General features: G+C 28.8%; 2 protein-coding genes and 2 long non-coding RNA genes across 5 annotated transcripts in view; 3 read left to right on the top strand and 1 right to left on the bottom strand.

The window, feature by feature from the left end:
* Nucleotides 1–17,790, bottom strand: part of LOC122271651 (uncharacterized) — a 19,682-nt gene extending 1,892 nt beyond the window's left edge. Inside the window, exons 1-3 of the long non-coding RNA XR_006226536.3 lie at nt 17,247–17,790; nt 4,241–4,291; nt 1–394 (exon numbers count right to left, since the gene is read on the bottom strand). The exon at nt 1–394 is cut by the window's left edge and continues 1,892 nt beyond it. This is a non-coding gene — a long non-coding RNA (uncharacterized LOC122271651). The remainder of the gene's footprint in view (nt 395–4,240; nt 4,292–17,246) is intronic.
* Nucleotides 7,640–10,673, top strand: LOC147805773 (uncharacterized). Its single transcript, XR_015428655.1, has 2 exons — nt 7,640–8,595; nt 8,697–10,673. It is a non-coding gene; the product is annotated as an uncharacterized LOC147805773 (long non-coding RNA).
* Nucleotides 17,791–20,410: 2,620 nt separating the features above from the next.
* Nucleotides 20,411–27,530, top strand: LOC107450292 (toxin CSTX-20). Its single transcript, XM_016066053.4, has 4 exons — nt 20,411–20,546; nt 22,749–22,860; nt 25,666–25,784; nt 27,392–27,530. Exons 1-4 carry the CDS (start codon nt 20,496–20,498, stop codon nt 27,440–27,442), a joined length of 333 nt encoding a protein of 110 aa, XP_015921539.3. The 5' UTR covers nt 20,411–20,495; the 3' UTR covers nt 27,443–27,530.
* Nucleotides 27,531–32,788: 5,258 nt separating this feature from the next.
* Nucleotides 32,789–65,777, top strand: LOC107450299 (uncharacterized). Of its 2 annotated transcripts, XM_087149411.1 has the most exons (8): nt 32,789–33,294; nt 44,972–45,085; nt 48,693–48,803; nt 52,467–52,580; nt 55,897–56,010; nt 60,151–60,253; nt 64,275–64,393; nt 65,518–65,777. In XM_087149411.1, the coding sequence occupies exons 1-8, from the start codon at nt 33,217–33,219 to the stop codon at nt 65,566–65,568; spliced, it is 804 nt and encodes a 267-aa protein (XP_087005537.1). In that variant the 5' UTR covers nt 32,789–33,216; the 3' UTR covers nt 65,569–65,777. The 2 variants fall into 2 exon arrangements, with proteins under 2 accessions (XP_087005537.1, XP_087005538.1); XM_087149412.1 differs by lacking the exon at nt 44,972–45,085.
* Nucleotides 65,778–72,089: the final 6,312 nt, after the last annotated feature.

Raw genomic sequence — 72,089 nt, 5'->3', positions numbered from 1 at the left:
CTTGCAATGCTTTCTCAGTTTCCTCAGGCAAACAGGTTCTTCTCTTTTCCATCCCGAAAGAAATTAATTTAACGGTTTGGAAAATAACACCGATTAAAAGAAGCTTTATTTTAGGTACTGTAGGTGCTATTACCACCTATGTAGCTCTACTAGATGGTTTTAAACTTACAATTTAAATAATTTTTGTGTCCTTTGTATTCCTTGCCTTCAGCTTTAAGGTATGGAATGTTAATAAAAACTACTTCAGTTTTACCCAGGTGGAATGATGGATTTAAACTTTCTGTTTAAATAAATTTTGTACTCTTTGCCTTCAGCTTTAATCCATTGAATGGTAACAAAAACTACACCAGCTTTACCATGGTCGAACGCAAGCTATCTTGAAACTATGATGAGGCTGCAAAAAAATGTCGAAATGTTTCAGTACTAATTCATTAAAATGTCCTAATACTGAAAGTATAAATTAATATGAAATACATAATATTCTTTAATTTCAGCATTTATGTTTTTTAAACCATTTCTAAGATTATACACAATCACTGTGGGTAAATAAAAAACTTTTTCAATTAAACTTATTAATTTAAAAAGTTTCTTTATAAATAATACATAATACTATCTTTATAAATAATACAATAAAGATCTTTATGAATAATACAATATGTTTTCAATATCTTATTGTTAGAGATTGTAGAAAGTTTCGAATGAAAAATTTAATTAAGATAATGCTTGCGGTCTATGAGATTAGGTTTAAATGCACATATTACTTTTCGAATTTAATTGTAATTTTTTCATTTTATCAGTAATTGGCCGTGATAGTACATATAGTTTTAAAGTAATGAAGAGATTTAAAAATACAGACGGTTTGCTTTGCTAAAAAGTCTGAATCAATTTTAATTGATGCAATTTAGAGATGGTCGTTGAGGAAAAGAGAAACTATCCCTGATAACAATTGCTCTTCAATTCTTAAAGTGACTTTCAAAGTTAGGAAATCAATTTTATGGTTAGAAACTATCTATAATAAAAATGGCTCTTCAGTTTTTAAAGTGACTTCGAAAGTTAGGATATCATTGTTATAGTTAAGAAAATATCCAATAATAACGATGGCTCTTCAGTTCTTAAAGTACCGTAAACCGGGGCGAGTCCATTTTTTCAGTTTGTCAACTTTCAAGTGGTCAAACTTTTGTAAATATCAAAGAAAAAAGGCTTTTAATAGGTGTTTCGGAATTGCTATTTATCCCTCTTTAAAGCTGTGAAATCGATTTTAGAAAATATTAACAGTTACGCTGTTACTGTATATTTTTATAGAACTGCTGACAAATCTCTCGTATGGGGCGAGTCTACCCATTCTACTAAAATGAATGTTAACATTGTAAATAATCAAATTTTACTATTAAATTGTTATTTTAGTTACTATATAGGATATTTATGAAGTAAAATTCATAACTTTATTAAATATTCCATTTTTTTATTCATAAAATAACACGAATTGAGTATTTGATCGCTTATCACATTTTGATCACAGTTTTGTTTTTATAATCATTAACATTATAAAATAACATTTTTTTCTGATTATTGTTGATAAAAATAAATTAAAATTAATATAAATTTATAATTAAATAATTAATAAATAATAATAATTAAAGATTATTAACAAAATCGAAATTCAAGCATTGGGAATCATGAAAAATCCTTTTCCCATTCTTTTGGGAGATAATAATAATTTATAAATATTAATTTATTTAACTTGCATTAAATAAAGAAAGTTAATTTTGCAATATAAAAATTGAAAAAATAGATAAAATAAACATATTTTATATTTACATTTATATTTAACCTATAAATTTTCTTATTAATGATAAATTTATCAATGCAGAATTAAAATAATATACTCAAATTCATTTAAAATGACTTAATTTTAATGTAAACAAAGTTCTAAATTATATTATTACGCTTTATGAAATCTAAATACGAATGGGTAGACTCGCCCAGCGAATTCTGGCTTTTTGTTTACAACAGCAAAACTTACATTCTTTCTGGTTTTTTTCATATAAAATTAATGTAATCTTAGTCTTAGATAAGTTTTTCACTTAACCAAAGTGAAAATAGTAATAATAATAATATACTTACGGAGCACCAACTAAAAGTTTGATGATTTTCAATACAAATCTCTCAAAAGACGTTTGAACAGGTCGGTTAAAAGGACACCAAATAAATAAAAACGGACCAAACTACTACAGCGCCATCTTCCTTAGACTCTGAACTAAGTCCTCCGTCGGTAAAAATTTTTTTATTTGCAATTTAAAATAGTGAAAATTAAATAAAACTAAAATGGGTAGACTCGCCCCTGGATGGGTAGATTCGCCCCGGTTTACGGTAACTCAGAAAGTTAGGATATGAATGTCATGATTTTCATGGTACAAGAGTATTCATAGAACGAAATTACGATCAAAATCATATTATATTTGATTTTTTCTGCAAATTCTTGAAAATATAAAGTCTGGTCATTTCATTTATTTTGGTTTTTAGCACATTTTTACAGTCAGAAAGAATATTTCCATTTTGGTAACTGTTAGCGCCAATTATGGGGGAAAGTGAGGGTTCAAAGAGTTTTGGAATTTAAATGATGGGTACTACTCTATTTTCATGGCAACCGTGATAATCATGTAAAAAAAAAGCAAAAAGTTGCACAAATAAGAGTAACTATGCACACTTTCACTCTCGGTTCCATTTAGGCTTTGCCTTCAAACCGCATGATATAATAATTAAATTTTAAACACTGAAAATTTTTTTTGACGATTTTTAATTTATCGATGAGCGAGGAAGAAGTCATTTCGTTTTTACAGGAAAAAGTGGTACTACCTCGATTATAGAGTATACGTGAATGGACACGAAATGAAACTCTATGTCAGGGGTGGCCAACCTGCCGCTCGCGAGCCATATGCGGCTCTTTGAAGGATTATTTGTGGCTCTCGATAAATGTACCCGAGTTCCCTTTTCATATTTGTGCTATTATATTTAAAAAAATTATTATCGTTCCGTATGTGTTTCAAAATGTCTTTCAAATTACTGAGAACAAATATGAACAAATATTTCGCAATCGCAACGCTTGAGTACGCTCTCTATCGGGAGCCTGAAAATATTAGGCATTTATTTATCAAGTTTTCAATTAGTTCCATCAGAATCATTAGCAAAGTCAGGCCCCATTTTCTAAACAGTAAATAAGAAGCAAAGTTTCCCTAAGGAAAAGGCAGAAGAACTTGAAAAAACTCTCCAGAACATTGATAAATCTTGCAGAAATAGAACATGCCAAACATTTGAAGAAAAATTCCTTAATAAATTTTAACTTCTATTATCAACAAACTTGCAACTAATAACTTTCGATTTCGGAATCTCATACTGTTACAGATGTGTGTATTACGGTAAAATACATTTTTTTTGTCTTCAATTCATTACAAATTATAGTGAAGTCAACATTGCTTTCTTCATTCCAATGAATAAATGTGAATTCAGAACGAGCAGAACTGTTATAGCTAGGGAATATTCTTCTTCTTTATAGAATAGTATATATTTCTGTGTCTATATAATTCTGAAAACAACAATAAAGAATCATCCGAATTACTTGAAATAGTATCATTTGTGCCGATTATTAATAAATTTTTATCGTTTTCTTGGTAATTATTTTTTAGTTTCGAAAGAATAATTTTAACTAGAATTCAGCTATTCTGTTTTTAAGCTACATATTAAAATTCATATCGACATCTTGCCATTATAAAATTTTGCTGTCTGGTATGTTATCTGAAAGTAATGAAGGGATGATCTAAGTATATATTATTTGAAAATAAAGTTTTCAAACGAAGAACATTTCATTTGGAATTTTCCGGATTTATAAAGCTGGAGAGTGTTATGATTTTTATAATAAAAAATTAGCTTGCAAATAAATTTTTCTTTGATGATAGTTCTCTACCGAATGGTTTTTTACGTCTGATTAAGAACTGTAAGAATAAAAAAAAGGAACAATATGAAAGTTTTTTATTTCAATATGAGGAATTTTTAAAATCATTTTTCTAAGAATTCTTTATTTTACGTTTTTTTGTTTATAATTCTTTTATAAAAATTGTTGCCAAAATACTTTTTTTGAAAAATTAAATGGTATAACATTATGTGTTTATGTATACTTCTTGCATATTCTAGTGTATGAAGTAATATGATTCAGAAAAGTATGGAATAAAAATTCGGTACTTACGTGTTAACGCTACCACAGCTACAGATTTGGCGGTTTTTAAGTGCAGCCAATCTACAATTAAAATTTCAGCTATAAATCATAAAATAAAACACTTTATTTAAAATCAAAACACTTTATTTAAAATCAAAGTAGTCAATCGGATTTCGGTGGAAAATGGGCCGATATAGAATTTAACATAGATTCAAAACAATCTCTATTTTCTTTCACCTGATGCTGTTGCCATATGAACTCTAATAAATAAGATTCCAAATGAAATAACATTTCCAGATCATACGTTTACCAAAATAAAAATTCATGTCATGGGAATTGATACATTTTCGTTTTTTCGGTAAAATATTTCGCTCCTGAAAAAATAAAAACTTTTTTTGCAAAATTAAATTATATAAAATTATGAGGCTTATGTATACTTTTTGCTTATTTTAATGTTCGAAGTAATATGATTCTTTAAATTATGGAATATAAAGTTTAAATAGGCCTTTCATATTATATCATTAAATTTAGCAAAACTATTTCTCAGGCATAGGTTTTAACTCTAATAAGAAAATACATATTTTGTTTTCTGTTTATTGACAAATATTTTACCGATGGTTTTGGATGTTCCTTCTCTTAAAAAAAGAGATACCATTTTGCTTTCGTTTGCATAAGAAAGAATATCAAACCTTTTTCTTTTTTAAATTTAATAAGTCACAATAAAGAAGGAACGTTACAAAGCTACACGCTACATTAAAGACGTCTCCAGAGTAACTGAATGACTGTTCATATAGAAATTGCAGGTATGCGTCTTATACAACAACGCCCCCTATAGTTCGTTACGACCGCGATTTTTTGAACAGCAGAGTTGTTGGTTTTTTTAGACATCAGTTTTGTTTTAGAATTTGAGTTTTCTTATAACCCGTTACGGGTTTCTCTAGTTTGTTTTACAAGATCATAACTATCCCGTTATGGGTATTTCATTTTTGTTACTGTTTGTGTTGTTTGTGAACAAAAGTTTTTTTTTTAATAAGAAACAGAACTGTTATTTATATAGCTTGATACGCTACAGTACTAAGATCCAACGGACGTGCGTAAGATGCAAGTGACAGTCAGGAGGTACGCAACCAGTGGACCTAATTCTAAAGAATGGGTGGGGAGAGCCTGGTTGGTAGGACGTTGGACACATGTTCGTAAGAAAGAATGTTTGAATCCAGCCGACGGAAGAATCTTCGTGTATTAAATGGTGACTGGTGTACGTTATATTTGCCAAAGTTCTCCAAGTTCCCATAACAAAGCATGGGAATGAGTCCTCCCTGTGAAACGGGTTGTGATGTATATGTGTAGCAAAATCATATTCTCGGCGGTAGAAGACGACACTAAAAAACAAGAAGCGAATGCTTTTTGCAAGAACTTATGGCGTGTTATTACTCGTGAGTCTCTCTCCCACTCACCAGCTATATATATATATATATATATATGGGTCATTCTCACGAAAACTGTCATTTTTCAGTTCATAAAATCCCAAAAAAGTAAAGTGAATAAAATGCTCTGAAACTTTCTATATTAATAGAAATATGCAATGGCATTATAAAGAAAGTATATATCCTATAAATTATACTTAATATTTAAATTAATTAATTTTTTAAATAATTAATTTATAATTATTAACCCTCCTGGCGTTTCCCCTCTCTCTTAGTTTCTTACTACAAGCGGCAGACACATTTTAGAAAGATGCCACGAAAAGTGTCGAGGGTCGGACAAAAGGTATGCTTTCCCCTTTCCACTTCAATTTGTGGTTAAAAGGGGTGATTATCGGTCTAGGAGTTCCAGGTGGGTCATGACAGTTTGATGGATGAATCGCGTATGTGATTCACTTTTCCGAAAGTCATTTTTGAACTGTGGTCAACATTGCACTTTCCTCTGAAATATCAAGCAATGAAGAAGACATTTTTACTGATAAGATTATTGCTTTTAGGTTAAATTACACTTTTTCTTGTCCTTTGAACTTTGACAATGATAACGTTGATATATAACATCAAAGGTTGTTATCAATATCCCCTGTGATGGTACTGAATAGGTTCTTTCTACTGATATTTTTTCCTTCCTAGCTCTTTTGACTTCTGTTATTTCCCAGATACAATTGCCAAGTTTTAAAAAAAAAAATGTGCATCCTTTTTAATTTACTTCAGTTCTAAGTTCATGTAGGATGAGAACAAATTCGTTGATATACGTGTTAATAACAAATCATATTTACCTTTTTAATCCACATTAATGATTTCTTTGAATTTAAAAAATAATTTATAGTACTTATATAGTACTTATATAATAGTACTATAGATGCGAAATATAACGTCAGTTCAGTGGATATTATATTTTCATGTATAATGGCTCTTTTTCTTTGAGAGGGAGAAAAAGCTTTTGTTAAGCGCTACTGTTTCAAAAAGAAATATCCATTTTTAATTCATCGTTTACGCGATTGAGTAAAAATCGTTAGGTATTCTAATAGAGATTTATAAAACTTCAAAAAATATGAATTTCTATTTACACTAGTAGTTATTAAGCAAAACTGCATTTTTCATTACATTTTTTCATAGTAAAAATAATATTAAGAATGAAAACATATCAAAATCTTATTAAATTTCGCATGCAAGGAATAAATATCAGTACAAGAATCATTGCAAGAATATTTTTTCAAGCAAAGGCGGGATCAGGGGAGGGGGAATTGCTCCCCTGTCGGGCATGCCCCCCCCCCCTCCCACGGGAAAATTTTAAAGTCTCGTCCGGAAAATAGTCTGGTCACATTTTTTTCTAAATTATGTCAAAAATTCTTTTACAAATGCCTAATAAAAAAATTTTGTAGTTGACTTTTTATCTATTTGTTCTTAATTAGTAACAAAAATTAGTAAAATATATTGTAAATTCTATGTAATTATAGTTTCACTGCACTACCCATAACTTTACCTGAACATTGTCAAACTAGAGACTGGATGCGATTAGACATAGGTGAAATTGAAGACTTTTCGAAGTCCCATAGAAATCCTTTCCCACAGACACATCTTCATTTTCTTGGAAACTTATCTTTCAAACTGCTATTCTTTCTTCTGGAGAACTAAGAAGGGGATACACAGGTCCTCTTCTTTGCGAATTCTTTTTTATGTAATGTGTTTATCAATGGTTTATGTGATCACATAATTTCTTTTTGAAATTTTCAAGCAAAATTAAAGTATATGAACAAAATAAAAAAAATTTAATTTTTTAATCTTTTTTTTTTAAAAATACTATTAATTGAGGAAAATCATTTACTTATTCGGATTCAAGGTTTATATTTTAATCAACGCAATAAATATGCAGTCGGAAAAAAAACAATAACAAAATATTTTTTATTTATTATCTTTTTTATAATTTTCTTAGTAGTAAAAAGATTGTTGATTGAGTCAGAAAAACAATTAAACTGTTCATATTCAATATCCTAAAATATATATTAATCAACCTAACAGATTCTCATTGACTTATTTTATGTACAGTGCATGAAATGGAAAAAGGGAACACCTTGATTAACTTTTGATTTAATCATATTTTCACGTACAAAGAATCAATACCATATTTTAAGTTACGAAAATAAACAGAAAAACGCATTCTGATCTGGATAAACATACAAGTTTGTCTATAGTTTCAGGTTTGTAGATCTTGCTATTTTATTTTATCCGTCGTTGAACAACCGACCCAATTTCAACTCCGTAGCCTTGTAATTTTGAACCAATCCAGAAGACCAGGAAACTCCTGGATAAGTACCCCCAGTGTTGTTTATTTGTTATGGGAACATGGGGGGCTTTGCGACTCGATAGATTTAACGTGCATCAGTCGCCATTTACTGCACGGGAATTTCAAAAATCGTGATTCAGAATTTTTCAACGCATATTATAAATATATTAAATATTTTATAACTATTTAAAACTATATTTTTTGCATGGAATTACCTTTGGAAAAACGAATTTTAACAATTGTATGAAAATTTTTTCGATTCAATCAAAAAGCAAAATCGGTCAAATAAGTCCTGAAAAATAAAAATAATTTTTTTTTTCGAAATTTGGTCCCCTAACTTCTTAATTTTTAGTGTCCATTTCTTGTGACTTAAAATTCGTAACTATGAAAGCAAAAACAAATTTAAATCGTAGAGGAAAGAATGTTTCGCGTTGACATGTGGTAAACAATAATCAATTAACTGTGTGAAAGGTTATTCGTTGCAGGCATATGCCAATATGTAAAACGCTTTTGCAGGGCGAAACAGAAATCTTGGTAGAAAGTGTGCTTTCAGCTTTGCAGTGAAACGAAAACATAGGCAGACAAACAGCAGCCATGTGTTGCAATTTTTTTTTAAAAATGTAAGTTAGTTAATATTCGTTTCTCGGAAGCAAACTTAAAATTTGTAAATTTAAAAATAATTACAAATTTCAGCTATATTGTTTGAATCTTATATTTTCAGCCGATGGACTTACTCTTTTTCTCAAATAGAGAAATTAGCATTTTGCCGGACATAGATGTTCACTTTAAAAGCATCTTTGAAAAGAAAAGGGAATCGCAAGGAGAAATTTTCGAAGTATCTTTGTATTTATTTACAATATATATTAGCATCGAGTCCCCTGATTAAAATAGCCCTTTTTTTGTCCGTAAAATTATACAGTGTAACAATTAAAAAAAATAGAAATTTTGCAATTTTATGGGCATAACCATTTCGAAGTTCCTTCGAAACGGGGCATGATATATTTAGATAGAATACGTGGATGCAAAAAATGTACTTAAAACTTTATTTACAAAACATTTAAATGAGTCAAAAGTCAATCGATGCATATAAAAATAACATTTTATATTAAAATATTCTTTAAATGTTTTGTTAAATGTGCATGAAATTTCTGATTTTTATTATCGAATAATTTTTGCTTTATGAGAGTAAGAAGTGTCGAATTTTTTTGAAACAGCGGTTACTGCTACAACTATTCTTCATTACAGAAGTAATTTTTACGATTACAATGTATGGTAAATTGCACCATACAGTACAAAATATATCGATAACAGAAAAAAAAATTAGATTTAAATTTACATTAAAAGGAATCTGCACATTATGGGTATCAATATTACTGATTTTAGATTCTTAGAAACACACGTGAAAAAAATGTAAAGTATAATTAATTTAAATATTTTGAATTTGTTTGAGCCCCACAGTCGGGGGAGACTTGACCCCTTGTCGGGCAGAGTCTGGCGCCATCCTTGATTTCAAGAATTAATACATTGATTCTTTGCTATTTTGTCTACTGCTTTAATTTCGTGTGAATGATTTTTACAATATAAATCAAACAATATATATTGTAAAAAAAGTACGTCACAGTAACAGAATTTAAATATACAAAAATAAACATATTTTTAAAGATTTTTGGTTGTATTGATTTAGTATAATAAATATCAATTAAATTTTTTTCATGAAAAAAATTAACTCTTTGCACCATGATGACCTATAGAATCAGTTATTCCAAATATGTTTCTGAGACACCATTTAGAAATATTGTCTCAGACTCAAAGGTAAATAACTATACTTCTAGCTGACAACACTAATTTTTTCCGCCTATAGAATAGAATACAGTGCATGCAAAATCGGAAAAAAATCGTTGCTCTGCTTTTCTTTTTCTGTGAAAAAAACTGACAATAATTACAACCTGTAAACATGACATAAAAATACTTTGTCATAAAAAAGTACTTCGATTATGCATTATTCAAGGTGCACACCTTTTGTATGGCAATTAAATGACATAGAAAAGAATTACACAAAAAAAAAAGGAAGATATTTTCAAAATTGGAAATGGTAAATAGAATGAATATGGGATTTTATATTTTTATTCGTTAGTTTATATATTCATTACTTTATATTCTTATATTCATTAGTCTATATTTAATTTTTATAAGTAGGATATGTTTGCTTTTTTTATTTCTTTATAGAACCTAACTTAGCTGGAAAAAAAATTGAAAAAAACTTATGTGTATAAGTATAAAAATCTATTACAATATAAATATTGCTTTCCCCCGAATTCCATTCTTTCATCCCTCTTCAAAGTCAAGAGATAGGTGACGTATAATAGGAAATGAGCTATGGGATTGCAAATTCAGGTTTTTAAGTCGAACGTCATCGAACTAGTCACTCCTTCTATTCAGAATAGATAAGGGTAGGATTTCTTTTCTAGGGGGGTGGCGGAGTAAAAATTTTGACTCAAAAGGACAACGAGTTAGGAAAGAATCTCGATTTCAATGTAAACAGTGCAATGTCACTTTGTGTGTTGTACCTTGTTTTGAAGTATATCATACAATTGAGAATTTGTAATTTTTACACATGTTTAAAACATAATACAACTGATATTTTAATTAACATTAACCTGTTTAACATTTTCTCATTTAAATAAATATTTTATTGCATAACTTCGTTTGTATTTTATAAATACTATTTAATTGAATAAAGTAAGCTATATATAAATGAATTTTAATGAAGTTGCTATATTTTGTATTTCTAACGAGGTTATCAGTATAATTTTATCTTTCATCTAATTTTCTTTTTTATTTTTAAATTATTACTAATACATTTAAGCAGATCAAATTTAGGAATAAAGTTTTCGGGATCTTTAGCTTCAAATTTGCAAAAAAATAAAAACTTATTGCACTACTTTTGTAACATATCAACTAATGAAAAGTTGCAATAACATTTTTTTTTTTAAATTACATTTTTTAAAGAAAAAAGTATTATACGTATTACTCTATGGTTTCAAATTATATGAGCTAAGAAATATTTCGTGTAATAAAACTTGCCTCCCTGTCCACTATATTTACTATTTATAAGAGTAACACTTTAAGAATATTTTATTTATAGTAATTAGCAACGTATTTAAGGAGCTTGTGGGTTATGGATATACTTGAGATTATGGTAGGGCGCAAGAACTTGTTATCACTTAAAAAAAAACATATAAGAGGTTGCATTATGCCTTATAAAATAAATTACACCGTCATTTATGAATTCAAAGATATACAATTCCTAAGAATGAAAAAAAAAAAACATCATGTCTTTCATATTTATTCCCAAATATTATTATTATTCATCCTAAATTTATTGAAGCTCTTATTTTAAGTTTTATTATTTTCTTGCAGTCGAGAATTTCTCGAAAAGAATCGCAGAAAATACAGTGACAAATCTTCTCTGCATTTCACATTTCGCTAACTTAATGCAACACGTTCTGCTTATTACAGTACGTCCATTTCTTTTAGATCATCTTTCATAGTATTTTTGATCATAAATAGAAAAGAAAGCGATAGGCGAAACTCACTTCATCCGAACACTTATAAGCGGAGTCTAGATTATATTTACATCACAATAAAGCTTGTTTATTGCTCATTTCAAATGAAACTTCTAAAAACGATTTCAATAACTTAACAAGATCATCACGTAACTAGAAGTATCATTTACTTTTGTATTTAGACCGTCAATAGATGAATATTCTAGTACGAATGACAGTACTGTAATACTTAATTTGATTGTGTTAAATTAATGGAATATTAGGGGGAGTGGAAAGTAAGGTCATTTCGGTGCAGTTGGTATTTGTTACCAAGATTTTATACTTAATCAACACTGTATTCACCCTCGTTATCAACAACTTTCAAATTCCGGATTGTTTAAAATGTATATCGTAATGTGAGTGACATAAAAAATTTAAAATTTATTTGATTATTTGCAAGGATGGAAAAAAATGTTTGGTATATTAAAACTCACTTAGTTATTTGAAGTTTTAACAACTTGTAATTTTTTTTTACATAATTTATTAAGAAAATTTAAATTTATTATTAAACTTAGTTGTTTTTACTGAAACAAGCTATAAATCGTTTTCTTTAAAATGTATATCGTAATGTGAGTGACATAAAAATTTACAATTCATTTGATTATTTGCTTGGATGAAAAAAAAAATATTTGGTATATTAAAACTCACTTAGTTATTTGGAGTTTTAACAACTTGTAATTTTTTTTTATATAATTTATTAAGAAAATTTAATATTAAACTTATTTGTTTTTACTAAAACAAGCTATAAATCGTTTTCTTTAAAATGTATATCGTAATGTGAGTGACCAAAAAATTTACAATTCATTTGATTATTTGTGGGGATGGAAAAAAAATATTTGGTATATTAAAGCTCACTTAGTTATTTGGAGTTTTAACAGCTTGTAATTTTTTTTAATATAATTTATTAAGAAAATTTAAATTTATTATTAAACTTATTTGGTTTTACTAAAACAAGCTATAAATCGTTTTCTTTAAAATGTATATCGTAATGTGAGTGACATAAAAATTTACAATTAATTTGATTATTTGCTTGGATGAAAAAAAAATATTTGGTATATTGAAACTCACTTAGTTATTTGGAGTTTTAACAGCTTGTAATTTTACTAATTTAATAAAACGTATTTCCAAATGAAAAGAATTTCGATTTCCTCTCTATCCATGAAAATGTTTCAATATCATTAAACTAAAGTACAAATAAAACTAGTGTCATAGGTGATGGGATTTTAGACAAACGCTGAGAAAGTCCAGAACATTACATGAAGAGGAGAGAATGTTTTTAGAGTTAACTTCAATTGCAAGAATTGTTTTGAAATATATTTTGTAAGCAAAAAAAAAATTTTTTTTTAAAAAACAATTAATTACTTTAACTAAATTAGTTAAATATTATAGAAAATTGGTAAGATTAAAAATTCATAAATTAGTTCATTGAATATTACATTATTATTTAGAGAAGAAATAATTTGCTGCAATTTACACTAAAATTAAATGAATTTTCGAAAATTATTTGAAATTTAAAAATACAAAACGATTTAAAACATTTAAAGATTTAGTATAATAAATTAAGCAATAAATATTGAATAAAATTAAATCTATCGAATAAGTTGAACAAAAAAAAATAACCTGTTTATTAAAGGTAAACTTTTAGTTTGAGTGGGGGTTCAAAAATCAAAAAGAATGCAAAATATTCACATCTATTCAAACAGAAATACTATAGCACAGTGAGTGATTTACGATGACAGCTTATACGCCTCTCAATTTGTGAGCAGTAGGAGGTTGAGGGGGAAGGAAATATTCTAGAGGAGAAAAAGACGGGTTCGCCGCTCCAGAGCCAGATCGTGAACCCGTGAAAACACGGGCAAGCCGCTTTTAGCAAGGAAATGAAGCCCGTAATATAACGGGCTTGACGCCAGGAGGGTTAATTTATAATAATTAATAATTAATTAATTAATTTAATAAATTAATTAATTAGTTTAATAAATCAAGTTATTAATTTTTTAATTTATTTTTCAAATTAATTAATAAGTAAATTAATTATTTTCACTATTTAAAAAGTGAGGGACTGACACTAATAGTGAGGGAATGATATTTTATTTTAATACATGTTTTTGTCTAAGTTACATCTACCTAAAGTTTGAAAATGATAGCATACTAAGTATATCTAATATTTATTATAATCTAGTCTTATATATTTAATAGTTTTTACAGGTTTGGAAAATAAAATTGGCTGGCATTGAACAAAAAAAAATTTAATAATATACTCATCTTGAATCATTCCCTCACTTCAGCGTCATTCCCTCACTTTATACACTAGTGAGGGAATGACGAATTCAATAAAATTTAAAAATAACAGCTAGGCTTTATTAATTTCTGAAGTCAATCACATACAATTATATTCATACAAGAAAGCAACATATAATTACCCACTTTCTCGATGAAGTTGTATTTTATTTTACTCTAAAAAACGACATGAGGGAATGATAAATGTTACCTGGTTTGATTCATTCAAATTTATTCCACAGCAAAGCTTCTTTAAGTTGAAGATGGAAACATACTGCAATTTTGTCCTATGATGCCAGTTGTTAACTTCTGAAGCTTTTATTAAAATATTTTTATTCTAAGATGATTGCAGGTGATGAGAACATTTTTGTGAGGGAATGACGCGAAACACTGGGGACAAAGTTTAAAATAGTGCTGTGTTAATATTTTTGTCAGAAATTAAATTTAAAATTTATTTTCTGAATTCTATATTTCAATATTCTCAAATAAAAAACACAAATTTGTTAAAAAAAATTTTTTATTTCAGAAACAATTTTTTTCTTTTTTTAAATCAGCAGTGGGGACAAGTGAGGGAATGACATATTGGTATATTTTTATTACCTAAAATTAATAAAAAATAAAAATTGATAATTTTATATATATATATATATATATATATATATATATATATATATATATATATATATATATATATATATATATATATATATATATATATATATATATATAATCGTGTGAGCTAGTGAAGAGATTATATCTTTTCATTATTTTGCTTTCCGGATTTTTAAAATTTTTTCTTAAACATTTTTTTTCAAAAATATTTTATTTTAATAATTTTTCATCTTTTCTTTTCATTAATTTTTATTATTTTCCATGTTTTTTCTATATTTCAAACTTATTTTATGAGTTCTATATACCAGAAGCTTATGCGCAGTAAATAAAACTAAATTTTTTTTTTTCAACATTTACTTTTAATTTTTTTTTTTTTTGTACATACACTTTCGAACATTTGGGTCTTTAACCTAATCAAGGTCTCTCTTTCGTATTTGCAACAACAGCTGAAAAGACGAAACTTGTAGTTATAGTTTCAATGTTTCATTGTTTTCAGAAAGCAAGGAATTTGCATTGAAGGACAAGACATAATGCACATTTTTTATTTATGAATAATTCTAAGCATGATGTAACATGTTAATTTATCTTCTTTCCCTTAATTTATTTACTTTTAATAAATATGTTAGCATATGTAGCATTTCATGAAACATCTGTTCGTGACAAATAAACTGAGATGGAGATTTTTACATTTTCGATGCAGTAAAATTCGTAGTTTTTCATACCATACTTTTTTTTATTACCCAATTTTGAACATTATACAATTTAGGAATACACGAAATTAAGGAATAAAATGTTTGTAAAAATCACTACTTTTAACGAAGTGGTATTAAAAAATTTCAGAGCCAGATTTTATTATATTTAGAAAGAATGTTTTCCCATTAACAATTTCCTTTCTATGGAGGGAGAAATGCATAATTTTTACTGGTGATGCCGAAGTTAAACGAAGATTATTTTGCCTTTGCTAGGGTTATAGCAACTATTACTTTCATTGATAATTTTTATAATAATTATTATTTAAAATTTTGTTGTAATATGTTTCTTGAAAAGCACTATTTTCCAGCAGATCAAATTTTTATTATCTATAGAGAAAATATTTGAGAGTAGGGGTGATATTTTTTCTACGTGAAGAATTATGCATAATCACGCGGTAGGTAAAGAAAGATTATTTTAAATTTGCCAAGATTTATAATATTTATTGTTTTTGTTGTTGTCATAGGCTATCAAGGCAAGAGATGCGAGATTGTTCCTGCTCTTCAGTGGCGCCATCTATGGCCAAGAATTCGATATCTGCCCCATCCATACGTCACACCCATTTACAGGGCGGACCCATTCTATATCCATTTATTAATCCACCGATCTTAACTTTGACCTGAACCAGAGAATGATTGATAACCAATTCAGTACCCCAGAGTTCAGAGTTTGTTATGGGAACATGGAGGGCTTTGTAACTCGACAGATCTCTCATAAAAACACTAAACATTTTTGTTACAAAATATACAGCGATTGTAGCTTTATCAAAGAACATTTTATTAATCTTAACGAGCTAGACGATTCCTTAGATTTGAAAATTCTTCATTCTAATTGGAAAAAAAACTAATCTAAGGAAAACAGATTGCGTGATTATATTAGAAGAAATATATGTGAAGTAATTCAACTCGTTGAAGAGACTTACATATATTTTTAAAAAAAATTTGAAAAAATTAAAAAAAATTTTTTTTTTTGAATTTGCAATAACTTTCGAACAAATGTGACTTCGTTTTTTTTAAAATCATTTTTTTAAAGAAAATCGAAGCATAAAAGCAAAACTTTCGCTAAAATTGTAACGAGCATATGAAATTTCAACTCTATAGTTGCATTTCAGCTGTCAGTAGATCGAGCAGCATCGTTTTTTCACTACAAGTTTTACAGTTAATAATTCTCGAATAATACGATTTTTATTCCATCGAAACCATGTACAATTTTCTACACTATATCGCGACTTCAAGTTTCGAAGTTTTATAAAATTTTAGCAGCATAGCAATATGTAACGTATAACAACAGTGTGAAAAAATTCGCAAAAAAGCACCTAAACTAGCAATAATTTTCGAGCAAATTGGATTTTTGAAAAAAATGAAAACTCGGCGTTAAGTTCATAAACAAGCCCTTTCAGCATGCCAAATTGCAACTCTGTAGTTGCATTTCTGAGGTCTGTAGAGCTGCTCGTATGGTGTTTCTTCCAACAAGTTAATTCTCCTACAAATTATCGAATATTAAGTTTATTATTCCATTGTAGTTCACGTACAATTTTCTACACATCTTATTGATGCAGATTTTTATTCTAAATCTTGTTGTTCTTGCCCAACAAAACAAAGCAACGTTAGATTAAATATCCAAAACAGAGTCAGCATTGGCGAAAGACCTTTCGATTTTTTAATATAGAGAGGATTTTTTTTTATATAAAGTTGAAATCAATAATAATAATTTCTCTAAGTGTAGATAAATTTTATTTGGTCAGCGAAATTATTGAACAATGTAAAAATGTAATAAATAAAATTGCAAATTATCGCGAAATATCAATAACTATCGATATTTTTCGATAATACATTGCGATATTGAAATTCATAGCTATCGGACATAGTGATCAATGGTCTTGTTGGCGAAAACTTAGAAAAGCAGTCGCCATTGTCAAAATAACCAATAAGTACCAAATTAAATGAGCGAACAGGTTCCAAGTTCGAAACAAAAATCGAAACTTTAAATGCCTTTAAAATTTCCAAAGGACCTATTCCTATCCTTACTTGCAAAAACGTACTAAAGAACCATTTGTACTTGAAAAAAAAATTAAATAAAGGAATACAGATTATAAGGTTTATTCGTGGATATAATTGTGAGACACAATTAAAAGAAATAAATGCGAAGTAATTTTACTCGTTAAAGAGACTTAAAACACTTAACAAATGATTCTAAAAATATCAAAACAGCACGTTCGCTTCGCAATATTTCTAAAAGATAAACAGAGTTTATGAAGTGAAAGTTAAAGTAGAGAATTCTCAAACTTAAATAAATGAAAATCTAATAAAGCTAAAAGCTAAAATAAGTAAAAATAATTAGCTGCATTCTTATTACACAATTTGAAGCGAAATTAAATCGAAGCGATGTCAAATGTCGTCTGCATTCAAACCGAAACCATTTCGTCTGCTCGAATTTTTTGACATACCTGAGTGTTTTGAAAAATAAATTAAAATACTTCTACTAATCGGAGAAAAATAAATTTGGTATCATTGTAAAGAAGAAAGTTCAAATTATTCAATGAAGTAAAAAAATATTTTCGAAAATTTTGACATTTTTCACTTTCCGGGTCCCCTTAAAAGGGAAACGATTTTTTCAAATCCTACTATTAGTTCACACTTTCTCTCTATATCTATTTATATATCTTGTTCAAATTTATTAATCGTTAATAAAATACTTTTTATTCATATACTCAAGTTCAAGTACATTTTTTTAAAACTTGTAGTGGGTTACACTTGACGTTAATGCATTTTTTTCAAATATTAATTTATTAATTAAATTTAATTAATTAATTTCAGTTTTATAAGGGAGAAAAAAATTCTCTTTTATAAGATATTTATAGCAAGATAAAAATTTATGAATACATTTCTCAATTGAAAACGCACTACGTATCTACCGGACCAACGACCAAGTAACAAAAACATAATGGTGCATACATAAGAAATAGTAACAAAAAAAATAATGGCCCAACATCATATATATATATAGAAAGGAAATTGGAAAATCGCTCGCCTTCCAATGTGGCATCCGGGTTCGAATACCAGTCGATACGAATTCCGCATCCGGCTTGCACCGACCGCACTGCTGACGTGAAATATTCTCAGTGTTAGACGGATCATGGGTTAGAGTCTCCTTGCCGTTAGGCTAACCGTGAGAGGTTCTCGTGGTCTTCTTCTCCATGTAACGCAAATGTGGATTAGATCCATCAAAAAGTCCTCCACGAAGGCACTTAAATTAGCAATAAATTTCGAACAAATAAGATTTTTTGTTATTTTTTAAAAAATCTCTTTTTTAAGTTCATAATAAATTATTGCGGCCCTTTCAGTATGCTAAATTTCAACTCTGTAGTTGCAATCCTGATGCTCGTATGGAATTTTTCTATCCAGTTTAACATTTAATAATTCTCGAACAAGTTATCGAATGTTATTTTTTCATTCTATCGTAATCCTTGTACATTTTTCTATACACTTAGTAATTTTAAGATATTAAGTTTTATGGTTTTTGCGCATTAAAGTAAAATGTAAGGTTAAGTTGAACACCCAAAACACCACCAGCAGCCCTTACGATTTCTTGATATAGAGAAATTATAATAATTAAAGCCTTTTAAGGAAATATATCTTAAAAGCTGCAACTTTTGTCATAGATATGAGAAAACGAATTACATTTTTGCTATAAAAATTTATATAGTATCTAGAAGAAAAAAAATTTCCGGAATACTTTTTTTCTATATCGAGGAAAATGCGAAATTATTTATGCCAAAGATAAAAAAAACTAGTTTTGCCTTTGTTTTTCTAATTACGATTATTTTTATTTATAACAGTAATAAAACATAACCCCGAAAAACATAACAAAGAATTTTTTTTTTTTTTAGAAAACATTACTGCTATTCGAAAATTATAAAATCGAATAATTTAAAAGAAACCATAATCTTTTGCAAAAATTTTTTAAATTAATCATATCAAGATACTAAATAACCAGTTATTTCATTCAATAATAAACACTTGAATTTTTTTGTCACACGAACATTTTTTTTGTTGTTTCTAATGCCACTCATAAAATATAGACGATATTATAGGCAAGAAAATGGCCATGAATTTTTATTGATTATGCTAAAAACAAGTAATTTAATATTATACCAAAATGAAGGAATGATAAAAAAATATTCGAACAAAACGAAAAGACATTGTAGGCTCAAAATTTTTGAGAAAGTAAAAAATAAGTGCAAAGAATGTAATTTCATCTATTAATTTTTCAGTAGTAAACTTTACCAAAAAATTACCTGTACCATTCCTGGTATTCAAAAGTGTAGAAAATCTATCCCAATGAAGTCAGATTCAGTGTCAGAGGTGTTTTGTTTTTGCTCTACATTTTCTTCTAAACGCAAGTAAGTTTTATTAAAGTATCCTTTCCGAAAACCTGCTGTATTTGTCTTAATACTTGATGCAGAAGTTACATTGTCTTCTGAGTAAAGTAAATAGAGTAAATAGAATAATATTTTTTTAAGGAAATTTTTGTGTGACGTCAAACAAAATTATCTACAAAGCAATTACTGGATTAGTGTGAAATTACTCAGGGTGTTCCGTAACAACTGCCTTTAACACATATTTTTAAAATCCTGTTAACATTGTAACCAGAAAAGTATATACATTAGAGGTCTCCAATTAATATATAAGAGAAGCAAAAATGGAAACGAATCATTACCAAAGAAGGCGAGAAGAGAAGCATCCAATCCTGTTTAATTGCCGGAGGAAGAAGATAGGAGATGCAACGCATTCAAAATATGGAGGATTTATACGAATAACCCCCAAGTTTCATTAAGAATTCAAGTTAGTTTTAATATTTTCACCCCTTTGTCTTTATTATTGATTCGATATATTTGAATATGGTTTTTGTAATGATTTGAGATAGTTGAAATAATTCTAAAACTGTACATTGAGTAATGGTTGCGTAACAGTCTCCATAAAAATTAAAATAGTAAAGAGAATTCTATGTACTTCATTCGTTTTAGTCTAAAAAATCTATCAAATTATTTAGAATAAATTTTGAAAAAAACTTACAGATTCATTTAAATAAGCACTGATAATATTTAAATTTAGTGAAATATCTTATCTGTTCTTAGATTTAAGGAACAGATGTTTATCTAATAACTTAAGACATGAAGATATAATCTTGAATTTACGTTGTGATAAAATTCCCACGTTTGCATATAATTGAACACAAATGTTTCTTCAAATTGTTTTTCTAACTGAATAAGAACCATGAAGGTGATTGTAACTTTCGCTTTGCTTTCCTTTTTTGCATACTGCGTGGTAAGTCTCATATTATGTTCGTAATTTCATAACAACGACAAAATTATTATTTTTAAGGATAAAATTTTCTGTTATAAACAATTAACTTAGACGAAGCTAATAAATAAAAATTTAATTGGAAAATGATGGATTTTTGAATACATTGTTTTTCAGATTAGAACGCATTATGCATTATGGGAAAACATTAATGCATTGGATCCACCAATGCAACAATTTTTTTATCACTTCAATTATGAATATCTTAACTACTTTTCAGAGGAAAATATGGCCCCAATAGTTTGGTCAAGCGATAGGTAAAGTTTAGACCCCTTAATGTTAGTTTAACTTTTTGCGTACTTCTCTATAACTCGAGAACTTAAGTGAACTAAAAAAAATTTGCACGCAATTTTAAAGTTCGTTTATCCAAAGGTCATTCCATGCAAAAAATAATTTTTAATATTTATTTTTTATTATTTTATTTAAAAACAGTAGATAACATTATTTTGAATTATTGAAAAATACAAATTTTTACATCATGTTAAGGAATTTTTATTTTCTATAGGAAAATACAAAATTTGAACGAAATCGGTCGGATAGTTCCTGAAAAATTGTATTTTAAATATATGACTTTTACTATATATTTGCGGCCAGCCCTTTCAACTATTAAGTCCTAGTGCATGAAGATGTGATATATCAAAAGTCATTTACTACGTTTTGTTTATTTACTTATTTATTGCGCATATTATATGTATATTGTTGGATCAACTTATATTGTTGAATCTACTAAAGGGTCTACTTCTGAGGGGGTTCTACTTTCAGCTGTCCACCCGATTGGAACGTTTGTTCCCGCACTCCCGCAGATCCCAAGGTCAAGAAAATTGGGAGGGGCATAATAGTCCTTAACCCACCATGAGCTGTTTCGCTACTGCGTTTCATTTATTTATTTATTTATTTATTATTATTATATTAGGAGAAATAGGGCTTGAAAATGTTTAAATTGTCTATGAATTTTTCCTGAAAACTTTAAAGCAATAAAGTTATGCGATTTGTGGTTTTAAGTAAGTCATTTAATGCTGCACATTTTTCAGTTTTTAAATTTTTTAAAATTCAATTTTACTGCAGTTCAAGCTGTTAAAAACCGATTTGGATGATGCTAAAAAACTCTTTTAGTGTTAATTACAGCAAAACAAATACATTTTTATCAAAAGTTTAAAATCAGACAACTGTATACTATTTAACTACTTCTCGAAAACTGCTGATTGCAGAATTGTATTGGTATAATTTTGTCAGAAAAAAATTAACGGAGAATTTAAAATTCTGCACACTATCTCAAATTCTAGAGCGAACTTCAAAAACCTTATATTTTGAATTAGAATTTATTGCTGAATAATGTAAATCACTATCAATTTATTTGGGAAAATTAAGAAAAATGGGATTAAAAGCTCACCCACACACATATTTCACTCATTCGATGGTAGAGAGAGAAGACCTTTTTGTTTTGTCCCCCCCATCGTTTTTTTTTAATTTCCTATGAGCTGCACAATCAGTCTTCCCGATGAGCAGACCTAGTACGTTCTCCAGAAGTGGTATCTACTCTTTCAGGACCACCACAATGGGTGAGATACCGTTGGCCATGTTAATTTGGACGTCTCGTTTCTGCCACACTAGATGGCAGCACCAAGACTCTATTTGGATGCCGGAGTGCACTAGGAATTTTAAGTTTGCCGGAATCGCCAAGAGCCAATAAGGCACTCCAGGGATCTTTTACATGCCGCATAATCAGACGACATGGCCGCTGAGGATTTTTTGCATCCCGAAAATCCGGTGTCTGGGCCGGGGATCGAACCCGCAGACTTGGGCTCAGAAGGCCGACGACAAACCAACTGCGCCACCCAGTCCATCGTTTTATGACCCAATTTATGCGTCACAAATTTTTTTTTCCAATGTCCATCTGAAGAATGACCTTTCGTCATACAGGCATGTGAAGGGCAGATTTATCGACCACTCTTTCAGAGGCACCATATTAGGTGTGCCAACGCCACCCCCACAGCAAGGACAGATAGTACACAGTCTGAAAGAGACCCGGGACACGAACTCAGAACTTTTCTGATGCAAGGCCAGTTCCCTAACCCCTACACAGGCCGGTTTCACAACAATAAAAGATAGTTTTGTAGTAACTATATAAATCACAATTTTAATAAATGGATTATTATTTCATTTTAGGTGTCCGAAGAGGGGACGACTTGCAAAAAAACATCAGATTGCGATGAAGGTGAATGCTGTGTTCGCATCCATAGTTTGACTGCGTACAAGTGCAAAAAACTAAAACAACTAGGTTCGTTTTATTGACTCTTGTTTTCAAAAAATTGGGCATTTGTTTTTGTCACCACATAAAACTTCTAAGTAGTTGGGGGCCATTATATATATTAGCTATAGTATACTTTACACAGAGTGTCCAAAAATATCTCGATACCTCATCGGTTCAAACATTTAAAAACAAACACGTGAAAAATATTCAAAAGATGAATTTAATGACACCAAAACGGACTTGCCACTTGCTAATTATCCAAGCTTTGAGAGTGGGGATTAAGTTTGGTGTCATGATATAGGTTGCTCAAAATATGAAACGCTCTTATTCGTATTTTTTTCAGTATGACGTGTATTGCTCGAGACATCTGCATTTTTAACAGTATGCACCTTATTTTCCGTTTTGTTATCACAGCGCCACCTGTTAACCAAAATGAAAAAAACTGTAGCAAAGTTGGGATACTTTTTTTTCTGGAAAATTCAAATCTGCAATTAGAAATGATGGTTCCGGTTTATGATCATAAAATTTCCCTCAACCAATTCCATAGTTTGAAGTTGGTATTCCGAGTTTGATGTCAATGAATATATTTTTTAAAATATTTTACGTGTGTATTTTAAGATTTGTGATCTGATTTTTATCAAGATATTTAGCAGTTTTTATATTTTGGGGTCATCCTGTATAAAGAAGAATCCTATTCGAAACTTTCATTGTGGATTACAGAAATTTATCAAAATCTTTAAAGTTTATTATTTAAAAACTTTCAAACTTAACGTTGAAAGTAAATTTTGAAACTATTATTATTATTTAAACCTGAAATATTTTTTTCTTAAGGAATATTGTTATTGAACTGAAGATTAACTTTTCTAAATTTATATATCTGTGCTCTGCACTTTGTTACTGTTTAGGTTAGGTTTTGTTTTTGATGGCCCTTACAATAGCAACAGAATATTAATGTTTTCTGTAAAGTCCTTAAATAAGTCAACTTTCAATGGTAAATAATGTTGTGTAAATATTTTTCAATGCTGATATGTATTCTAAAGCTTATTTTCTCAGAAACTCTGAAATGACACTTAACATGTTCTTCTGTAAGACTGAAAGAGACCGACTATATACTAATGTTGTGTAAATATTTTTCAGTGCTGATATGTATTCTAAAGCTTATTTTCTCAAATACTCTGAAATGACACTTAACATGTTCTTCTGTAAGACTGAAAGAGACCGACTATATACTAATGTTGTGTAAATATTTTTCAGTGCTGATATGTATTCTAAAGCTTATTTTCTCAAATACTCTGAAATGACACTTAACATGTTCTTCTGTAAGACTAAAAGAGACCGACTATATACTAATGTTGTGTAAATATTTTTCAATGCTGATATGTATTCTAAAGCTTATTTTCTCAGAAACTCTGAAATGACACTTAACATGTTCTTCTGTAAGACTGAAAGAGACCGACTATATACTAATGTTGTGTAAATATTTTTCAGTGCTGATATGTATTCTAAAGCTTATTTTCTCAAATACTCTGAAATGACACTTAACATGTTCTTCTGTAAGACTGAAAGAGACCGACTATATACTAATGTTGTGTAAATATTTTTCAGTGCTGATATGTATTCTAAAGCTTATTTTCTCAAATACTCTGAAATGACACTTAACATGTTCTTCTGTAAGACTGAAAGAGACCGACTATATACTAATGTTGTGTAAATATTTTTCAGTGCTGATATGTATTCTAAAGCTTATTTTCTCAAATACTCTGAAATGACACTTAACATGTTCTTCTGTAAGACTAAAAGAGACCGACTATATACTAATGTTGTGTAAATATTTTTCAATGCTGATATGTATTCTAAAGCTTATTTTCTCAGAAACTCTGAAATGACACTTAACATGTTCTTCTGTAAGACTGAAAGAGACCGACTATATACTAATGTTGTGTAAATATTTTTCAGTGCTGATATGTATTCTAAAGCTTATTTTCTCAAATACTCTGAAATGACACTTAACATGTTCTTCTGTAAGACTGAAAGAGACCGACTATATACTAATGTTGTGTAAATATTTTTCAGTGCTGATATGTATTCTAAAGCTTATTTTCTCAAATACTCTGAAATGACACTTAACATGTTCTTCTGTAAGACTAAAAGAGACCGACTATATACTAATGTTGTGTAAATATTTTTCAATGCTGATATGTATTCTAAAGCTTATTTTCTCAGAAACTCTGAAATGACACTTAACATGTTCTTCTGTAAGACTGAAAGAGACCGACTATATACTAATGTTGTGTAAATATTTTTCAGTGCTGATATGTATTCTAAAGCTTATTTTCTCAAATACTCTGAAATGACACTTAACATGTTCTTCTGTAAGACTGAAATAGACCCAATATAACCAAAGTATTCATCCAGAATGTTAAGTAATGACTTCGGTTCCATAAAATACGTTTTCCTTTTAAACGAACCTCTCCTTTTAAACCAACAAAAACATTAACAGAAAAAAAATTTAAAAATTCTCTTTTTGATGTTTATGTGTATTTTAAAGCTAGTTTTTTCCCATTCTTTAAAATGGTATTTAACATACTTTTCTACAAGAATAACAAAAATCAAACAAAACCAAAATAATTACTCAAAACGTTAAATGATAACTTTGCTTCCATGAGACAGCTTGTATATTTTTCTTTTTCGTTTTAAAATGAATTCTAACATTACTTTTTTTTTAAAAATAAATTTACTGAATTTATATCATATATTTTTCAAATATGATTTGTTGTTCAAAATACATCTTCGTTTTTATTTTCGCAAGTTATTCTTTCACGTTATTTTCAGATGATTCGTGTTTTCCAAATCCCGATTGGAATTTGACAGAGGATGGTTTGTACCGTTATATGTGTCCTTGCGCAGAGGGATTGGAATGCCAAGCAGAAGAAACAGTCACCGAAGGGGATGTAAGTTTCATGAATTAATGTCTAAATGCATTTTTAATGGTATTGTTTTGTCCTGTTATACAAAATCTTTGATTCAGTGTTTGAAACACTGAAAAGGGATATAAATGTTTTGCCATGTTAGGAAAATCTAAGTAGATTTTGTGTTTAAAATACTGAAAAGAGATCTAGGTTTTGTTTGTCCTAGTAAACAAATATTAGAAGATTTTGCGTTTGAAAAGCAGAAAAGGAATATAAATTTCCTTTCCCTGTTTGGTAAGTAAAAGTAATTTCTGTGTTTAAAATGCTGAAGAGGGTGTAAGTGTTTTTGTCCTGTTTTTCAAGTGCCAGAAGATTTTTTTTCTCACTTTAGCTAAACTATACTATTTTGTAAGAGCTATGCATGAATGAGAAAGGAAAATTTGAATGAAATTGTAGACCAACTTAGCTCCTGATTAACGTAAAAACATATTTAAAATTTAAAATGAATCAAATTTTGAAATTATTACAAACATCATTAAAAAGTGGATTAAATTGTATTATCCTGCCACGTAAGCGCCTATATCACGATAACTATTATCGAATCATAAGATTTTTTTATCGCCATATATTTTTTCGCGGTAAAAAAATTTAACTTTATCATACCTGGTCTTAATTGCATTATATTGAAATGTAATAATATTAGTCTAGCAGCTGAAGATCCCTTCTAAATCTATATCTCATTTGCAAATAACCGTTGCAATTTAGCAAAATTAGAAATACGAAATGAAATTGTTTTCGCTTTTATTATGACAAGTTCTGAAAACCTGTCTGATATTTTGTATACTAAAACATAAAAATAATATTGTTAGTAGTAGCACTTGTGTGTGGATTCGGTTACAAATATTCAAATCCTCTCATTACATTTCACTATAATTTAGAGACGATAATAATATATACAAAAAAAATGGAGAATGTAAATAAATGTAAGTAAAAGTTGTAAGTCAACGGTTAGTCCCAGTAGCCTTTCTATTAGACTATCAGCATGCATTTTGTTGAAAATCTCTTTAAAAGATAATTCATAACTTTGACTTAACATTAAAATGATATGAAGTTTTGTTTAAAATATATTACTTGGTTCGAAAAAGAATTCTTTGCTTGTAAAACATATCAAATACTTTCTAAGTTACAAGACGTTAATATAACGTTCCCTGAACTTTGGTGGTATTTTGTGAAACCACGTGGATTTAGTCAGTCCCTGAATTGTGTCATGTCCTTGCGTTTGAACTTAGAATTATGTCGACAACTTAACTAAATCAGCTACAGGACCGACATCGTTTTGAGTTCAAGTAGTGTTGAGTTTGTTATGAATTCCAGTTCCAGGGGGTCTAAGTTACTCGGACTAAGTTACTCGGAAAGAAATTAAAAGTGTTAGAATAGTACATTCTTCTTTGTATGACACGCTTGGTTATAAGTTACCAGCAATTAGGGCACTAAAGTAATTTCCTCCAGCTTTCAGGTCCCCCGTTGTGTTCCGATCAACTTTCGTAATCATAATTCTTTTTTTCTTTTTTCTATAAATACTTCATTGCAAGGAAAGTTTTATCAGTAATTATTTTATTTACTTATTGTCTTTTTTGTTTTTGTTTTAGGTTACTACGTTCAAAAATGTTAGATGTGTGCCGAAAGAATCTTGGTACTGAATTCTTTTCCGATAAAAGATAAAAATGTGATTACAATGCTCTGTATTTGTCTTGTAAAGGAAATAAATATGCTGCATTTTATGTAAAATTATTTCCTAACAACCAATTATTAAATACAGGAAGTTCCAAAAATGCCCGAGGTTTAAAATCATTTTAAAAGAATATTCAAAATAGAAATGTTAGCAGCACTGTAAAAAATGGATGCTCAAGTTTTATGAGACTTTCTTTCTTCGTTTTTGACGAAACCGTTTCCTAGTGTATGCTTCGAGTAAATCTTTCGTCAAAGTGACGAAATAACTATAGTCACTTCTTAGAGGAAACGAAGTTCATCATAAGTGGAAGAAAATATTTCGTCGTTACAATTCGATCGTTTTGTCTCCATTCTAGTTAACAATCTCCCACAATGCATTGCGGTGAGGTTCTTAGTTTAGGAAACATTTTCGTCGCATATTTGAGAGTTCACGCTTTGTCACAAATCACGAGATTTCGTGACAAAATGATTCTCCAAAGTTAACTAAATACAGATCAAGGAGTGCCGAATCATCAAAAGTGAGAGTTTTATTTCTGAGAGTGCGTGTTTTGCTTTGAAAACCCAGTTCCTTCTCACCAAATTTTAAAATCGTAACACAGCTCATCATAGCATAGTGCTAATAACTGAAACAACTATAAAACAATATTTTCAAAATAATCACCATTTGCTGCAAACACATGGTGTAGTGTTAGAACAAAATTAACTATATGCTTTAGCAAATATTATAGTTGGAATGAGATATGACCTGTAATGCAGCAGCAAATACTGTTTTTCCAAAGAGCAGCCCCATCAGTTAACAATCTTTGTAACTAATTTTGAAACTTGCGGAAAACAGAGATTGGTTTTCAATAACTTAGCAAACTACTCATTCATGCCTCCTGCTTTTATGTAATTGATTTTACAAATCATTATTCATATTGTTTTTGGGTTTCATACGACGAATGTATGAAAATATGTTTTAATAATAAATGTGTCATGACATGGAGATATTTAGCAAGATCTTTAGATTATTTTTAAACAAACTGCCTATTCAGAATTCAGGCATGCAATTTTTAAGATAAAAATGAATACCCCCCACATTAATAGAAATTATATATTCACTGTTCATTAGCTTTTATTGCGGTATATTATTAACATAACAGTTCTTATTCAAAATAGTTGGTTGAGGAAAATACACGTGGTTTCTTAAAAGATGAATTAGAGTATGAAAATTGCAAAGCTATCAGCCTTAATATTTCTAAAAACTCCCTGAAAAAAATTCCACCCATAATTGGTTAAGGAATTGATCATTGTATCTAATTTCGTTTTGACCATAAATAAATGCGTGATCAAAGCTGGTTCTAAGTACATGTGATCGATGATCTAATAAATACTTTAAAAAAATGATTGTGATTTTCCTATTGTAGTTTTTAGTTATTCTTAGTATTTCATATTTCAGCTTGGTTCACTGCCTAAGATTGGTTAAGGTTCATTTATAACAATTGCATATTTTTCGCAATACTTCTTTTAATGTATAATGGTATACCGGACATTGAAAGATACGCTGAAAAATTTCCAATCTCAGTAACTCCAAAAATTTTGTACTGGGAATTTTCAATCAGGTTAAGAACTTGAATTTACTTGTGCTATAAAAGATTATTTACACTGCCATGTATAGCCTAAATAGTCATGACTAAAAACTAAATTCAGCGGCGCGACAGCCTTTGCGTGCCAAGACCTACTGTGCCCATCTCAGTTTCCTTGACCTTGGGCTCTGAGGTGCAGGAGCAGATGTTCCGGTCAGGTGGTCAGCTGAACGCGGAACCCCCAGTGTTTAGTTCCCAAGCGTGCTTGGTACTCATTTATCGACCCACTGAAGGGATGAAAGGCTGAATCCGCCTTGCCCGAGGATCGAACCAGGGCCCTGTGGCACGACAGCTTTAAGAAAAAAATTAAGTATTTATAAATTATCGTAACAGTAAGTAATTAACATTGGTTAACAGTTTGAATAGTGTTAATAAAACCAAGTATCCATTAACACGTAAATGTTCTTTTTGAAAAATGAAGGTCTGAAAATATGCGAGATTTTCAATGCTCATCGTAATTATGTACCGCTAAATTTAAAATGTTTTAAATTTTTATTATGAAGTTTCAAATATGAAAGAAAGTGTTTTTCAGATAAAAAAAAAACGCTCTGAGAAAACTAAATTTAATAGCCATTATTCGATTCTAAAAAAATATCGATTTTTTTTCGTTATTTCAATTAAAGAATTTTTTTTTTAAATTTTATTTCATCAAATTCAAATAAACAGCTATTGGATTTTCAAAATATAGTTTCCTAGTGACACAATTTTCGCGGGAAATGTATAAGATGTAAACTGCTTATCACTAGTAAATAATAATAAAGAATAAATTGTGGGACATCTAACTACTTGTCTTATATTTTTTGGACTTGTTTGTGTAACAGTAAGTAAAGATTTTGTTTTTAATTTTAGTCGTGTTAGAATATCTTTATAAAAACAAAAATTTGTATATTTTTTTTTGCAATAAAATACATTTCGAAGCTGAAATAAAACTGCAATTTCAAAATGTTTAATACTATATCTCCTTAATTATTTTACTTATTTTAAAGGTTTATATGGGTTTTCATTTATATGGGTTGTTATGACAGCCATCAATAGTGGACATAGATTTAACGGGTTACTGACAAAATTTATTGCAGCTCCTTTCCACAAAAATTTATTTTTGCATTTAGTAGAATTTAAAAAAAAATTATCCAAAATTTTGGTTTTTATATTTTTTACCGTATTTATATTAGGAAATTCATTTTAACTTTCTTTTAAAAAATTGATTAAATGATAAAACATGAGGTTTTGAATGGATCCTCGGTAGCCCCGGGCCCTAGAAAGATTGCTTCTGTCTCCCTTCTCGAGCATGGCCTTGAAAATTGTTACTATGAATCATACCTGTCATAGAGAATAAATAAGAACGACAATGAGAAAAAGAATGGTAAAAATTACCAGAATATGGTTAAGTTTACCTATTTCTGTCTCTATAGGAACACCCAAAAGCTCGGAAATTTTTAAAGAAAAGCTCTGGGGATGATGATTTTGGTTCTATTATTCATAAAATATAGTGTTGAAATATGTGGTTAAATTTCGTAAATGCGTTTAAATTTGGTAATTTTATCATCATACCTTAGAGCCTGGCATGAAAACCATTTATTCAGTTAAATAGACTTTTCACTTTTGTATTTTTTACTAAATGTCTAGTTTTCAAAATTATAAGAACTACAATTTTGAAAACTAGAATTTCCGGTAAACCGTTACCATATGAACATAAAAGCTACGAAAAGAATGTTTTATGAATCTCATCTGTTTTGGATTTATTATCAAAATTATGTTTTCTTTTTTTTTCTCTAAGAAATGTAATTAATATACAGTACAGTACTTTTATTCAATTTTTTCCGCGTAGGAACGAATCAGTTTGGTAAATCAGTGAATTTGCGCGTTTATGAATGAGTGAATCAGTTATCAAACAAAACCCAGTTATTTAAGGTACGGCAATCGACGATTTTGATTTTTTTTCCAAAATTAGCCAATAGTGTTTTTCTTTCCAGAATTCATGTAACTATTATCGTATCAGTGAATAACCAAATCAGTCATTCAGCCTGTTGCGAAATGGGTGAGTCAGTTAGCAAATATAGAACGGTAATTTAGGTTTAGAATACGATTTTATTTTTATTTAACGATTACATTTTTATTCATAAATTTTACAAAGATAATTTGAATAAATTTTTTCCTTCTTAATTTCTGTTCACATTTGTTACATGTATATGTGTATGAATGTTACATTTGTTACATTTATAGGATAATAGTAATCCTCCTTTGACCACTAAATAAGAAGTAAAATCTTTTCTGGCTGTTAAAAACATATTTAATTTTTTTTGCTATCTGCACTTTTGATAAGCAGTTATGCAAAAATTGGAGTTTAACAAAGAATTTAGTAAAGTGACTATTATTGTTTGCATGAAAAAGTTGTGAGACATCTGTAATCAACGATTAACAGTGTACTCAACTATCAGCGATACTCAACGATTACTCAATACTCAACAACTAAATTTTCTCTTCACGGAATCACAAGATGCAAACAATATGGTGAACAACAGTTGAATATCATTCCAGTTGTGAACGAAATTTGTTTGTGAATGAAAACAATTTAGTTTACGAATGAAAACTAAGTGCTTTGTCTAATATTATATTAATTAATTTACATAGTTGCAGAAATAAACATCCGATGCAGAACAACTGTTGGTAACTATGCTATATATATATAAATATATATACAATAGGAGGTAAAAATAGAAAAATAGAAAACGATATTGAAGATTTGCTAAAGAGAACTTGATGTGAAGTGAAGTTGAGTGAGTGTGGAATCGTTTTCTCGTTTTAAAGTAATATATTTTTTGTTTTAAATATAGTAGATGGTAGATCAAGAAACTTACCCACGACCTGGAACTGTTGAAGCCCGCTCCAAAATTCTGCAACTTATGAGAAATTTATTGTTTAAAGATTAACAGTTGTTAATTGATTGATTGTTGATCTCATTAGTCTACATTTGATAATAATTCTTTTATCAATATTTTAAGAATTTCTTGCAGAAAATTAAACTACTATGACGAAGTCAAAATCATAAAGAATAATTAAATACAATTCAAGATTTTTACGAATTTGGAAAACATTCCTTTTAGGGAAAGTTGGAAATGTGGTTTAATCGTTTTAAAACGCACTAACTTGAAATGCACTAATCAAATTCTTAATTTCTAAACGTATATTTTTTATGAATTTTTATTTGAACAGAAAAGTGACAAAAAAATATTGTCAATGCAGTATTGGAAATATTTGGTATTAAAATAAAAAATTTGCTTTCAATACATTTGAATTCAAGATAAAATCATTTAATTATAAAAAGAAGAAAAGGAAAAAATCTTTGCTCTTCTCTTAAGATGAAAACCAATTAAAAGTTTTAGTTGTTTCCGAATGGCATCGTCAGAAAAGTTTTGAGCTGGCCCTTCTTGTCGAGGAACTGACTCAAATTAACTTTTTGGGAAATCGATCGAAGGTTGCGCAAGACTTGAAAGTCAATCAGATAGAAAATATTAATGAAGAGTTTCCCTATATTTTGAATAAGCATTAGAAGTAGTACCTTCAAACAATGCAATTAAAAAATAAAGGACTGGCAGAACTGGTACGGATTCCGATTTTTCGAATATTCAATTCTTTCTATTTGCGAATCAAGCTTTTGTTTCCGACGTTTTCCCCTGAAATATTTCAAAAGCTAAGTAGAGTATATTACGGACAATTGAAGTTGTTTAGATAAAATTTATATGTAAATTACAAAAAGAAGAAAACGAAAAATACAGGAACGTGATAAACCATAGTTAAGTAGAATGATCCCAAAATGTCTAGATTTATTTATTTATATATTATATTTCGCGAATATTTTTCAACTTTTGTTGAGATTTATTGAGCAAACTGTACTTGCGATGAAGAGGGATTGCGGCTCTGGTTGTGTGTGGTACCCAATAACCTTTACTTTTGACACTTTCCTAAGGTAAAAACTATGTAAATTGGTCGGTTATTCTTTCTTTTTCGTTAGAATTCTGACAAAGAACGGAACGAAAAAAATGTATTGTTTAGTTATTCTCATTCATTAAAGATATGAAGACTGAGCTGGATATGTTGACATTTAGAAAATCACAAGAATGCTTCGTCTCGAGAGAATTTTCGTAATTTTCATCACGATTGCTTTTTTGTTGGATAAAGGATGTACCAAACTTATTGTAAGTATCATATGCTAATTAATCATACATTGATTCTAAAATATTTCGATACATATCAATGATCGAAACGTTATCATGAAATTTCTTTTACAGCTATATATCAATTAACTTTTAAAACCATATTTTGTAACAAATGGCATTAAAGGCCACTTATATTCTTACTTACTTATAAAATATCAGTAACTTAAACGCTGCTTAATGTGTCTGTCATTGTCAATATAACTATCAGGAAATTTGTATTATAGGAATACGTCAATTAACTTTCAAAATCATGTTTCTAAATTTTGTAACAAATAGTATTAAACACCCCTTATAATCTTACTTACTCACAATCTTACTATCTTAAACCTTACTTGTGTTAACTTAACGTTGACTTAACGTAACTAACTTACTTATGTTAACTTAACGTAACTAACTTACTTATGTTAACTTAACGTAACTAACTTACTTATGTTAACTTAACGTTGACTCAACGCAACTAACGTACTTATGTTAACTTAGCGTAACTAACGTACTTAGGTTAACTTAACGTAACTAACTTACTTATGTTAACTTAGCGTAACTAAACGTTACTTCAAGAATATGTCTATCACTATCAAAGATTATTATCGGTATCATTGTAATGAAATTTTGTTTTACAGCAATATATCACTTAACTTTCAAAATCATCTGTTTCTATTTTTTGTAACAAATAGTAAACATCACATAAAATCTTACTTTCTCACAATCGGAATATCATAAACGTTACTCATCATGCGTTGATTTAAAAATATTTCTATCATTATCAATGATGATTACTGCTTTCGATATCATTATCATGAATTTTGTTTTGCAACAATATGTCAATTAACTTTCAAAATCATCGACTCCTAAATTGCCGAATAAATAGTAAACGATATTTATAGCAAACTTGAACTCTTCCCTGCAGTTAATATTAAGATGATTTAATTATTGACATTAATTAACTGAAATAATAATGTTAAGTGACAATTAATATTATTAGAAATGAAGCCTTAATTGTTAATTATTAAAAAAAATTATTGGACGAGTGCACTAACTGTCAATATCCATATTTGATTTTATAAAATTAATATTAAACTAATATTTGATTTCCTGTAAAACTAATTCTTTAAAAAAAATTCTAAACAACTAATCCTTCAGTGAATATATAAAACGATTTTCAATAAATGTATAAAATAATATAAAATATAATGAATTTATAAAATCTAAAGAATATATAAAATCTCTTATTTAAATTAAATATAATTTTTTGTAAAATTCCAAACAAAATACAACGAGAATAAAGCATAAATAAGATACAAGGTACTTTTTTTTTGTTGCATAAATCACATTGTTTTTTTGTGTCATTTATAAATGAAGAAGGATTTGAGATAATCTTATGATAAACCACTGTTTAAATTGTTCATATATTTCCGGTAAAAAAATCCATGTAAACTCTAAGGTGTTTTTGCGTATTGTTCTATTATATCGTGAAAATCTTCGCATAGAGTAAATATGATATACTAAAGAGCGATTTGAAGAAAAACTCCATTGTCAGAAAAAGTGCAACTGATATCTTCGAATATTAGATTAGTTGACGAATTTGTTTTGGTAAGATACATAAAAAGTTTTTCTAAACTTTACAAGCGAAAATCTATAGTCTGAATAAGACAAAGCACATTTCTTTATCTTCGGAAACTAAAAATAAGAAAAGAAATTAATAATTAAATATTTTTTGGAAGTTTTACTTTAAAGTTAATTTTGAAGTTTTATTTAAAAGTTTCGAAGATTTTTATGATCGCTAATTCATATAAAATTTTGTATGATTGCTAATTCATATTGATCATTAATAAGATTGCTAATATAATTCTGGATAATAAAACTAAAATATACGGTATTTAAACCGCTCGTTTGGTAATTTTTTCGTTCATATGGTAGCAGTTTCATATGGTAATACTTCTTATTATCCCAAATTTAGTAAAAATTCAAAAGTGAAACGTAAATTTAATCGAATAAATGGAATTTATTGCATATTCGGTATTAACAATAAAATCATCAAATTTTACCTCATTTATCAAATTTTATCACGTAATATTAAACCATATTTTATTGGCAATTTTACAAAATAATTAACAAAGCACTTCGGTAAAAATCACCGAAATTTACAGAGTATCTATCAAGCCAGAAATACGGTAAATTTTTATCACATTTTGGTAGTTTTGATCATACTTGCTTTCGCATAGTGTACAGATATATGAGCAATTCTACAAATAAACGCCAGTTAGGCGGCCAAAAAATAATAAAAACTTTTTGGGGAGGCACACTATTTCTACATGAATTTTCTTCTTCCTTACACCCTAAAAAGGCGAGAAAAAATCGTGAACATGAAATTTTTTCTTTGTGACATACTTTAAATGTGACATACTCTTTCTGACACACTCAGATAAATCTGAGCCTTTTATTCAGATAAAACGATTTTTACATAAATATAATATTATTATAATGTTTTTTCTAAAATGTATTTATAGAGATTTCATAATATAAGATTATATTTTAGTATAAAAATTGGCGTTTATTTGTAGAATTTCTCATATCGTCGCTTTGAAACTAAACCGTGGTAACTCAAAAAAGCAAATTTTTCAGGAGAGCAATTTCTATCTAATGCTAATCACGCCAATGCGATAACGATTTATCTGCTCTCTAAATTAATTTTATTGAACTATGAAGATAATACTTTTTTTCTCTAAAGGGGGGATTTTTTTTTCACAAAATGACCCAAATATCTCATTTTTCGATTTTTTTGAGTTTTACGGCGATAAAAGCGACGATATGAGCAATTCTAGAAATCAACGCAAATTAGGCAAACAACAAAAATAATTTTTTTTGGGGGGGGGCACGCTATTTCTACATGAATTTTCTTCTTTTTTACACCCTGAAAAAGCAAGAAAAAATATTAAACATGAAATTTTTTCTTTGTGACATACTTTAAATGACAAAATACCAATTTTGAATTATTCTCGATTTTTTCAATTTACGAACTTTGATTAAATTTTTTTAGTTTTTTTTTTTATACTAAAATATAATCTTATTGTATGAAATCTCTATAAATACATATTAGAGAGACATTATAATAATATTATATTTATGTAAAAATCGTTTTATCTGAATAAACGGCTCAGATTTATCTGAGTATGTCAGAAAGAGTATGTCACATTTAAAGTATGTCACAAAGAAAAAATTTCATGTTCACGATTTTTTCTCGCCTTTTTAGGGTGTAAGGAAGAAGAAAATTCATGTAGAAATAGTCTGCCTCCCAAAAAATTTTTCATTATTTTTTGGCCGCCTAACTGGCGTTTATTTGTAGAATTGCTCATATATTGCGTAATCACATAACTAGTTTGCTTATGAAACACCTGTGACTAATTAAAATCTTGCATTCCTTCCACTATCCCACAATTTTCTTAAAAAGTAGCATTTTATAAACCATGCTCTTTTGCCATTGAATGATCAACAGATGGCGTTTTCAAGAGGCAGAGACTAAACTATTTATGGTAAGTACAATTTTTTTTAAAGTCTTAGTGAGAAAAATGTGAACTAAGCACGAATTTTTAGAGTATGACGAATTTTTAGAGTCGACAGTGTCAGAACGTTGAGAGACTTCTCGGTATCGACGTTAGGTGTTTTGTGTTTGTTAGCAACTCTGAATCAATTTTTGTCAACACAGATTGAGATTTGAATCATGCATCGTCGTTGATTGTTATTTTCTTTTAGAGATTTGTAGTTTTTCTGATATAAGTCGTGTGATCAGGCATCCTTTCTAATAAATTATCAACGAAAAGTAAGAAAAAATAATTGTTAAGCTTATTAATTAAATGGAGGCTATTCATCCGGATTTCGATTTTTTTAAGCGAATTTAAATTTTTGACGGTTCTGGAGATTCACTTGGATGTGCTAAATGATGTAGGGGAGAGGGGGGCACATGTGAGCAAATTTTTTTATTTCTTCACTTTTCGAAAAATATCATCAATTTTTCACAGTAAAAAATTCCATATGTTTAAATAGTATTTTCTTTGTCTTGTGGAATTTTTTGAGATTTTTCAATAAAATATTTCTTTACTTTATAATATTTTAGAAAAATGACTTCAATTGTTCACATGTGCCCCTATTGGGGGCACATATGAACAAGATTAAAAACACAAGGCAATCATCATGTTTCAAAGAAAAAAATCTTTAATATAACAGATATAGATACGCATTATACTGAGGGGGTTGTAGCTTACTATGTGAATTTAAATTGTACAACAGTCCTGTCAATAAGAAAATAATTTTTCAGCTGTACAATAATTTATCCGTAATTGGGTTTTTCGCAACTTCATGTTCCACGGGTGTTGTAATGGGCCTTTTTCTTTCTTCTCTAATACTCTTTCATGCTTTTTTTTCATTTTTTCTATCTTTTCATTTGTAGCTTTAACAATTCTATTTTCTCAGGTGTATCAGTTAATATGCGTGATGCGCGATCAACCATTTAATAAAAAAATTTTTTTTTAAAGGAAAAATTAATAAATTAATTATGGAAAATTAAATAATGATAATTTTAAATGCATACATATTTTTTAAACTTATAATATCATGAGGATAATAATCTTAATACTATGTAGGGGCACTTGTGAACTGTTCACATCTGCCCCAGATGTTTTGTTCACAAGTGCCCCCATCATCCTTCTTAAACCTAACTTGAAAAATAATGAACTTTTAATTGAGTAAAAAAAAGAATAATTGTCATAAACTTACCTGAATGTTCATATAATGATCTGCAATAGTTAATTTTAGTTTATTAGTTGATTTATATTATGATTTCACTTGGAGAAGCGAGCGATTATAATATATGCAACACCAGCTGATACAAAGAAATTGTCAGAATAGACCAACAAAATGTCTCATTTCTCTGAAAGTTTTTCAGAGAGGTAGGACTAGTACTGCCATCAATTGAAAATTTTTCGAGATTTTTTATTTCAAATCATATTGGTAAAACATACCATGTTCACATGTGCCCCCCTCTCCCCTATACATTTATTAAGTTGTTTTATAATTAATTTCAAACTATTGTTTACAGACAAAGTATTATATATCGAGCAATATTTGAGCCTTAAAAGTACAGCATTAACAGCATTGCATTAGTTCTAACTTAGTAGTGAGTCAAAAAAATGTTCAGACATTGAAAATGTTTAATTTGGATACTCAAAAAAAAAAAAAAAAGAAAAAAAAAACATTGATTTTGAAAAAGCTAAAGCATGTTTCTAAAGTACAGGACAGCACACTTCGCCTCAATTTTAAAAACAGTAAATACTATAAAAATTAAATTAATTTATTTATTTTTAAGAAAACATTCAATGAATAAATAGTCAGAAAGACTCTTAACCTTTCACTATTTGTTGGAACGGTCTTTAAATTAAAAAGATTTATTACTTATTATTAAAACCATAAAAATAAGATTTAATACTTAGGTTTTTTAAGGTGGTTCGGTACCTCCTATGTTGACAATGTTAAAATGGCATATTTCGATGTACCTTTTTAAAAAAAGTATCGTAGTTAGAGCTTTGAAATTTTTTTTTGTGTATGTAATAGGTATTCTAGATTATACTGAAGTGAGCTTTTTTTAATTTAGTGAATCAAAAGAAATTTAAAAAAATTAAATTACTCAGCATGTCAGAAAATTTTAAAAGCTTCACATTTTCATCCGAAAATTTTGAATTAAAAAAAATATTAAGTTTTTCTTAAAAAACTGCTCACTTCAGCACAAACTACAGTACTAAAGGAACTTTTTAAATCAAATATCAAAGTGTTGTGATCAACAGTTTTCAAGAAAAGGTACATCGAAGCAAAAAAAAACATAGTTTTGAGTTATTTGCATTTAAAGCGTAAATATTAGACTACCAACAATATTTAAAATTTTAATTCAGAAATCAAATTGTTTCTAAGTTATAAATCTCGTACTGCTTACATTTCAAACAAATTACTCTTAAATGTTTCTTTTATTTGATTGAAAAATAGGTTTTTATACTATACTCTCCTCACTTTTCGAGCGAATAAAAAGCCCTTAAAATGATCAAACTGAATGCGATAATTATAAAATTGTATAATTCATAAATCACCCATAAATTTTATTCATGAAAATTGAATATTCAAGTCTTTACCAAGATGTTTTGTTTAAATTTAAATGAGTTAAAAGTATTTTTGTTAAAAAAAATAACTATATTACAAAAAAAATCTAAGAAAATGCATATTTCAAGATAAACATTCTAAACACAGAAATAATTATCAAAGAACTGTAAATAAGAATTTACTTCAAAATTAGAAATATTATGTAAAGAACATTTAAACAAAAAATCAAAATGATGTAACTAGAAATTAGGGAAAAAAAAAATTCAGTCCAAGGTAAATTCGAATAATGTAAACGAAATTCCTAATTTATGCCGGTAATGACAGCTTCAAAACAATCCTGGTCCATAAGCAATGTTTTTTTTTGCATTTCAGGACTTTATTTTCTTCTCTTTTACGTAAGTAAACAAAAACGTAATGAAGAATAAAAAAAAACGTAAAAATAATGACTTAATAACAGTACAATAAAAGAACAAAACAAAAATAGACTTAACAAATCAAACTAATGTAAATCTCAGTTTTATATTCAAAATTCTCGAAAATCGCATGGAAATAAAGAACAAACAAATAATTCAGTTAAAGTTACATTCAACTAAAGATATTGTAAAGTTGAAATTATAAATTTTTTTTTAATGACTTGGTAATAGCACATGCAAAAAATAATGGACATTATAATGTTTACGAAATTGTCTGTCAAAAGTGGGCGTGGCATGGGTGCTTTCGGTTTGTTTACATTTTTTAAATTAAATTTAAGTGCACTTCTACGTGGATTTCAAACAAAAGCAATATAACGTTAGAAAGCTAATAGTTTCTAGTTTAATTATTGATCAAAATCTCAAATTCGATTTTTTTGAAGGTTTTTAGGTACTGAACCCCCTTAAGAAGCTTCAGTTGCGAAAGTTCATGACTCATGGTTTTAGCTAAGCTCATAGTTTAAGAACCCTTAACGTCAATGACTTGTAGAAAATGTTCGTAACTTCAATGACATGACTGGTGGCATCAACAAGGAAGGTCATACAACACAATGACTCTCGCATACAACGGAAAGTTTAGAATCATTCTTTAAAACATTCTAATATGGAGAGAACTGCAACAACTGCAGAAAACATTAAGTTTGTTGTTATTTCATTTACAGATGACTCAAAACAAGTGTTTCACGTTAAATAGAAAAGATTTGAAAATGGAAACACATTAAAAAATAAACCTGTTGGAAAATCATGTAAAAAATACCAGATGAGCTTTAACGTGGATTTGAAGTTTGAGATAACACAGCTGAATATCATTGAATTGAAAGCAACATTAAAAAAGATGTGTAATTGCTTTTTTTGCACAAATAATCTAAACAAGCAAAATACTGATTTAATACTGCACTTATTGTAATAATTTTTAGAGAAAAGAATGATTCTTTTAACAAAACATAAACGTGTAAAATATGAAGCTCTTATTATGTTTTAAGCAATTAGATGCCTGAGATATCTTCTAAAACAGACTTTTTTTATTGAAAATACTTACAGCTGTGTAATAGCATTTTTAATTAAATCTCGTCATCCAAGAAAAAAAAATATTCCCTGCTACCTTTCAAATTATTTAAAGAAACCTGCAAAAAATCTCTCATTTATTCCGTATTACTAATAATTATGTTGTTGTTGTTTCCAATGCTACTTGCTATTATACCAACAAGACTGCTTGGTAGAACCAAATGAATTTAAGGTAGAGGGTGCATTTCTTTTTTTTCCGTAGTGCCATTTATGGCCAAGACTTATATTATATTTGCAATTATAATTACAAATACAAAACTAAATAGTGTAATGCACATTTATGAAAGATATAATATTGTTAAAGTTTTTTTCTGAAAGGACAACTCATAAATATAAATTACATTTGAAGCGTGTTTGTACGTAGCAAGGAGAAAAGTATATTAAGGCTTAAGTGTCTTTTTATCGTCGCCATTTTGCATTTTTGCAGAATTTTTTATTTTTTATTTCCATTTTTTTAGATGTTTTTTTTCCTTCTCTTTTATGCTTAACAAACTTTTCCCGACGGAGTATCCTTCGAAAACTTTTTACCTTACAAAATAGGTTGAAAATGAAGAGGTTGCCTTATGAGAGAAATAATGCTAGGCAGTTTTAAGAGTCTCTGTAGAATTCTGCACTATGCGATTTGTAGTATTGAGTAAGTCATTAAAAATTACACACTTGTCAGTTTTTATATTTTACTTAATTTAATTTTATTGCACATTTTAAATTAATAAAAACTGATTTGGATGAGGCTTATGTTTTTTTAAAAAGTTACTTTACACACAATTAAAAACATTTATAAAAAAATTTAAAAGGTGACAAATGCGTAGTACTAAACTACTTTTCGAAACCTTCTGAGTGCAAAATTGTATTGATATAATATTATTAGAAAAAGAAATGAATACAGGACATAAAACTGCACATGCCTTTAACTGAGATTATCTGACAGTATTGCATTTTACATGTGTCGTATGATACTGTCGAAAATTTCTCGAATTCATTCATTTATTTATTTATTCTTAAAAAACGAGTGAAAACTAATTGATGATAATATACATTTTACATACCAAAGATTAAAAAAGAACAGAAATTAAAGAAACTAAATAAATATTCAAAAAAAAATTTAGAAAAGACCTATTTGAGTCTCATTTTGTGAAAATGATCGAAATATACTTTCTAGCCCTTCATAAAATCAACGTTCTGTGTAAATTAGTTTCGAATACTGGTTGTGCTTTTTTATTAAAGCTTTAAATATTTGTTTTTAAAATCCTCGTAAGAACTGCAAGTAAATATTTAAGTGGGAAAAAAATTCAACAACGTCTTCTAACTTCGACCAAACATTACCTAAATAGAAAAAAAGGGAAGAAAGCATAAAAAAAAAACAATTAAAAAATGATGTATTTGAAGATAAAAATTAAAAGCGATTTTTCACATAAGACTAATGAGTCAAAACATGATTAAAATGGTTGATGATCCACATTCTTTACTACAATAGTTAATTGGTCAGAGGCTTAAAACGTATTTGCTATTTCTCATTTAAATATTAGTTTGTAACCACTTATGTGATTAAATCCCCCTTTTAACTTCCTTTTTATGAAGGATTCTTAAAGAATGGTCATTACTGATCAACCTGCATAAATTTTACGTTTTCATATTACATGTTATGTAATATTTTTGCTATTTTCAATTTAAATTTGACATACGGAAACTGAAATAACCAGAGAGAGCATAAGCTAGGCAGAAGTGAGCAGTCTTCGTCGATAGATCTCTATTTTAGTATTTTGTTGAAAGCGCTTTTTTTCACGAATTTATGTATTACGAATTTATTTGACGATTTTTGATTTATATCACGAATTTATTTGCTTTACTAGAATTTATTTGTTTATGCAGGTTTTTCCATTGCAATTCACTTATTTCAATTTTTAATAGACTTAATTATAGCCAAAATTTTAACCTTTTTAAAGAGATATCAGTTTTAGAAATTTTATCTTAAGATTTTATACTATAGCACATTTCTAAAAGGTTTAACGAATTATATGTTATTTATTTGAATTCAAATTTATTTTAATTACTTAGTATTTACTGAAAAGATGTAATTTTTTAAAAAAAAGTTGTTATATGGATTTGAATGATTGTTTTGAATTCTTAGAATTTTGTGCATTTGCAATGCACCTAAGTTAGTAGCGAGCGAAGCGAGCTTGGTTTGCGAAGCAAACCATATAACATTGCGTAGCAATTTTCGGGGGTCGGCGAGCGTTAGCGAGCTGGGGGCGCAGCCCACTAGTTGTTTTAAATTTTACTATAAGCGATTCAGTTTTTCACATGTTTTAAAGATAACATCAGTGATAATTTCTAACTTATAGCTCTATTTGAACAAAAAAAATAGTTTATTGCGCGCATTTAAATATTTAATTATTTTATATTCGCTGTGTCAGATAAATTCAAGAAAGAGCATTACGTGGTATCACGTGTGGTCCACGTCATCAAATTTATACTTTTATAGTTGTCTGATACCACGCGCCTTTTTTTCTTCAATTCCAACTATTAGTTCACACTCTCCCTATATCTATCTATATTATATAAAACGCTAATACGTATGTATGTAACAATGAAACCGATGATATTTCTTTTCTCGCGTTGGCAACAGTTTTCATTTTTAATTGATAGTCTTCGGCGCGCAAGAGCACGTAGTGAGCATCATATGTCTAATCTATGTTATATAAAGCGCTAATATGTTTTAATTGATAGGCTTCGGCGCGCAAGAGCACGTAGTGAGCATCATATGTCTAATCGGGTGAATTCTCACCGAATTATTAAAAAAATGCTCACAAAATTATCTTCATCGAAGCCGATGCTTTACATCCGGCTTTCAGTACTATTACATATTGTTTTACAACACATGGTTTTAGCCCTCTGGTGGGAAAGACTTTCAAACAAAACTTGCAACAGTTACTTTTCTCAACAACTGAAATTTAGAATAGTGTGATTAAGAAAAATATGCGAACTGTTTTCAATTTCAAATTAATATTGAAATGCACAGGTTTAGAATTTTCTACAGTGAAAAGTTTTCGGAACTTCAGTGTTCAAAAAAGTATACAAAAGCTAGACGTTAAGAACGTATCCAATGAGCGAGCAAGGCGAGCATCGGATTGCGAAGCAATCCGAAATGAACTGCGAAAGCAGTTCCGGGGGTTGGCGAGCGCCAGCGAGCAGGGGGCGAAGCCTCCTAGTATATTTATATATCTTGTTTAAATTTTCAATCGTTAATAAAATACTTTTTATTCATTCATTAAAGTTTAAATGCGTTATTTAAACTTGAAATGGATCACACTTGATGTTAATACAGTTGTTTCAAATATTAATTCATGAATTAAATTTAATTAATTAATTCATTTTTATGTGTGAGAAAAATTGTAATTATTTAATAAAAAGTAACTAAAATAAAATTTTTCGTTATTGACCATGGTAGGAATTGAATTAACTTTAAATTTTTTTTATTATATTACTTGTTTACGTAGTTGAATTCATATCGTTCGATTTGTAATGAGTTTTTATGCGTTCATTTTATTTTATAAAAATAGTCGAAAAAAAGATAATGAATTGAGCAGAAAAAGAAGAAAAATTTACATAAAGTTTCCTAATTCTAAATAACATCGAACCCTTATAGGGTAGAAGTATGAAGCTAAAAAATAAAAACACGCAATTTCAGTTGTCGTATGCTATTAATTCAGATTCACTAAACACCATGTACTCCTGCATAATGTTTAGCTTTACTTGCTAGGAAAGGCCAATTAAATCTGAATGAGAAATCTAAAACATCATACATCTTATGTAATTAAAGGAAATTTCTGTAAAATAAAGCTCCCATTTAAATAAAATAATTTAGTTTTAATCAAGTAAAAATAAATTCTGACTAAGTTTTATAAACTCTTGAATAACTTATAAGGATTGTCAAGAAATTTTATTCATTCAAACATTTTCCATTAATTTTTCTTATGTAGGTATTAAATGACACAAACTTACTAGCTGAAGAATTACTGAATGCAAGTTCTATTTCTGAAAGGCAAAAATTACTCAACATCACGGATCCAGGGAACGGCAATATCGCGATAATGGTACACTTATGTTTGGATTATTCTAATTGATTTTTTTTGAGAAATAGAAAATTTACCTAGATATAGAAAATTTAAAAAAAATTACTCCAAAGGATTTAACTGTAAAATCATATTATAGCCTAGGCAAATTTTATTTTCCTCAGAAACAAATTTAGTTATTTAATCTATATAACTCTAAAAAAACAATCATGTTAAATTTTAAAAAGTAAAATCTTAAATAAATTAAGTGATTTATCTTAATTTAGTTAAATAAAAAATAATTATGATTGCATAAATAATTAAAAAGAACGAAGTTTTAGGTATAGGTATCCAAACTGAGAAGGTGGCGATTATTAGCAAAAAAATAAATAATAACTAGTTAAAATCTCTTTCGAAAATGGTAAAATAATGTCTCTTTAAATTCTGAATTATGGTAAGTCGATCATAATGCTAGAGATTACGGAATAATGGTGAATTCCAGAGATCAAAAGAGAAACACAACTGACATTTCTCATCGGAAACTAAGCAACCAGGGCCAGATTAACCTATAGGCACACTAGGCACGTGCCTAGGGCCTACGAAATTTAGGGGCCTACGAAAAACTTCGGAGAAAAGAATTTGTTGACAAAAATAATTTAGCTTTAAAAACAACAAGTGTATTTTGCACAAAATTATGAAGATACAAAAAAAATATAATATTTTTCGGTAATAAATTATTTTGCCGAATCTTATGATCTAATGTATTACTTTTTTTGCGATTTTTGGATTCAACGAAATCTTGTATTATGCTGTCGAATTCCAAACTACACAAAATGTCGTATTCAATAGACATAAGTGCGAGCGATGCCAAACGATCTTGATTCATTGCTGGACGCAAATAATTTTTTATCAATTTTAATCTGGAGAAAGATCTTTCTCCTTCTGCATTTGATCCAAGAATCAACAAATATATTCTTAATGCAATGTGAGGAAAAGTATTCACAAGTTTATCTTTAATTGCCTAGGGCCTACGAAAATTGGCTATGCCTAGGGCCTACGAAAGGTATAATCCGGCTCTGTGAGCAACTGATTGAAACAAGAGCTTGACCCTGATTCTGATAATGATATCAGGGTCAGGGCTTAAGATTACAGCATTAAATTATTTCTTCACCACCAAATAGTGTCATCCAGTGGTAGCTGGAAGGAGTATAAAATAAAAAAATAATAATAAAACACGGCGTTGCAATATATAAAAATATGCTTTATTGATAATTAAATGTGAAGCTACTTATTAAACATACTTCAAAGGAATATGAGAAGATTTTACATATTGTATATTAAAACTGTAACAAGGCTATTTTTTCCTAATTATCTATGGCTGGAAGTGCGACAGCAATATTTCATGTTCCATATTTATTTTTATTTTATTATAATTTGCTACTTTCAAAACTATATTAATAAGCCTACGGAACTGAATAGAGACCTTTATAATAAAGTATTTTGTCCGGGCAGGATTTCGTATGGTATTTAGTCATCCTTAAACGCGAAAGAGTATATAATCACTGGTTTGGAGTAATATTCATTCTGTTGTTTGTTGTGGCATTTACGAGATTTTGCTCTAATTGTAACAAAAATGTTGTTATTGTCAGTCAAAAAGTAATTCATAAAAAAATTTCCTCAAAATTTGATTTGACTTTTGATTTTTTAGTTTTTTTTTTAAATAATTAAAGTTACAGAGCTTTCCTTAAATGCAGTGGGAGGAATGGTTGTTTGTTTTTAACAATTATGAAAATAAAAATCTCGATCTAATCATGATCAAAGGAAGGTGCGGTAACACGATTAAAGTTTTTCCAGACGTTGGTACACTAAGGATCGGAAGATTATAAGAAAAGGTATGAGTGTAAATGTTTTATGCAAAAGTTTTGGAATTCCCGGCTTGTTCAGAAAGTAATATTATTTTTTTTCAACAGAGGGCTTGTATCTCTTCACGGCCAACTTCATACTTAAGCCATACAATCATTATGTATTTTGACAACTGATAAAATAATACTAACAGCTGGTGACCATTTGTAAATAATTATATCCCGTTCAAATATGAAAAGTGAAGAGAAAACTTTCGACACATTTTACTTCTTTGTCATCGCAAAGGTGAAATACTTTTCAGTAAGAAAAAAAAGTGCATGCGATGCGTTTAGAGAAGATGCATTGACAATATGCCACTGCCAAAACTAATAATAGATCTGTCAATTTTGATGAAGATGCCCGACGTTATGAAAGGCCTGTTACAGCTGATGAAAGAGCGATAAATGCTTTAATTGATGCACATCGGTTAACAGCTTATAAGATCGTTCTGTAAAACATCCTGGAAGACCAGTTACAGTTGATAAAGGCACTATAAAGGCATTAATTGATGCCCATCAACTATCAACTTATAAGATCACTGTTCTGTAAAATGTTTTAAGAACGCTCTGAAAGTCCAATTACAGTTGATGAAGGCTCAATAAAGGCATTAATTGATGCCCATCAGTTAACAAATTACAAAATCGCCGTTCTGTAAAACATTCTAGAAGACATGTTACAGTTGATGAAGGAACAATAAAGGCATTATTTGATGCACTTCGGCTAACAACTTATAATATCGCCATTCTGTAAAATGTTCTGTAAAACGTTCTGAAAGGCCAGTTACTGTTGATGAAAACGCAATAAAGGCATTAATTGATGTCCATCAGCTTATAACGTATAATATTGTTCTGTAAAACGTTCTTTTAGAAGTACTGAAAGGGCAATTACAGTTGATGAAGGCCCAATAAAAGCATTAATTGATGCACTCTGGCTAATTACTTATAAGATCTGTAAGGGATTAAATTTATCACATTCGCCCGTTCATGATGATTTGAGACGCCCAGGTTTAAACACAAAGCTCGACATATGGGTTCCACATGATCTTAAAGAAAGAATTTTGTGCCGTCGTGTTGACGTCTGTGAGATTTGCTTATCAAATGTCAAGAAAATTATCAAATTTTGAAGCGCATCATGAAGGAGATAAGAAATGGGTTGTGAAAAACAATGTGCCGATCTCTACTAAATTTGTTCGGATGGTAAAACTTTTACTTCAAAAGAGGAGGTCAAAAATCACCTTAATCAAGTTTGTTTTGTCAGCAAGGAACAAAAGTATGGAATCATGCTGCCAGAAATATAGTCATTATTCTGATCTGAAAAAATCATTTTTGCAAATAAAAACTATATATATATATATATATATATATATATATATATATATATATATATATATATATAATTGAAAATTTCAAATTATACAATTTTTTAAACACATATCTAAAAACACATATCTATTGTTTCCTAATGAGTTTATTTATGTACAAATTTCTTAAGCTGCTGAAACTTCTAAAATTTAAACATATTTTAGGAAATTTACTTTCATGTTAATTTTAATTGTATGTAACTTAAAGATCTATGGGGAACTAATATTTAGAAGTTCCGAGTCATTATTTAAATATCTAAGAAAATAATATTTTTTTTATTGTTTAGATACTTAATGTCACATTAAAGTTACTTCATCTCTTTTTTAAAACTATTTAAGAAAAGTAGGTATCTTATTTCACCGACGAAAGTTTTATATTTTATTTAGGTTTTAGAAAACAGCACTTTATCTGACGAAGAACTTAAGGAAATAATTCTGGAAAACGAGAGTAAAAAATTAAATGAAACACACCCAACTTCCACTGAACTTATACCAACGGTATATTATTTATTATCTTTTTCCTTTAGTTACTAAATTAAAATTTATTTTGGGTAGATGTTTAATAAATATGAAATATCAATTTTTAAATTCCCGCTTTGTATTACATTTAGATACTCAATTAAAAAAAATGAACTGAACTGATGATGAAGTAAGACACTATACAAGGGGAAAATATTCGAGTAAAAGCACCGTACGGTATGGTTATGATAGTTATGGTAAAAATAAATAAACATCATAATTCTGGTAAACAAAACAATCACTGTTTAAAGGTTTCATATGACAATTAAGTTAGTATGATAACGATTTACTGGAAATTCCAGTTTTTAAAATTACAGTCCTTATTACCACACACATAGTAAAAAAAATATAAAACTGGAAAATAAATTTAACCGAATAAATGGTTTTTATGACATGCTCTAAGGCAGGGATCCCCAATCTTTTTGTACCTAAGAGCAAATACCAGAATATCGGTCGAATGGCTGGCACCATTTATTTTTTTAAGATAAATTTATAGTTGATAGACATAGGTAATAATACACACTACATATAATGCACAAAAAATTTAAAGTTAAAAATTAATTTAACTTAGGAATATAATTAGTATTAATATTCTTGTGTAAAATAAATTATTACTGAATTGCTTTTTCAAACCATACGAAGTATAAAAATTATTTATAAAATATATAAAATGCAGTCAATGTGAACTTTGGCATTGCATTTCACTGGCCAGCGCTTAATAATTGGGAGAATACGGTGAAATTCCTGCTCGCAAGCAATCATCAAGGTGTTCATCTGAAAGTCGGGATCTATATTTTGATTTTATGATATTTATTGTCGAAAGCAGTGATTCACACAAGTATGTGGAACCGAAAAATGACTTTATTTTAGTTGCTGCTCTTTTTAAGAATGAAATTCATTTCTGACAACTATATTCCAGAATTTCTCATCTAATATAATAGTTTTGAGGATAATGTCATTCTGAAGACCCAAAATTTCTATCTCCACTTCTCGCCTTACCCGAAGAAATTCTGAAATGTGTGTTGCTATTACGGTTACGTTTATTTAGTTGGTAAAAGGATTTACAAAATATGTGATCAACTATTTCGATGATATTAAACTGTTGAAAGCGCTTTTCAAATTGATCATGCGTGGAAAATGCACAAGAGACTTCATTTTCAAATGTGATATCCACAAAACTAGCTTAGCTCTGAACGAGTTTACAGGCCCTATCATTCTTGCTATATGTTTGTCCATTCCCTTCAGCTCCAAGTTTTAATTATTTAATTTTTCCGTTTTGTCCTTTATGAAAGACAAATCTGTTATCCAAAGAGGATCTTTTAGATCTAAAAATATTTGATTTTCGGCTGCAAGATAATTTTTTATTTCTTCAATTAAATGTAGAAATCTATCAAGTACTTTACCTTTACTGAGCTAGCATACTTATGTATGTATTTGCATAGCATTTTATGGGGAAATGGAAAACTGAAATATTTTATCGTTGGGCACAAGCAGCGGGCGCACCTAGACCGATCGACGAGCGCCATGGTGCCCGCGGGCATAGGGTTGGGGACCCCTGCTCTAAGGTATCATGATAAAAATTTACAAATTTTTCCACATTAACCAAATTTTATTACCAATTATGAATCTATATTTTATTGTAATTTTACCGAAATCATTACCAAAGCATTTAGGTAAAAATTACAGAAATTTTTGGTGTTCTCATAGAGACAAAACACTATAAATTAGTAGTTAACACTATTAGTTTGAATCTTTCTCTTTATATCGCTGTACGAATTGTATTTCATTGGTCTATTATTACTTTTTATGCTCATTTTAGAGTTATAGAGAGTTATTTATTTCTTTTAGATAAAATTATTTTCTCTTATATTCACAATTAATAAACAAATATTAAATTTTATATGTTGGTGATATGTTAAAGAACTGAAGTCTGATTAAATAAAAATAATGTTAGTGACCAATAGTAAAAAATCGACCAAATCGCATCGAACTTCCCTACTACATACCGATGATTCATTATTTGCTTTCCTTTTATTTAGCGATTAATGGTAAAAAGAATTTTATTGACGATACATAATAAATAAATATCAAATTTAAAATGGTCACTTTAAGCTAGAGTGAAAATTCGACCTAAGAAAATAATTCCTAATGAACAAGAGTAAAATAAATTATATGAATTGAATTCCAATAGTATATCACTTTTTAAAAAATATATGTACCAATTAAATCAAAATTGTTTTTAATATTGATACTTAATTCATAAGCAAATATACCAAAATATATATTGTTAGTGATATATAATGAAAGAGAAATAACTAACTAAGAGAAAAAAGTACGGTCAAAATTGCCAGAACATATTAAAATTTACCATGTTTCTGGCTTTATGGAAACACCAAAAAGATCGGAAATTATTACCGAAAGCTGTGGTAAGATTTTAAGTAAAATTAACAATAAAACATGGTTTTATAATATGGATAAAACTTGATAATTTTATCATGATACCTAAGAGCAAGAGAGACATAAAAGAGATTTATACATATATAAATATATATTTGGAGAGAGACATAAACAGCATTTATTCGGTTAAAGTTCCTTTTCACTTTTGTGTTTTTTACTAAATGCGTGGTAGTAGAAATTATAATTTTGGAAACTAGAATTTCTGATAAACCATTACCGTATGAACGAAAAAATTTCTGAAATGTTTAAATACCATACATTTAGGTTATTTATGTCAAAATTATGTTTTTTTTAAAGTTATTATTTAAAAAAAAGAAAAGAAATGTCTTTATCATACAGTACGGTGATTTAATCAGAATTTTCTTCACTGTGTATGATTATATGAAAGCAATTTTAGTGAACTAAACAAATTAAATAAGTTTAACTTCTCCTAAGTACGACAGAATGTAACATAACGACTTCAAAGTTCATGATTTTTCAATTGAGTTTTTAGGTTGGGTTTTTCTGGTAGGCAAATAAAGTACGTAAAATATACAAAAATATTTCTTTTTTTTTACATGTTTTACATTTTCTTTTAGTTTGCTAACGGATGACTTTTTATTGAGAAAATTTTTAATGCAATGCCTGTCACAAATTTTTTTTCTCCAAAAAAAATGCCAATTATTTTTAAATTGTAAAAAAGCATGCTTTTGATAGCTTACGTAAATGCAGGAAAAAATACAGGGGCTATTTTAACGTTGCTTTTTGGCATATAAATTTCCTTTATTAAAAATTTTTATAATTAAATTAGAATTTAAATATGTTATTTTTCTAAAAGTGGGTAAATATATTTAGCAATTGTAATCAGAATCTTTGCAAAAAGGCCCCAAAAAGTGACCCATAAAATTATTAAAGTCTTCAGCAAATGCTTGCTGTTGAAATATTATCAACTTTGTCTTAATAAAGTTGTTATGGACAACATTATTTTTTAAGATTACGAAGTCTAGAAATACAGAAGATCTTAATCACTTACATAAATTGTTACATGAAATAATTTTATTTAATCCACAAAGTTTATAAATAAGTCATTTAAAAGATATTTTGTTTCAGTAAATTTTAAAGACGATTTCAACTAAGCTAAATATCATTTAACATTCTGTACCATTGCACACTTTAAGGAACTTAAGCAGATTTCTTTCCATTTAGGAACCAGTCACATTATCTGAGTTAGAAGAGGAAGAATTATTTAATATGATCCTCGCCAATGAAAGTCAAAAACTATATCAATTACATCCAACTTCTACTGAATTTGTACCATGGGTATAGTTCAAATTTTTGCTTTAGACAAGTCTTCTATCTTAAACTTTAAATTCGCAAACTTAAATCAATTTAAGCGTTTTTCAAAAAGTGCTGCCATTTTAACATTTACTGAAAGATATATATGGATAGTTTCATAACAAAAATAGGTAGAGGACCGCAAGTTCGTAGCCGTTCAACAGACCCATATGATTGTTTCTGCAAATAATAAGCTTATATGATAAACTGATCATAATTCCCTAATATTTTTTTAACTTAATTTCTTAACTAATTTCTTAACTTAATTTCTTTTTTTAACTTAATTTTTTTTAACTTAATTTTTTTTAACTTAATTTTTTAATTTAACTTAATTTGTTAAAATATAAGTGATTTATTTATGGAACTATTGTGTCTAATTTTTCTGGTTTCTATTTCCATATTTAAAGTTTATCATTGTTTAATAAGTTTAAAATATGGCTTCTAAAGTTATTTAAAAAATAATAGGCTTATATGAACATAATGTAGCGTATTATAGAAAAAAATAATGTTAATAATGTTTATAAATACATTCTAAAATAATAAAGAATTAGTACAAGTTTTGCCGCTGAAATTATGAAACTCTATACAGAATACTCTACAGGAAATACGACAAAATAGAAAGTTTAAGCATTCGAAAATTAGTTCTATAATTATTAAGTGATCAATTTGCAGCGAAAAATACCACCAGCCAGTAGTACAGTTCAAGGAAAAAAAATCGATATTCGATGTGCTGAAATGGCCGTTTTGTTAGTTGAAATCAATATTGTTCAAAAATTATTGCAGTTTCAATTGCTTTTTTTTCTCTAAATTTCTTTTACTATTAACTCTATACTTTGACCTTTATTGCTGGTAAAGTATGAAAATTTATTTCTTCCGAGAACTTTTATCTTATACAAGGATTGTTCTCCCTTGTTTAAATGTAACCCCCTTGCTTAATATTAAATATTTATGTATCATCAAACTGTAACGCAAGGTAGCGCAGTGATCGCTGAGATGGCAGTAATCATGTAAACAGTGAAGGAAAGCAGTCGTTCAAAACTACCAATTAATTAAGCTACTTTGCTTTTGTCAGATCCTAACATATTTTTAATGACTATGATTTTTAAGTAGACGTAAAAGTAGTTGGCAAAAGTAGATAACAGCTAAAAGTAGACGATTTAGGCGTAGATTCACCCAGTAGTTCTTCCTCCTACCTCTTTAAAACTACATTAATATTCATTCAAGAAGATTCTGGGCATCAATCATTTCATTCATTCGTTCTTTTTTGTGGAATGCAAATGTAAATTAGTTTTAAGAGGAAGGAAAGAAAGAGGGTGATTTGACAGAAGATTCACCCAGTAGTTCATCCGCCTATTTCATTAAAACTACTTTAATCTTCATTCAAGAGGAGTAAGGTCATCAATCATTTTATCCTCTCACTCCTTCTTGTGGAGCGCAAATATAAATTAGTTTCAAGAAGGAATAAAACTGCGTGGGGGTGATACTGCCTCATATTTCACTCTTAGAATATGGTGTTTAACAAACTTTCATGATATAATGTTTAACAACTCTCAGGAGATAATGTTTATAAACTCTTAGGATATGCTGCTTAATAACTCTCAGGAGATGATGCTTATCAACTCTTAGGATATGATGTTTAACAACTCTTAGGATTTGATTTTATCTACTCTTAGGATATGCTGTTTAATAACTGTCAGGAGATGATGTTTATCAACTCTTAGGATATGATGCTTAACAACTCTTAGGATATGATTTTATCTACTCTTAGGATATGATGTTTATCAACAGAAACAATGTGAATTAAATTAAATTACATTTGTTTTGGAGAAAAATACCTATATTGAGAGATAAAATCTATATTGATATCTACAAGAGGAAAATCCAAAGACAGGGATTTGTGAGCTGCAGTTATAGCCTTTAAAGAACGTGACATTTATTAAAAGTAGGTTTTTCTGTATGAATCGCAAAATTGGAAAAAAGTTTCTTTAGCAGTATATGCCTTAACCCCTTCTCTATGCATCGTTCATACGTTACCATCTTACGTTCGGCATTTTTGTGACGGTATGGGCGACATATAAGAATCTTAACTTCTTATCTTAACACCTAAACAAAATCATAAATGTGCCAGTAACAGATGGACATATTTACCTGTTGTTATATTCGTGCCGTGAGGACATGTGAGTAAATTCGTTTTTCTTTTGTTTGTCAGTTCTTGTGTGAATCGTGATGCCTTAGTCGTGATTTGTTTGTCCCATAACAATAATATCGAAGTTTTTATCACGAAATTTATTTTTTTATGGTAAGATATTAAGAGGTAGATAAACTTTCATGATTTTCCGAGAATCCTGATCTTAGAAATTCCTGAAAGTTAAGTGAAGAAAAAAAAGTTGTATTGAGAGAATTTAAAAAATTTAAAAAAATTATAATAATAAAAACTAGAAAGGTATTTGATTTCAAGTTAGTGTCTTAGCTTAATTAGAATTATTTGGATAAATCTTAGAAAAAAAATTATTTATTTATTTACTCGGAAAAGGCCTTTTACGCAGATACTCATTTTTACATTTTATACATTTTTTCTGACGTTTTTATTAAAAGCAAAAATGTATTTTGGCGTTTCTTAATTCTAAAAAACAATCTGATAGTTACTTGGTTAGTTATAGAAGTTATATTTGCACTAATATAAAATCCCCCACAAATAGTTTAAATTTATTTCTTCATTCATATTCAAAATTTATCAATAATTGATTTTGCAAATTAAAGGAATTTCAATGATAAATAGCTCTTTCGTTTAGATCTAAATAAATTCATATAAATGCAAATTCGAAAAATTACTGTTTCGAATAAGAGAGCGTGTTTGAAAGATTTTACTTTTAATGCCGTATTACGTAACACTCACTTATTAAAATGCAAACTGTAATATTTTCTCTTATTTTTACCTAAATTAATACAAAATAATGATAAGAGTATAAAAAATAGGTTTAATAAAAATTCAGTGTCAAAGGATTAATAGAATAAGGGATTTTCTTTTAAGAAATTCAACAAATAATTCTAGAACATATCCCTAAATTTCAAATATTTCGAAAACCACATAAAACCAAAGTTCATAAATATTATTGATTTTATTTTAACATTATTAAATCATATAATTAGGCATTTCTTTCACGATAAAAGTTACATTTTTTTCTTCCTTAAAACTAAGATTTATTTTAAGAATATAAATAACTTTTCAAAAGTATGCGCATATACTTACTCATATGCACGAAAGTTATACAACAGTAACTCGAGATTATTTTTCGTTTAGGATCTGGAAAATTCAACCCTAACTGATGAGGAACTAATGCATGCAATACTTAAAGAAGAACGTCGGAGACTTCGCAAACTCAAGCATCCCGACTTATATACTACTAATCACACGGTATTCGCTGTTTCGTTCCAGTTTCTTCATTATATTATTTATAAATTCTTCATTAGTTTTTCTATTTTATTCTGAAAAACAGTATGAAGATAAAATCTTTCTTTTTTGCTCTAGTCTTCGAACTTATGTACAGAATCTTACATGCAAGAATGTAAACAGGTTGTTTCAAACTTCGAACGCTGAATTTCGAGGATCATATAGAACATATGGGATTCATAGAACATATAGGTAAAGAATATAGAACGGTGAAGTTCAGCTCTTAGAATACGTAACTAACGCGGGGAACAGCTTGGTTCAGTATGCTATACCAGAAAAACAACTTACAGGGTGAGCAACATATTCAGATTTAACAGAGCATCATATGTACTAAGATCCAGCGCATGCGCATACGAAACAAAGTGGCTGTCAGGAGGTGTAGTTTGTCAACGGTAAGAACTCCCCTCGCCACAAAGTCTGAGACCGTCTGCTGCTATGGAAACAAGAATAGCGCATTTCAGGGAGGGTAGCTTCTCTTCACATTAAGGCTAACACAATAGAACGAAGAAAAACAGTTCCTTTCTCTTGCCAATAAGAGCCAAAACCTGTCCCAAACAATGACCCCACACCCCTATTTGAAAAAGTCATATCTCGTTACCATAGCCACCGCCGATGGTCCAGACAAATGGCTAGGGGAGTTCTTACTTTATACAAATTATACGTCACCTGTGAACCGATTGTTTGGCAACTCTACATGCATAGTTGGTTAAATCACCACTCGCGCCGCCATTTTATTCTTTTTTTCTTTGTCAAAATGTGTTAGCGGATTTGTTCAACATGTATTCTGTATTAATGTATTTTAAAAGGAATATCTTTAATAATAATACAGTACCATTTATCAATAGCGCAAAATGCGGAACAAACCAATAATAAATAAACCAATAATTTCCTCTCCCTAACCCCAGTGGTGATCGGGAGGAGAGGAGGGTGGAAACCATTTTCAAGTACTGCTGCTGCGTGCCCCAAAATACTGTTTTTTTTTCTTTTACACAAAGGGATCACACCGAACCTTGGAGAACTGGCTTTTATGCCTACAGAAGTTAGCCTTCTTTCCCAATGTATATTCTTTGATATGGGGTCGTAAATCTCATTGTGGATGTGAAAATCATGAAAAATATATGCAGATTTCGACTTCAGACTAGAAAACAACTATAAATTATGTTACAAACTTCTTAACTTTCAGCAAATGAATGTGATAGAACATGTGTTTTTTTTTCTAGAGTTTCTGATTTTAGTTCAAAATTTTATCGTTGCACGTAGTAGACGTGTAAGTCAAAGAAAAATAATTGAAATTCAAATCTTGATATTTTGAAATAATTTAATGAATTATTTCCATTACAATGTTTATAGATATTTCAATCCTCATCTGAAATCATCATAAAAAATTAACCACATAATACAACATTCGTTGATTTAACAGTTTACGTCCTCGACGCCATCTCAAGATATTTTGAACTAAAATCATAAACATTGGCAGAAAAATGTATGCCCTATTGCATTATTTTCCCTCAAGAATTGTATTCTTAACATTAACAGTTTTTTTTGTTATAAATTTGTGAAACCGATTCTAAATTTGTGGAATCAATTTGTGATACCGATATAGTACATCTTGTATATTAATAAAGAATTTTTAATACTAGATTTTTCTAAAAACTGTTTTCTAAAGAATCTCTAAAGCCTCTGTACACCGTTTCAGGAACTTTGGTATTAAAACTAACCCACATATTCTTTGGAGTTGTTAAAAACTACTAAAATCGTAAAACCAAACAAACTTTAAGAACCATATATTTTTACCTAATATTTTTATATATGAAGCACAAAACTGATATAAATTTCTCACTTTCCATCTGTACTTACTTTATCGCCCTTTTCTGCAAATTTGAAAATATTTCATAAAATTTTTTCTGTCGTGCAAAATGTTTTAAATTTGATTTGAATTATCTTATTAATGTTTTTCATTTATCTATAAACTATCTTATCGTTTTTTTACTAAAAATGTTTGCTCATTTAATTTTTACATATTAGTGATACTATCAGCAGTATAGTTTTTGATGATAATTAAGAAATAAAGAAAAAGCATACATAAATGTTGTGACATTTTATGCTATTTGTACAGTATTTTTAAATAAGGGTTCTTTTTTACACATATGGCCTTCTGAACGCAGTTAATAAGCTTAAATTGAAAATTATTATATAAGCTTGTACAGTTGAAATATATTTGCATTTAAGTATTGCATCTCAACTTCGGAAAAGTATGGTTTATAACTTTGCAACGCTATTCATTCTGATCAACAAAAAAATTTAGGGACACAATGAAACAAGAGTAAGTAAACATTATTCGAGTAAAACTTACTTAACGTAAGGTTTATTTACTTCTATAATTTAAAACGTAGATTAATTAAGTGAAGAAAATTTGTCAAACTGTTATCAAATTTTAGCCAATTATTAGTGGTATTAATAACTACGAAAAAAAAATTGCAATAAGCCAAGTCATCTTCCTTTTCAATGGAATTAAAAGAAAGCTCGACTACATTATACTCGTTTTTATTAAAACTTGGTTATGGCAAAACAGCGATTATCCTTACTATTTCCAGTTCAGTTTTGATTGGCAGAAAACTTCGTTTATGAGTCAGGTGTTTTTTATTATATGTTACAGTTAAAGTAATAAGTCCTGTTATTATTAATACTAACTGGTTAATATTAATAATAATCCTTTCTTTTGGTCGAAAAGAGACTTCTCGCTAATTATTTACTTTAACCGGTTATTATTCACTTTAACCGGTCAATGTGATTGAACGGTTTACATTGCAGTGGGACATGGGTGTGCCTCCTTGAATAAGTACTACGGTTAAAGTGAAAAATCAAGCTATTACTAATACTAACCGGTCAACATTAATAATTACCCCTTCTTTTGGTCAAAGTGAAAAAAAAGGGAGATTTCCGCATTGTGATCGATGGCATAACAATCACCGAGTCCTAGCAACAAAATAAACATCACAAAAGCTGACCGAATCGAATGACCGGATTGACCAAATATTATATATATATATATATGTAGTTCAGAATTAGTTTGGCGACTTGGCGATTGTAATTGCCGTGGCTGATCACGATACGGAAATATCCCCAATAAGAACGCGAAAGAATGACATTAACCACACTTCATTATTTATTATTAATAATAACCGGTTAATGTGATAAATTGGCTTAAATAATTCGCTATAACTAGTTATTTGGTTGCTATTAATATAGATCGTCTAATATTAATAATAACCAACTATTCACATTGACATAGATTATTACTTTATATGTATCAGCACTTACATTGTATGTTACAGACAAATCTTTGACTTGCAAATTCAAAGTAACGATTTCTTTTTATTTTACTTAATGTGATGTTATGTCTTTATGTTTTACTTATTAGCGTTACGTGTTAATCTTTTACTCCTCTTATTTTCAGTTCTCAGAATTTATACATTGAAAGTTGAAATGTTTTTGGCGGTTAAGAGGGTATTTAATACATTTTTGCGCATTAAAATTAAGCACATTTCAAGAACTTTCCGGTAAGATGTTAATATTTTAGGAATGAATTACCCATTTTTGATAATTCTTGGAAATAATATTAACTTATGTAAAAATAGCAGATTCATTATTTTTTCAATATCACTAAAACATAATTATATATCTGTTCCAAAAATTGCTTTTTTTGTTGTAAAAACGAAGAAAAGTACAATAGTCACACTCTTTGACACTCTTTTTTTGCTTAAAAAGAAAACTTTGGATATGATATATTTGATTTTGCAACTATTACAAAAAATTATAATTGTGAAGATAAAAATTTCAATTTTCTAATTTATGTTTTATTTAAAAAAAACAGTGTATCCGAAATTTAATAAATGGTTAGAAAATTTCATTAAAAAGCATTTCTGAAGAAATATTTTACATTCAATGAGATAACAATTTTATTGAAGTGGAGAAAAAATGACGTTAAGAAACTCGTTTAAAGTCTTAACACTATGTTAACCTCTGTGTAAGTAATTCCCTTTTCAGGGGAATAATTTAGGAAATGCATTATGGTGTTAAAAATGAACTTTAATTCTTTTTTAGTTGGTGAGAGCTTGCAACAAAAACAGAGACTGCATGCGTGACGAATGTTGTCTTCAACAGCCCTGGTCTGATAGATTTTTCTGTGCCCCGAGAATTAGAGAAGGTAAGGTGCTTACAATTTTACGAGTTTTCTCGAATTTTGAGTTTGCCTAAAACACATTATCATTTATACACGACATAAAAGTTAATTATAGGCATAAAAGTCAGAAAAGTACATTGTAACAAAAAGGGAAAACCTTAAATAACTTATTTAATGAGTAGGTTTTCAAGTACTAAGACTCAATCTTAATAGTTCGTGGACCTAAATTTAAATATGTTACGAAATTAGACACCAAAACGTATAATGGTTGCCAAAAAGAAAAGTAAAGACGCGTGATTGTGTCAGAATGACGGCAGTAATAGCAGAGTAAAAGAGCAAGGAATAAAAGGGTATAAGAAAGTGTGCACCGGATGTGGTCTGACGAAACTACGAAAGGGAATCAAAAGCAAACGGTCAGGTCGTCTTACACAGCAAATGACTTTTCTCCATGAGAATGCCCGCCCTAACAAAATTTTTGTTGGGAAGTGTTTGAACACCCGCCGTACTGTACAGATTTGTCACCCTGTGACTTACACATCTTTGGGTCACTTAAGAGAGCATTACAAGAAGTACATTTCCATTCGGAAGATGAAGTGGAGGAATCTGTACAGGAAAAAGGCGCAGACCTGCTACCTTAACGATATTCTTTTCATTCAAGTTGTTCTCTTTTCATTTGGGTTACCCTTAAACATTCTCTGAATAATTTTTTTCGTCGTGTTTCTTAAACATCAAAATAAGAGGCCACGCCACGATATGGAAAATATGGTCCCAAAGTTTGGTGAGGAGAGCGTTCAAAAGTATGGTCCATTTAATGTTAATTTTACTTTTTGTGTAGTTCACCATATCTCGAAAATTTTTTAAACAAATCGAGCATTTTTAGCAAACAATTATAAAATTTGTTTATTTAAGAGAAAATTTCATTAAAATCTTTTAAAATAATTTTCTAGTATAGTTTATTATTATGTTCGATTATATCTTGTAAATTATGTGTAGTAAGATATATAAACAAATTTAAAAACAAGTTTGTTTAAAACTTAATTTCTCAAGAACTACTAACAAAATTACATTTGAAATTTATTTTGTCATAAATTACAATCCTATTTATTGTAAAAGCACTCAGTAATTTCTAATAAGGAGAGGTTAACGTTAATTTTCGTTACTATTTTACTATATCAGAGAAACTTTAGGAATTTTTTTTTTCTTTTTAGAAACTTTGGAAAAGCGTTTCTTCTTTTTATCTCTGATAAACGTATGAAGAGTTTAAAACAGTGTTCAATAATATTTCTTGACAAATTTGTCTTATTTCAAATATTAACAATACAAGTTGTCAGGCCTCAGAGATCTATCATTTTTTATTTTTTTTATTTTATATTTTAAGATGAATTCCGCTCTTTATTGTAGAGGGCAACTTTGACAGGTGATCATCTTATAAGGGTGATCAATTTGACAGGCTTAACTCCACCGCAGTGTGTTAATCAAAAATAAAATTATAATAAAAAAATAATTTTACTGACCTTGATATATTATGACCTTATACAAGTGGCAAAGATTAGGTTTGTGTAATATACATGTAATTAAGGCTACAGTGGACCTTTATATTGCCAAAAATTGATAAAAATTTCGTTTTTTTGTTTTGGACATATTTAGACACTTGTTTCATTGCTTTTTCAACTGAATTTTTTTTTTTTTTAAATTTCGTCATTTTTTGAGAAGTTGTAGGGTAGTTTCGTTTTCACATTATGAAGCCACGCCCTTTTTCTTACACAAAAAGCTGTTTTTCTCAAAATTGAAATTTTGTTATGTTTCACGTATTCAAAATGTTCCAGTCGACTTTGTTTTCATCCTATTGAGATGAAATTTTTTTCTAGTTATTTATATGTATATTAGATTAAGTTCATGCATTTGTTTCTGTTTTATAACAAGTAATAAAAGAGTTATCGGGTTTCATGTACCTAACGACCTTTATTTTGAAACAAAAATCTACATAAAATTTGTTTTTTGGTCATAAATTTAAAATAAATTTAGGAAAATTCCTATATAATGCATAAAGCTTTTAACATTTATCTCTAAAAAAACAATATTAAAAAAAATAAATAAAAATTTTAATTTAAGCCGCTGGGAGCATTTTAAAATTGATGAAATATTTCTTAAAAAATTTTAAATTTCTCAAAAATGGTTCAAATATTTTTTACAAAAATTTTTGCAAGGGCATATCTTGATAGAATACATAAGTTATAAAAAAAATTTTAGTGTAGCATAAAAACTAAAAAAAAATTTTTTGAACGTCCACTGTAGCCTTAAGAGAATTCTTTAAGGCAACATAGAGAAAATAAATATATTGAAAATAATGTTATTTCTTATGGTGTTGAAATATATGTGATACTTTTCAATTTTCATCATAGAATTTATTATACATTATTTATTTCCTCATTTTAAAGAAATTGAGATCCAAAACTTATTATAAAGTCATTATTTTGTTCTTTTGGCACGAGTTTTGAATTTATTGTAAACAATGGCGACTACATTTTCTCTGGTAAGAATAATTTATTTTTGAAATATCTCAATCTCGTATCATATTTATGATTAATGAGCTTTCTCAGTAGATTTTAAGTCGCAATTCTCTCTGAAATATGAAATAGAAGAAAGATAATTCTCAAATTTTGCACTTGAATACGTTTCATACGTGCTTTCATAATGTTTATTTTTTTCAAGAAATAAAAACATAAAAAACTTAAAGATTATTTGGTTTTCCATATTCTAACTTCAATAAAATTTTAGAAATTCCTTGCCAAAAATGGTTAAACAGTAATTTATTTAATTGATATATATTACCATATCCAACTAAAACAGTCAAATAACTATAAAAAGATAATATTCAAACTCTTAAGAGTGAGAAAAAACGTTTATTGCTTGTTTTTTCCCCTAATACGGTTAAACAGCCAAAATTCTATCTGTGCCAACTAGACCCACCTAATAAAGCTTTTTTGTTTTTTTGCAGCTGGGTACACTCTGTAGCCGTGATGGTTAATTAGCCATTCTTATGGCCCGCTGAACATGGGTTCGAATCCCAGCTTTGATTCCACTATATTTCTTTGATTCTCCTTCAATACATGAATAGTTTTCAGTTTCCTGCTGTCTTTAAAGCACTACTGAAGACTATTAGAATACGAAATTATCTTTCAGTAGGCTTCATAAGCCCCAACAGAGCTCTAAAGTCTGTTTAAGCTCCATTTTTATGGTGTAGAAACTATGTTAATTGTAAATAGTCACACAACCGTATAGTTTTGCATTCACGGTTCCTTAATCTTACCAGTTGTAAACGGTTTCAAAACCTTGCAGGTAAAAAAAATGTTCCTAACCATAAAATTTATGGTTAATCAGAAGGAAGGACCGCTGCTGTCATTTATCGTAATTTCAGAGTTAAAATTCTAATAGTGTATTGTTATATTGGGAACAGCTTTGCACAGAAGATTATTTCTTTAGAGCTTTTTAAATATTTTAATTGACAGGAATATATTAAAAAATGGCAAAAATTACAGAGTCAAAATATGGGTAACCATTTTTTTTTAGTAAATGAATGTTTTGTGACCACGAGCTATTAGTTCCTACTATATCAGAATTAGATAAACATCTGAAACATACATAGGGTGGTAAAAATGCATAGCAATGGTCAAATTTCTCCACAGAAACACGCAACGAATCAAAAATTTAAAAATACACGAAAAATTTCTCGATTACACTGCACTCTGTGAAACAAAATGCGAATGACTGCATGTCAAATTAGGGAACTTTTTTTAAATATACGAAACTGCTATAAAAATTATGTATACCTGTTTAAATTATAGCTTTCGAAATGAGGTTAAGGGTAGAGTTTAGAATCGTTGAACGCAATCTAAGAAACTAATTTACTCGCATTTATTTTGATTTCTTAACCGATGTGTGCTTCTTGATTTATTTTAATGTATTCATATTTTTCGGGACATTTTGTAATATCAGGGTGGTGTTTTGAAAGCACTCAATGGATGATTTCAAGTTTTTCTTTAAGGTAAAATTTGTTGGAGTCAACTCCACAATGCAACAATGAAATGGGACAGATTTAGAATCGTTTGCCCTTGCGTCAGAGAAAATGTCTGTAGATTTAATGCTGATTCAACTTTTGTGCTGGTAAGTATTCTGATTTAGTTCTATTATATATATACATATATATATATGTAATGTTATGTCTTTAAAGGCTAGATAATTGAAGAGACTTAGGCTACTTCTGTTAAAAAGGCATTTTATTTTGTTAGATAGAGTATTGCAAACATTATGCGTTGGATATTTACATCAGGTTTCCCCCTTTGTAGGGATTGTTTGGGTTTGGCCCAGCTTTATGTAGCCATTGAAAATATGAAAAAGACACGCAATTTTGCCTGTCCTGAGTTTTTAAAGTGAGATTCTGAGAGGGCGTGGTTGCAAGCATCTTCTTATCTCAATGAAACGTCATTCAATTTATAAAATTTAAAGGTTTTGATTCGCTAAAAGTATCTCGCCACTCTGACGGTGGGAACTTTCTGGGACTATCTTCATTGATGAATTATTGCCCATTAACTTCAGAACATAATCTTTTATCTGGCCTTATCTGGTTCATCTTGACTTTTTATGGCTCTTTGTGAGAGACCGACTTCTACATCTTAAACTTGATAAGAAACATATGTTTTAAGCTTACCAGTTAATATAGAATGACTCGTATGAGAAATTCTATATTACATATATATATATATATATATATATATATATATATATATATATCAAAATTATAGTTCTTATTACCACACGTTTAGTGAAAAATTAAAAAAAAACTGGAAAATAAATTTAACCAAATAGTGATTTTTATGTCATGCTCTAAGGTATCCTAATAGAATTACTAAGTTTTATCACTTTACCATAAAACGATATTTTATTACTAATATAAAATCATATTTTGTTACTAATTTTACCAAACTCATTACTAACACTTTTCGGTAAAAAAATACCCATCTGTTTTGTCTCTCCATAAAGCCTAAAACACGGTAAATTTTCGCCTATTCTGGTAGTTTAGACCATACTTTTTTCTCGTAGCATATTATAATGAACATAATGTAGAAGAGACCACTGTACCAGTTGACAAGAAAAGTTTTCTGTACTTAAAACATAATATATTACATAGATTTTATAATATTACTTTATTTATTTATTTCTTATTATGTCTTTATTTTTTATAATATGTTTTTAATATAAATTATTTTCCTTGTTTATTTTATTTTCAGAAACCATTTCTTGCAGTTTCGACATGTCAACCGAGGAAGAAACCTCAATAATGTATAAAATGTAATTTTAATTGTTTTTTACTGTTCTCGCGTTAAAAAGATTCTTTTAGTTAACGCAAAAAGAATTTGTAAAGAAGATGGGTTTTCCTTTAAGATAGAAAATACACATCTCGTATTTACTCGATGAAAAAATATTATTCAAAGTTACTAATGTTTCCAGAAAATTGTATAATTGTTATTTTGATTGTGTTATTAAAAGTTGTTTATTATTGCTTCTTAGAAGAAACTTCACATAAAATTTCATTTTATTCTATAAAGTATTGTAATTTTTAAATGTTAATAAATATTGTGTTATTTTGTTACTTTTATATTCTTAAATTTTCAAAACTCTTTTGAATAAAAACAATCAAACACAATGTATAAACATAAATATAGTATTTAAAAATCCGAATTGAATTCATAAAGCGTTTTTCAAAACTCCTATCTCTGCAGGTATGCTATCGTAGTTCTAATTGAAATTGCATAATACTTCTATATTATCTTATGCACATGAAGTTCTTTAAATAGTAAAATCAAAAGAAAGACTAATTGATATTTTAACATTCTATAACCCAATTACATCATAATTTAAATATTGCTAAGCCACATCAGTAATTTTTTCCAACTTACGTTGTTAGAAATTTCCCGGTAAAAATGATTAAATAGCAGTTGATTTAATTGATATTTAACCATTTTCAACCAAAACAGTTAAATAACCATATAAAATATGATATTCAAACTGTTAAGTGTCAGAAAAAAGTTTATTGATTATTTTTACCAAATAGGGTTCAGCAACCAGAATTCTATCCGTACCATCTAGGCCTACCTTATGAAAAGCAATTTTGTTTCGTGCAGCTGGAAATATATTGTAACTAAGAGGACTAATCGTTCAAAATAGGTTGAAAATTCTAAATTTTTTCTGCTCATGCGCAATATAAAAGAACAAATTTAAATTATGACATTTTGTGCAATTTTTAACGATTTTTTTTTTCAATTCTTAAAACAATAATTTTAGCATTACTTTCTTATTGCTCCAAAAATTTTATTTATTTTTATTGAATATTCTTAAAATTATAGCTAAAAGAAAAACGTAAGACAAAAGAATTAGTTTTTTTTTTAAATTTCCATATTTCCATTAATATTTCATACAGGTTTATGAAATTTTTTTCAGTTATTGCAAATAACAACTAAAATAATTTATATAAGTTACAAGCTTATTGCTTGATTTTGTTGCATAGGGTGTCCAAAAATACTTTTTTCTTTCATTAGTTATGCTTTTTTTTTATACGCTTTATTACTTATTGCTAAGTATGAAAAATTGCATGGAATAATTGCCTCTAAATTTACATGATAATCCTGCAAGTATTTCTTGAGAAATTTAAAAAAATTTAAAAGCTGAATGTGTTGCTTCCATTATTGTAGGGCAGTGTATATTTCATGGAAACCTCACGAAACTATGCTCACGGAAACTATGCCTAAGACGAATAGCTTGTGCGATGAATTATATCCATTACGAACTGTCGTTGGGACGAATTGTTCATACTACGAATTGTCGCACAGCAAACTGTGCGTGAGAAATCGACGCAGAACCGTATTTTAGATCAGTTACAGATGTTTTGTTGAATATATAGCCTAAGACATAATGAAGAGATTTCAGTGTCAGGTGAACGTACACATTTTTCCAGATTAGAAAGTGTTTATCTAAGGCCGAAAAAATATCATGATTAGTTGAAACGATGAAAAAATGAGGAAAGAAACTGATTAGGAAGGAAAGTATGTTAAAAGTGTGAAACTTTCTTATTGAAAGGATGCAGATATAAATTTCGACATATGAATTTTAGTAACTAGATTTAACTTAAATCTTCAACTATGAGCTAAGTGTGCTTTTCGTTTCCGGTTTCTGTAATATCGGTGACAAGAGTACGCCATTTATTTGGATTTGGAAGTAGTTTGTAATGTGTAAAGGTGCATAGAAAAAAATACATAACCAAATATTTAGAATTTTATAGACATGTTTCATATACCTTTATTAAGTTGAATAAGATTATAAGACACTATAAGTGGCATTATAAATGACCTTGAGTTACGCAGAATTTTTATTAAATATATTTTTCATATTTTTTTCTCCATTACTTCGTATTCTATCCGAGCGAATTTAAAGTATTATCTTTAGCATTTTAATAATTTATGGTTATGAAGCACAGAATGAGACACCGGTGTCCTTTCCTGCGTTAGAGGTAAAATCTTCCAAATACGGTTCACTTCCAAACAATAATTTTTCAAACTTGCACTTGTTTGTAGCTATTTAGACAAAAGAAAAACAGTTACGCATTATTTGAATTTCTTTCATTTTCAAAATCAATTACTGATAAATGAAACATTTGTTTTTCAAACCACTTTTTTTTTGTTGGTATTTTTACAAATATAATTCAGATAATATAATAGATTGTTTAGATGCTTAGGCTGTTTTTTATTATTAAGGAATACCAAAATATATTTTCAGTTATTATATATATATATATATACACAGTGAATTCGCGATAACTCGAATCTGATAGGACTGACGAAAAACTTCGATATATCGGAAGTTCGACTTACCGTTAGTTTCGGTTTTGGACTTCTCAAATATTGTCGGATTATTTAATTAATGCTTATTAATTACAAATCTTCTAAATGCTTACAATATTTAAGATCATTTTTCTGACAAGCCATTTACGATAAGACTGTTTGAAGCACGTTATGATACCCTGGTCCATCAGCTGCAACTTTGCTGTTGTGTTTGGCGGGAGAAACTGCAAGTTTACTGCTTTCAAATAAGGTAGGGCTATCAAATTCTATGCGTTGTGCATTTATCCATAAAGAGTATCACTTTTCTTTTTTAGCGAAGAATTTCCGATCCAATTTTCTTACATAGTCTTCAAATAAAACTGATGTCATCCGAAACTTTTTGTTAGACTTGTAATCCAAAGGATACGTTTTAACATTCTTGAAACATCGGGGATTTCGGTATTTTCCGATAATAAGTAAAGGCAATTTCTCCGTCCCAGACGCATTTCCTCCAACTAGGACAGTCAAACGTTCCTTGCTCATTTTACCCCCCGAGCAGTTTTTATCCTTAACATAGTCTTATTTGGAAGACATGTAAAAAATAAGCCCATTATTTTATCTGCATCCTTGAAGTAAATTTGGTAACGTTTCATTTAACCACTGTTCACATACTTCAAGAGAGACAGCTTTAGCTTCTCCATGAAGAGTGCGAAAGACATTGTGTGTGTGTTGCAAAGGAAGGGGCAAGATATCAGGTCCTAGGCTTTTTTTCTTGCTTTAAAAGATCCAAAAAAAATCGAGTTAAAGGGAGTAAAATTCGAGTAATCGAGAATAATTAACATGAAATTGAAGATAAAAGGGTCGGGACCTCATAAAAAAATCGAGTTATAGTAATATTCGAGTTATCGTACTTCAAGTTATAGCGAATTGACTATATATATGGGTCATTCTCACGAAAACTGTCATTTTTCAGTTCATAAAATCCCAAAAAAGTAAAGTGAATAAAAAGCTCTGAAACTTTTTATATTAATAGAAATATGTAATGGCATTATAAAGAAAGTGAATATCCTATAAATTATACTTAATATTTAAATTAATTAATTTTTAAAATAATTAATTCATAATTAATTTATAATAATTAATAATTAATTAATTAATTTAATAAATAAATAAATTAATTTAATAAATAAATAAATTAATTTAATAAATAAATAAATTAATTTAATAAATAAATAAATTAATTTAATAAATTAATTTATTAATTTTTTAATTTATTTTTCAAATTAATTAATAAGTAAATTAATTATTTTCACTATTGAAAAAGTGAGGGAATGACACTAATAGTGAGGGAATGATATTTTATTTTAATACATGTTTTTATCTAAGTTACATCTACCTAAAGTTTGAAAATGATAACATACTAAGTATATCTAATATTTATTATAATTTAGTCTTATATATTTAATAGTTTTTACAGGTTTGGGAAATAAAATTGGCTGGCACGATTGAACAAAAAAAAATTTGATAATATACTCATCTTGAACCATTCCCTCACTTCAGCGTCATTCCCTCACTTTATACACTAGTGAGGGAATGACGAATTCAATGAAATTTAAAAATAACAGTTAGGCCTAATTAATCTGTGAAGTCAATCACATACAATTATGTTCATACAAGAAAGCAACATATAATTATCCACTTTCTCGATGAAGTTGTATTTTATTTTACTCTAAAAAATGACATGAGGGAATGACAAATGTAAAAAATTTTACCTGGTTTGATTCATTCAAATTTATTCCACAGCAAAGCTTCTTTAAGTTGAAGATGGAAACATACTGCAATTTTGTTCTATGATGCCAGTTGTTAACTTCTGAAGTTTTTATTAAAATATTTTTATTCTAAGAAGATTGCGGGTGATAAGAACATTGTTGTGAGGGAATGACGCGAAACACTGGGGACAAAGTTTTAAATAGTGCTGTGTTAATATTTTTACCAGAAATTAAATTTAAAATTGATTTTCTGAATTCTATATATCAGTATTCTGAAATAAAAAACACGAAATTGTAAAAAAAAAAAAATTATTTCAGCAACAATTTTTTTCTTTTTTTAAATCAACAGTGGGGACAAGTGAGGGAATGGCATATTGGTATATTTTAATTACCTAAAATAAATAAAAAATAAAAATTGATAATTTTATTTTTATTCTTTTGTTAGCTTGCATTCTGAAGGACATTTTCCCTGAAATTTTTTTTTTTCGTAAGCTGTAAAACAAACATAAAATATACTGGGGACATGAAAATGACTGTTTTTGTGAGAATGACCCATATATATATATATATATATATATATATATATATATATATATATATATATATATATATATATATATATATATATATATATATATATATATATATATATATATATATATATATATATATATATATATATATATATATATATATATATATATAAAAATTTACAAATTAACTTTCACGTTCCGTCGCACTAACCATTGTCGTGATAGCGTAATTTTCAAGAAGACCACAAAAAATTCACGTTCCACGTAGTGAAAGATTCCTCCTACTACTGTAAGAATATTTGCATTCGATTGTAGTACCGAACGAAATTATACAATTCAAGAATGCAACTTTATGGTATGTTTCGATTTTATAACTTAAAGAGAAAGATAATTTTCCTTTTTATCAAAATCCTTCGTTTTTTTTGGTCACGAATTATAAAACGTTAGTCAGAATCACTGCAAACAGTTGAATAAAAATTACATCATTTGCGTAATCCGCTTTAAAAGCTTTGAAATATAATTTAAGCTTTCAAAAATAAAGTCTTTGTTGGAGAAAAAAAAGTAAACATAAACCACGCGATGTCTTACACCACTTTGCTAGCCTTATCAATCATATTATCTGTTGGATGCTCGGTAAGATACAGTTTTCCTTAAAATTATGGAATTACTTTTAATATATATTACCTTACATTTGCAAGTACTCGTTATTCGAAAAATTTGAAATATCTAGATTATAGAGCATTTTGGAAATCCTCAATGTGGGGAAAGTAGTATTCGACCATGTCAACCGTCATCTATGAAAAGGTACCCCAACATGGAGTCGAGTTAACATGTCTTATATACTAGTGAATTGTAGTTGTAATTTTGTAGTGGTAGATACGCTACAGTACTCCCCCACCAGAATTATATCTGTGATAGAATTCGATGAATGAATACCACTAGTTGAATCATTGCCGTTTTTTTTTGTGCGGTTGAGCCGGGAGAGCTGTATTAAGATCACCGTACTTTTTGAGTGCTGAATGTGAGAGGTGCATTAACTTCACGGTCGTAGTCGCTCCTGTGTTGCCTTTTAGCAGTCGAGTGTATGCAGGCCGACGTTGTGTGCTCGAGAGTGAGTAGCAACAGTGCGAGGTGGTGGATAATGTTGCAGTCACAAGTAGCAAGTCAACTATACAACGTGGACCATCCAACGAAGTAGGTGTTACTGTCTAGGTAGGCGTGTTCATATCGAAGTGGGCGTTACTGCCAAGTTAGGCGTGTTCACATCACGTTTGAAGGTCACCAATGTCGGGCTTTATTGTCAAGGTAGGCGTGTTCACATCACGTCCGAAGGTCACCAATGTGGGGAGAGGAGTCGGACGCTAAGGCCTGGACAATAAGAGCTGTAGTATATACATTTCCAAAACTACCATCAGGATATTGCTGACTGATTAAAAATCTTCGATTTTCGAACACAATACTGTCGTTGATTCTTATATTTTGAGTTCCAGCACATTCATAAGCTTGGAGAGCCAATGCCTTATACTCCATACTTTACCGAGAGTTTTGGTTATGTCTCAAGTAATACTCCAAAACATGAGTGTTGCGTGGTTCAAAGGACTTTGCATTGCATGATGCCAATAATTATTCAGTAGTACATTCAGTAGTACACATTCAGTAGTGCATTGCATATAGTAGTTGTAAT

Source organism: Parasteatoda tepidariorum, chromosome 8, assembly GCF_982258835.1.
Source record: "Parasteatoda tepidariorum strain Cologne lab strain chromosome 8, Ptep-v5.0, whole genome shotgun sequence".
NCBI classification, from domain to species: Eukaryota; Metazoa; Arthropoda; class Arachnida; order Araneae; family Theridiidae; genus Parasteatoda; species Parasteatoda tepidariorum.
The sequence above is the reverse complement of the archived record's forward strand: the minus strand, read 5'-3'. Positions and strand labels throughout refer to the sequence as shown.

What these genes read in the sequence shown, in the direction of transcription:
- LOC107450292 (XM_016066053.4), top strand. Translation starts at nt 20,496, where the DNA reads ATGAAGGTGATTGTAACTTTCGCTTTGCTTTCCTTTTTTGCATACTGC. An exon ending in CCTTTTTTGCATACTGCGTG is followed by an intron (nt 20,547 to 22,748) that starts GTAAGTCTCATA and finishes ATTTCATTTTAG; the next exon opens with GTGTCCGAAGAGGGGACGAC. An exon ending in AAACAGTCACCGAAGGGGAT is followed by an intron (nt 25,785 to 27,391) that starts GTAAGTTTCATG and finishes TTTTTGTTTTAG; the next exon opens with GTTACTACGTTCAAAAATGT.
- LOC107450299 (XM_087149411.1), top strand. Translation starts at nt 33,217, where the DNA reads ATGCTTCGTCTCGAGAGAATTTTCGTAATTTTCATCACGATTGCTTTT. An exon ending in TATATACTACTAATCACACG is followed by an intron (nt 56,011 to 60,150) that starts GTATTCGCTGTT and finishes ATTCTTTTTTAG; the next exon opens with TTGGTGAGAGCTTGCAACAA. An exon ending in TGCCCCGAGAATTAGAGAAG is followed by an intron (nt 60,254 to 64,274) that starts GTAAGGTGCTTA and finishes TTTTTCTTTAAG; the next exon opens with GTAAAATTTGTTGGAGTCAA.